The following is a 62,947-nucleotide window of genomic DNA, read 5'->3' as shown; positions in this document are numbered from 1 at the left end:
TTACTTATATAAATGATCGATGATTAGATAGAACAGTTGTATAAACAGAGATTTAGTCGTGAATGTATAGTGGAAAGATGGATATTAAGGTGGAGTGTGAAATCAAGTCCAGAAAATTCAATTTTATTATTGTAAAATTAAAAGTGAATATGGAGGTACGATTTTTTCTCCTTAATCTAGCGTGTTCGAGAGTAATGCTGGGGGTGAATGCAGTGAGTGACTGCAGTGAATTGATTGGGAGTGAGAATTCTAGGTAGGTAGGAAAAATAAAAGTCTATAAAAGCACGAAAATGAACAGAAAAAGGAAATGATAGAAGAACCAGATATTTCAAGCAAAGAAATGCCGACTGTTTTTATCCACTTTATTTTTTATTCACATTTGTTCATTCTTTTACTCATTAAAAATCCCATCCCTACTACACAGCTTTCCCTATCGAACCGATGCAAGCAGTAGTTCCACCAGTTATTCACCTAAAAAATTATAATTAGAATTCTTCTAATTTACCCCAAATTTGAAAACGCCCTCATTAGTTGAAAAAAATAATTAGACAGCAGAAAAAAAACCGCAAAATGCTGACCTGTCGGAGCAGTTGAATAATTATTTCAACAAACTGTTGGGCATGGGTGAAGGGTGAAAACGAAAGTACGTATGTTACGTGTGAGTAATGTCTGAAAAAATGCAAAGAAAAAGGCAGAGAACAATGAGATATATTTTTAAAAGTGACCTTCGGCATTTAAAGACTTATAACAAGCGAAAAAAAAACGTGCAACGAGTTAAGTAAAAAGTAAATTTAGAGAAAAGACGTGGACGCTTCATATGTGTCCATCACTCCGTAACTCACAGAATGACGAAAAATAAACAGCAGAAAATGGAGGATTTAAATGCTAGGTAAAGTGGGTTTCGGCGTTTATTGGTGTTTTTTTTTACAGCCTCGAAATTGGTAAAAATACCCTGGGCAAATTAGTCGGTAAATCACCGCGTCGCTGGTATCGGAATTTTTATGTAAAGGGAGTGTACATTGAGCTTATGTACCGATGAGTATACAATGCAAACGTTCGAACGATAACAAAAAGAGTAAATAAAAAAACAAATACGGGGAAAAGAAAAATCGAAACGAGTACAGGGAACGTGCGCGTTTTAATCTTAGCACTGTGCGAGTGAGAACAATAGTTGAAAGAAATGCATTGGACTAGGGGGTGGGGGTGGGGGGGAAAATGAGGATAGAAATTGCGAAATGCATTCCATTGACTGTGTGAGGTGCACGAAATACGTTACAATGGACACATGTATTAATCCAGGCCTAATCGATATTCGTGCTCAAATCCCAAAAAACTAAATACCGATGACTCAAATGAAACTCGCACTGATGAAACGTCTCCATTAGTCACTAAAGAAACAGTGAAAAAATAAAATCATTCGATAATACAATACATGTTAGGCTAGTATTTCTAGGGATTTTATACGAGCTACGTGCTAATTAACAAAATAATGAAGCATGTGAAGAAAAAAAAACTAAAACAACGCTCCAGGCTTTGCCACGAATTTTTATCATTAAATTATCCCTCGTTTTGAAGTCTCCTTCTTCCTCATCGTCACGCGTACGGGAGTATTTAAAAATCGTGTATAAGTGTAATGGGAATGTATAGGCAATTTTTGAGAAAGTGATGTGAGATAGTTAATCGTTCGAAAAAAAAAAAATATTCACCAGGAAAATTGAGTTTCATGAAATGTTCATTAAACATGAGCTTGCCGTAGCATGCATCCTGTTTATTAATTTGTCATTCCAGTCCAAGTGCATTGAATGCTTATCTACCACCCCTTAAATGTCGAACGCTGACGATTGGCCATGAGGGAGCATCGGGGAATTGTCTGAAAAATCGATATCGCTTGTTTTCTCAAGTGTCCTTTGTCCAGGCACGAGGGAGCTCGTTCTCTCCGGGTATCCTCGGTTCATCGGTCACTGGGCTCTGAAGACGGTGAAAAACTACCAAGGATGTCTATGAAGGAGGGGGGAGGGGTCGAAAAAAAAGTCTAAAACGTGTACTATCAATCACGGGACGTAGGTATTTTAGTCTCAGCCACTGGTGACCAAAAGTCGATACAGTGTATCAACTCTTCCTCCTGTTCCTTCGTTTAATGATCTTTTTTTTTCTCTCACTTCTTCATAAACCGTTGACTGCTTCAAACAGTAAATCATTTTCCTTCAGTCGTTTAACAAAAAACAAACGAGTACAAGTAAAAAAGTGAAAATTAAATGATTAAACTGACGAGTGAAGAATATTCAAGTTATTTGTAAGAGTGCTTGATGTTGAGTATGAATGATATATGTATACAAAAATACTGATGAAAAAAAGCAATGTGATGAACAGGTGAAAATCAAATTTATGTCTATAAATAAATTAATGAGATGATTATTGTAATCTCTTTCCATATTAAAGTCAGTTATTTAGTAGAGAATATTTTTCATGTACATTATTGAAATCGTTTTAATTATGTATTATTTAAACGATAAATAAATTGATGTATATATATACGCTTAATCCAATGCTACGGCGAGCCAAATTTTCATCGTGTGAGTGTGTTGATTACTATATAGATACAAGTGAAGAGAGTAACGAGAAATGAAAATCAAAGATAAAATTCCCTCAACGCTGAGAGGATGAAAAAAAAAATTGCTCCCACCCTTTCGATCCAGTGTTTTCCCTTCTCCCTAATTTCGCTTTTCACTCTCATTGACAAATGCGATGCGGAAATGACTCTTCGCACATGAGCATTGGCCGGAAAAAGAAAACGAGAAAAAAAAAATATACTGAAAAGTAGATAAAAAAGAAAAACATCTCCACTCACTCTAATTTCCTTTAAAATTCTACTCATTCATCGCTCGTTGGCCTTTTTATTTCAGAATTAAGTACACAAACACTTGGTAAACAAAAGAATGAAATAAAGACAGTCGAGACACATTAGTGTATATTCTAAAATATCATTATTTTTTAAGAACAAAAAAAAATAACGACAAAAGTACGAGAATTGAATTGTAACGAGAGAATTGGAGTATAATTATACAAATGAAAAACCAATTCAACATATATATATTTATTTTCTAAGATGTAATGTATGTGTATATCCTCTAAATGTATATTATTAAATTACTAATAATGCACAAAAAAGGAGAGATGTAATTATATGTAAATGTATTATTATGAATTTATCTTTGATCTTAAATTCGAACGAAAGGGGCTGGCGAGTTGAAAGGGTGCACTACTGAATTGCAATAATTGACTAGCGGTGCAAAAAAAAACTCGAACGAAAACAACAACACGTTTGAACGTTTCACAAACGAGTATGCTGTATGTGTGTGAGTATGAATGCAGAAGAACAGGAGCAGAGAGGCTTGTGCGGCTGTTGGTAACCTCATCTTCTCATGAATAGCTTGTATTTCTGCTCAGTGCGAAATAAAACAAGAAAAAAGTGGAAAAAAAAATAAACGTACGTTCCTGTTGAAAAAAAATGCTATGCAAAGAAAATTATATTTTTTTAAATAACTCACAACCATAACTCCTTCAATACCTCCAAAAAAAGCGTAAAAATCCCTTGAGGAACAAAATTTGTTCCAGGTTGGAGTGATAAAATAATAATTCACGGGGGCAAAGTATTCCACAGACGCGTCGGTGAAGCATCAAGAGATATCGTTTAGAGGGATTGGCCAGATTTATTTTATGCCCTCAAACCAAAGGGGGTTTGGAATATCGCTTCTTCTCGCTATTTCAAGATCGATTCTCAAGCTCCTGCTGTACGTCTACAAACGTATGATAAAAATAGGGTAGAATTGCAGGCAAAGCTATTCGTGAAAATCCGAGAGAGCACCAGCGAGGATCTGCACACACTCGGCAATTGATTCAGTATCCTGCAAATAGAAAAATAAGGCCATGAAAAAAACTTGTCAATAGATGTTTTTTGTCAGTGCCAAAGCAGCCGATATACCGAGTTTGTTCCTATAAAGCGGTACTCCTTCTGTGCATTATTCCCCTACCAACGTTTGTATCCCCTGAATGAGAAGCCCCAGAGAGGCTGCACACCCGCCGGCGTTTTATCATCGTGAACCGTTTAATAGTAAATTACAACGTGCACAGTGTATGCTCCCAACTGATTCGAGGGATTGTGCTTCATCTCCCGCGAATAATCTCGGTGTAATCTCATATTGAAGAAAATTTCTACTCATAAAAGATTAATGAAGATATTTTAGTATTTCCCTGGGTCTCTGCGGAGAGAATTTTTCAAGAAATATCCAGCCATGAGTGATCAAATTTGGACCGTATAGGATTGGCAAATCATTCCTTAATGGTTTATTTATTGATATGCTTATCCTATATGGAAGGGAGTTTAACACTTCTTCAGTTTGCACAGAGTAAACCATCGGCGGGTAGCAAACACTGGCTATCTCGGTCACTTGGGTGTGTACTAGGCTTATAACTCAACGTAAACATAAAGTGTCCACCCTCGGACGGCCTCAATTTCTATCTCTGGGTGGTGAAACTGTCCGTGCAAGGAGATAGACAAAGTGGGTGGAATATAGAGGTAAGAGTTGGTTTGAGTTTGAGAGTGAGAGTGTCGTCTTGCGTCTGGGCAGTAATCCGGCTTTTGCAAGTCAAATCGGTAAAATGGATTTGAGCAGTGTGCAGCAGAGGATGAGGATGGGCTGGGAAATGAGGGGATGAGGGAGTTTGGGGCTGTGCAGATCGTTCCGATTTAACAGACTGCTTGCAATTCAAAGAAAACCACTGAGCAAGAACAGGAGCCAAGGTGCTGAGGGATCCTGGTCTTTGTCATTTCAAATTCGTTTCGTTGAATTTTTTTTTCTCACCCCCTCATACTCCCTACCTCTCTCGACCCAGGGGACAGTGTCGTAACTCGGCAATTTATGCCAATGACACTAGTAAATTGATTCCAATTGGCAATGGTGGCTATTTTTATCTTTCATGTTTCCCGGCAAATGTACACGGAGAGAAATATTCAATGAAGAGTACCAGAAAAACGACAGAAAAGTTACGTGATTTTTACTGATCATTTCTCTTCGTGGGCCTTCACCCCCTTTGAGATAGTTTCTGGAATCACAGGGAGATAGAAAACTTGGGGAGTTCCCCTTGTAAAGCAAAGCACAACTAATTCTCTAACAGTGTAATATTATCCAACATTGGAAGCCAAAAGTTCGATAGTTGGTCGGAGAGCTTCTTCGGTGAAAGATTTACCATCTCCAACATCTTTTCCATCTTCAACAGTTTGGAGCTTAGGTTGTCGCTCAATTAAGAGACTACCTCATTATTATTGCGGCTGCACACTGTATAACCTAAATCGAGGGATATAGGGCAGCTCTATGAGGGAGATCGAATAATATGGAGGGAGAGGTTGGGGGAACGAGGAAATTATGGAAAAGGAAATTATTTTCATACGACAGACGGTGACGGTAAGTGCTTGAACACGTTGAACTATCGTTCTATCGAATTGACGATATTACCGAGCTGATGATCAAGTTTATTTAAGGAAATTTAGGGCTTGTATGAGCTATATTAATTTTAGGGAATCGTCTCGGAATTTTTCTTCAACGTTTGGCGTAATTGATTCAATATTTTGAACGACGATGAAGCAGCCACTGGGGTTATTTGTTTCAGAGGGTGATTTTTAAATTAAATGAAGCAATTAATGACCGAGAAGGTGACAGAATGAAGTAATTATTTTCATATATTCCACTGGAATTTTCTCAATTTCCGTAACATGCTTGCGGTGGTGGTGTGTCGTTAGCAGTTCGCCAGGGGTGTTCTCTCTTTTCATCATATGCAGCACGAGTATTTTCAGGGCGGTATGCCAGGAGTTCAGTCGGCATCTCCCTACGTGGTCTTTGCGGTGGTGCACCGGCCTTTTTCCGGAAACGAGACGTGCCTGGAAAATTGGTAATTTCGTTGCAATAAAAATGATGAGTGTGACGTGTGCACTTGTACTTTGTGCTTGCTGGGCGCATGAGCTTTTTCGGGAGACACACCGGACTTGATTTTAACTCAAAAGGCTCAAGGGGAGGCAGTCGTCTGATGCGGTTAGTTGTGCTTGGATATCCCGGATACTCCTTAAAAAGTCACTATCCCCCCTGGCGAGCAAATGTAGTGTGCACGTGGAGTAACCTCACTCCTGAGTCTGGAGGTAATTGAAAGTGTACCGGAGGAATTTCGAAGAGAGGGCCAGAGGCGCACACCAGCAATTTCACGGATACCTATATCAGGCGCTTGAAAACGGTAGAGAGGATGGTCACGAGAGGCTTTTCGAGTGGCTGGATAAAATTCAAGAAATTTGCTCCCGGAATTTTCGACTCGGCGGTTTTACTTTAATCACTTTCAAGAATTCAACACTGATTAACTGGACGTTTTTATTAGATTTTCTGAATTTCGGTCACAATGGTGAACTTTAATTACTGAAATTGACAGAATGGACTAACGCTACTCCTTTGAATGTACTCACGATTGTTAATGAATTTTCTAGAGACTGAAGAATTCACGATTTATTAAAAAATACGAATTCGGAGGAATATAAATCCTGGCAAAGTCGTTGGAGAATCGAAACTAGTTGTTAATTCTTGAACTGCTCTGAAATTTCAGGAGAGTTCTTCCCTAAATCGGGTGCAGTATGATTTTTCAGAGGAAAATGATTTTTCTCTCTGGCATCTTGATCGAGGCTCGCTTGTTTCCGGAAATATTATACATCTTGGATCGAATGGCAAATAAGTAACTGGAAAACATTGTGTGTATACCAAGAACGATTATGTACACTCGTCGACTAGCTCAGAGCCAAAATCATGATCGATCCACAACGGATGCTCATCCCACCAGCCGTAGTTTCCTCTACGAGCCCTCAAGGTCTTCCAGACGTTCCTCCAATGTTCCCAGTCTCATCTGTCATTTTGACATTCCTCAGACACAACTTCCTCCTTGTACCAGTCATCCCAACGTGTCTCTTAAGTTCCAGAATTTTATCTCCAGGAGAGAAAAATTAATTGCAAAATATCAGAACAGAAATTACGTTTGGAAACGTAATTTCCAGGCGGAGTGTAATCAACAAAGAAAATATCGGTTTCTTCTCTTAAATTCCTACAGAAATTCCCGAAAAATGATTTCCTGTTACGGATTACGCAAATAGTTCCTCAATTTTTCTAGCTGAAAGTTTTACCTACCGTCAGAGAGACAAAATTACTTGCCAAAAATTCGTGGTAGCGATAATACCCGATGAATTCCTCAAGCTGCCAACTCAAAAGCCCCGGAGTAACCCAACCATTTCCGTTGTGCATAGTTTTCAGATTGCAGTTGTACAGCCATTGGAGTTCCGTTTCACGAACCAAAACCCTGGCGTGACATCCCTTCCCAGTTGAAATTCGTCCGCGACACCAGTCAACCATTATAGCCGGAACAGACTCCCTTGTTCTCCCCCATCCATTCCACCTCGGCCTCTCATACCCATTTTGATACACACACATACACACACAACTCCATGCGTACTCACAGTGAAATTTCATTCTCTGGAAAATACCAGCACAGGGGCAAAAGGGAAGAGAGCTCGTCTGTAACTTTTATCTAAAATGAGTAATGACGTAAAATACAAAATATGAGAGACAATATACGATTTTGTACGATGAAAACTTTTTAATGGGGGATATATAGCGGTTCTATCCTCGTAGTTGTAATAAAAAATGTGGTGAATAAAAAAAAGTTGAAGGAAAACGAAGAGAGGAGGTGAAACAGAATAAAAATCATCCGGAACACTTCCGTGAAATTGAAATGAATTATATCGATAGGCATCAACACATGGAGAGACTCCACACTTCTTTTCATTCTGAAATTATAATTAATTGACGCCAATTAACGTACGTTCATGGAGACTAGTAACATTCATGTGGAAGGTGCGGAGAGAGAGAGAACAGAGAGGAGTAAAAAAATGTACAGAGTGGAAGAGAAAAAGGGGCATAGGATACCTTGCGCCAGTGGAATTAAGCTAATTGCGTAATTGGCAGAGGTACGTAATTCGAATGTGTAAATAATTGTCTCCAATCCTGGGGTCATACTCTCGTTAAATTTGATAACGAGGATGTTAAAGCGAGACAATGTTGTGATTAACGACTGAAAACAATTTTTTTTCTACACGTGAATAGTATTTTCATAGGATTGTTCTTAATAAACTAATGTTTATCATCAAATTAATGAAAAACAAAATTCATTGCAGAGAACAATTCTCTCGACAATGCGTCTCATTTCAGTTTCCACTCAGATTTTTTATGAATTTTTTTTTTCGTCTGGGGATTACGTTTCGAAACTTCTTTTTGCATTTTTTCTGGTAATTTTTATAGCATTTTTCTCGTCCTATACATCATGAGAATTGGATTGGCTTCTGCATAGTTTCTTGCGTCGCAGAGCCGAGTTACAATTACCTCAGCGCCCGGTGGGCCATGTCAGTGATAATAAATTGATGGTGCACGTATCTACCCTTGACGGTAATACCAGCCTAACGATCTTACTTGCTAGTACCGCAGATATACCATTTACGCATTGAATGAACGATGATTGTTGTAGATCGAACGTCACATTCCATTCACCATTTAATTACCTCCCCTCTGTAGGAATAACGCAATATAAAGTTGAGAATTGAAATGGAACTTTATGTACTTGGAGAATTCTCCTTCGGCTCTCACCCCTTTTTCTCCACCAGATAAATGTAGTGGTAGCATTGATAAACGATAACGATGCTGTAAGAGAAAGGGAAAAAATAGTAGCGAGGTGGGGAGAGGGAAAAAAACTAAGAAAAAGTATGAGGAAAATGGCAAGTTCGTTTGTCCGATACTTCCGATACATTAAACCGAGAATTTGTGACTGCGACACACTCGGTGGGATACGGATTCTAGATTAGCAAAATTGCATTTTACAGTTCCACGGGCATTCTTGGGGTACATAAATTTGCAAGCGTTTCGCACCCAACCGAGCAAACATTTTTGCCCATTTTATATCCATTCTTTTTCATTCTCCTTCATACTTCCGATGTATTTCTCGATTTCCATTCATTGGCTGATATTCCGGATGATGATCGTTGAAGACAACAGGAACAAGCGACAAATGACTTTTAGATTCACGGGGTGTAGCTTTAAAGAATAAATTATCACAAAAAATACGACAGTAAAAATTGAACGATCACATCGCATTTATTCAGAGCCCTAAGAACCCGAACCAAGTTCATCTTCTCCACATTAAATTCCATTTTTCCCCCCCTTCTTCAGTCGGATGTTTAGAATGTGCGAATGTGCTTCAAGGGTGTAATGAAGGCTTTTCACGGGCTCGTACGTCGCTTTAATAACGCAGTTGGTGGCCGAGTTCTACTCGGGGTATTCATTTCGTTCGTGCCAGCCTGTGGGACTACTGAGGGGCAGCGGGGTGGGACCGAGAGGGGTAGCGATGAGTCTTGGTCCGAGTGCGCAACGTTTCACGTACCTCGGGTACCATAAGCTGGATTTTTTATGCGGTCCAACCACCATCCCTGCATTATGGAGAACCCTTGGTACTCTCAACCCCACCCTCTCCAGCTCTCGACGTTACTCGAGCAAAACCACCCCAATATACGACTAGGGAATTATGTTATGGGGGATAGACGAGAGATGCCATGCCGCGGCATACCAGCTAGGGCCTTAGATTTGGAGCCCCTTTTGCACTCTCCCCGGGAGAAAAAAACACCCGGTGGAATATTGAAACTTCTTTTATGCAAATTGACCAATAAATTTCTCCTTTCTACCCATGTTAAACGTCGTGATTCGTCACTTTGAATATTTTAATAACTAGGAAAGGGCGTCCATTTTGCCCGTATTGTTTTCCATGCAAGGCACAGTAGTACAACCTTGCCACCATCAACCGTATACCAAATATTATATTTTCCATTCTAACCAATAATTACACTGCATAAAAAATATATATAGAACTGGCCAAATCCTCACTTTATATTTGTTTAACTGGATTTTTCTCCCTATTTTACTTTTCCATTTTCACGGTGGATTTTTCACGGCTGTTTCCGCCATTTTGCAGGAGGATCTATCACGTATTCCGCTGGTGGTAGAGGTTTGCCGGGGCGGAGGGGGAGGAGGGAAACTTGATATCAAAGTTACGTCTTGTATCCATCGAACTTGCTTCTCCCGTTCCTCTAAAACTCGTGATAGTGGGGAGTGAAGGGGGTAGGGAGAAATTCACCTCGATATCTCAACTTTCATCCCTGTCAGTGGAAAGAGCCAGCAACTGATCAGTCCCTATTGTGGTTGACTGCGGTGACGCGAACACGACATAGTTGGGTCATTTTGTGACGAATTGAATGTCCTCAACTTACTAACAAGTTTTGGGATTGGGGGCTCATGAGGGCCCATACTTTTTTTGGAGGTGTTCGAAGAATATTATTGTGAATTACGGAACTCTTACGTAATTTTTATTGACCCTTTTTGCCGTGTGGAAGGCGCCGGAAATTCTGAGATCGATATCGGATATATATCGCTGGAGACAGGATTTAGACTGGCTCAAGTGTATTTACTCCAGGGGATAGCCTCATGATGTATCGAATGGCCCACCACCATCGCCACCGCTGGCTTCATCAGCGAAATACGCGGAAGACGCGGAATGGGGAGAACAAACCGGGTTCACGGAAAACTGTGTGGAAGTGTACAGTAAAGTCCTGTGTGAGGGTATTTCTAACCCAAGAGAGATGGAGTGAAGTGGTGAATGTGTATGTGGACTAGAGCCGGGGGTATTAGATTACGGCTGGTCGAACAACAAGATTTCGGAGGCCCGGGGGAGGGCAACGGAGACCTCTATTAGTTATGCACGAGAAAGAACGAAAATTGTTTGAGAAAGATAGTGAGTGCAGTGTTTTCACTCCCTATGTAGACGTGGAAAAGTATATATGACTGGTGAAGTAAAGTGGGTTAGCTCTTGGTGTCCTGTGAAATCTTCTTTTCCGTTAGTAGACGCGCCGCAAAATCCCGTCCCTCCATTTCCCTATTCTATACAAATACTATCTGCTACACAACTTCGCACTTTTGCCAAATTGTCGGCGCTTGCGGATTTGCGATAAATCTCCGATATATGGTTTCAAGTATTTCCATGACAACAGTAAAAGAAAAAAATTAAATAAAATTCACTGGTACTTTTTAGCACTGAGGACCGAAAGAAATATTCAGTGAAAATTAGGAACGTGATACTCTGCTTATCGACTTGAAAAAAATTAGCGATTGTATCGGATTTTGACATAGGCGAGACAAGGAAAAAAATTTACTTCTGTAAAATTTTCTACACTCACTCGCTGAAGAATTCCTCATACACAGAAACGATAATTTGACCGAAAAATACGAGTGCCAATCTCCTTCGTCTGTCAGGAATGTCGAATGGAGGGTGGCCCGACTCACCGTGAAAAAGGATGTTGGAAAATAGGATAGAGGGCTAGGAAATCGAGAATGAAAAGAAAATATCGAGTAACGCGTTATCCGCATACCTGCTAGGTGAGTCCGGGCAGAATTAAATTCCTCGGAGACACTTGAGTGTGGTGGCTTTCGGTTCTCAGAGATCCTTCTCCGCTCTTCGAAGCCAATGTATATATGGGGCTTCGGTTCGTACATATAAAACGTTGAAAACGCAGGGGGAGGGGCGAGGAGACGAGGGGAGCCAAAAGGAGAAACGACAGTTCAGCGGTGACGACAGAATCGTGGAATATTTTCAACGCGACGGGAAATTCCGCAACGGAGTAAACTTTTTGGTAAAAATTACCCTTCCACTTGGTAAACGCGTATTTTCACAAATCGTTAATGTATAAATATGAATGTTCAAACGTCACCATATAAATAAAAACAATTAGATACCAAAATAATCGACTTACCGAAAATTTCTCCGGCGCCGACGGATACGGAAGAGAATTTCAAAAAATTCAGTGAATCAACATCAGTGTGCAGCTATCCGAAGGATGCGTTATCCATTTCGCACATCGGGCCCATTGTCTGTGCTCTCAGCGTGTAACCACGAACGGGTAGAACGACCCACGAGGTCCGGTCGGAGTAAGGAAGGAAGCCGTTTAAGAGTTTCACTCCTTTCACGAATCTTGGACAGTATTTTTCTTACGCCTCGGTGCCTTCCGTGAGAGATCGCCATTCCTCTTTTCTCGATGCATCCAGTCCTAGAAATTCTTCCCAAAACTCGAATCCCCCCCCTCTCCTCACCTTCCGCTACTTCAGGAGAAAGTGAAATGAGTGAACAAGGCAACGCACGAAACGAACAAGTCCATGAAATTTTTCCCCAAGTTTCTCGAGATTTATTTTCACCAGGAGAGAAATATTCAGTAAAGGATACCGAAGGGTTCACGTACATTTTTAAAAGTGAATTTTTGGTGCCCGACGAATTAGAAAACCCTAAACAATTTTCCTCCTGAACGACTCCGATGGTTTAAGGTTTTAAATAAATTTCAGGTCGATAGTGATCGATATCCCCACAAATCAAGCCACAATAATATCTAGCAGTTAAAAAAAATGTTAACGTTAAAATAACGTAGATAGTCTCGCATCCCTCCAATCCCTGCACTCCTGTTATGCACTTCCCCACAAGTGCAGTTCACTGTTTCGTTAAAGCTCTTTTCCCTCTCCCTCACCACCATTTCCAACGGAGGCTCCCATCCTCAGGTGAAGTATTCATCCCTTACAAACTGTGGTGGGATATATACGCTGGTTTGCGAAGGGCACCATTCCATTCACCCTAGTCTTTTCCTCTCAGACTTCATTCCCTCTTGGCGTTTTCCTTTTCTTGCCAACTGAGGATGGCAGACGAGCGGAGTATGTAAGAGGGAAACCAGGCGGCGAGGAGGAATGGTTGAGTTACGTGAAGGGCGCAGGGAGGGAGTGAAGGGGATAAGGGCCAACTGATGTGGAGAAGACGACAGGGAAGATCCTTTCAGCGAAATCTCCACGGTGGAGAGAATTCGAATGCATCAATTCTTCATACTCTGGTACTATTCCGAAACTGCATCGTAACCCCCGGCTCTCAGTACAAGTAAAAGCATCTCATTAATTTCAATTTATTCGAAATGATACCCCTTATCCATCGAGTGCAAAGAACAAGTGATTTCGCTGTCAAAAGGTCTGAAATCACCGGAGGTTAATCCCCACTGAATGCACAGTAATTACAAAACGTTTATTAACCTCGTTTATTGTTCTATCACGCACCAGTTCTCGAACGACACAAACTCAGCCGATAGTTACCAACATCAACGATATAATTACACCACTAATTATAATTGTTATTATTAGTCGGATATTATTTCAGATTATTGAGATCTTAACATCGCGTGTAATGCGGAGTGCGTTCAGGAATCAATTGAATGTTCCTGCCATTCGTCTCTCGACTCAAATAACATTCCCAAGAATTAACCCAAAATTTAAATGAGCCCCTCCCCTCCACCATTTATTACCTTTCAATTGAGTACAGATTTTTTGTTGTTGCTCCGCTCACAAAGGACCGACCCAGTCTGAAAAAAATAAATTGATTCCGAAACAAAAAAGAAGAATAAATACACGTGAACCACGAGCAAAGTGTTTTTCACCTGAAACAATTCGCAGGGGAATTTTTTTTCTTGGGTAAATATTTGCCCTCTTCTCTGTGATGCTCAACAATTTTCTCACACCCCTCTCCGCTTATAGTTTTGGCCTTTTGACGAGAGCGAGTGGAATGGTGAAATCACCGAAAGCTTTTCAACACTTTATGTTTCCTTGCCAGCTGCATTTACCCGCGGCTGATCGTACATTTTAGGCGTAAAATCATGTATATACAAGCCCCGACACTTTTGGTACACAGAGAGGTGTGAAGCCAGTGCCAGTATTGGCTGACAGTTGTTTTCCTCGAGCGTTGACATCCGTTTGGCACAGACAGGAAATTGAATTTCTGCAAGCACCACGTCGCGCCACCCTTTCAAATACACATGCCATATACCCCCTCTCCTTTACTCCACCACCACCACCCCCCTGCCCCCCTCGCCCCTTTCAGTACCCACATCTCACGTATGTATTTATTTTTTCTTCACCCTTGTCGTTCACACTGGAAGCACTGAAAGCTGTGACTTTCTTAATTGCCCTGGTGACTAATTATCACATTACAATTGAGTCATTGATTGGAATGAACTTCGAGGCAATTGTAAATCACGAGAAATTAACACTTGAGTGGTGTAACAGGACTAATCATTATTTGTTTACATTCCACCTCGTTCACCAGCAGCCAATGCAGCAGTATTTGCTGCTTTGTAGAATCGCTGAAGATGGGGTGAAGTGAGGGGTGGGTCTGTGAGGATAGGGGGTAGCAACTGGAAGGTATACCCTCTCGATATTAACGCCCCGGAACTGGAACGCGATAGCTTTCTCCCGGTGAACTTGAAGCGTTTGAATCTCGAGTTTCATAGCAACTAACAGACTGTAATCTCTCCTGTATGTTATGTACATCAATAGATTGCGTACATAGGATGGGTACCTGTTGACTTATACACTGAAATGAACATTTTCGGCAACATTGACGTGGGCGTGGGGGACAGCCCTCCAAGTGGTCATTCCATGAAGTGGAAGTAGTTCGGAAAGTTTAAAAATTTAATTGGATGATAATAAAATTGAGGGACTGAAGGGGTGGAATCTAGTGAAATTCTAATATATTGGTGACTTATATTCCGCGAAATACACATAACATTTTCTGAAACATCGGCCAATGTCCCAGGATGAATTGCCGCTCATTCTGCAGGTTCACGAGGATGTAAATTAATTTACGAATGTGATGGATTTGAAGTTGTACTATTGTACATCTATAAAGTTTTCTTCGGTGGTCCAACAAACAGACCATCGAGGTGGAACTGCCGAGAGCAGGAGTTACCCGGGGGCTAACCCGAGACATCGGACGTCACTCCGAGCGGGCCTTTTCATCCTCGTCTGTATCCACTCCACCCTTCAGACTGGCTATGCGGGGATCCTTACGAGTTCGGATTTCAAACCGCAACAGCCTCCAATTCGGTGTCTACCCATTCTCATCCAATTCTCGTGGAACATTCCAGACTCATTCCACTTACCTCGAAGATAACCCAGGAGCTCATGCGTCCTGATGCGTTGAATAAAGCGTTGGAAAGTGAAAAGGTAGGGGGAGGGGCGCTGTTGAGGTAGACCTTCGCCGAGAAGACTAATCGAGTCCAACGGATCCTTGTTCGACCACTCGAGACGGCATGGGAAAATAATTTACGCGGAGAGAACTAGTAATAATTACGCGAAAGTTCCGCAATTGCCGAGTGAAAATAAAGGTCCGATAAAAGTTACGAGGGGTCCAACGAAAAGTACGGAACACTCCGTAAATATGGCATTATATTTCGCATTGTGTTTAAATTTTCGAGACTTTCTGCTATCGATTTAGCCGCCGACATTTGTTGCTAGAATTTCTCGGGCGCTAATGAATGTCTGCCTTAAGAAAGCGAGTTGCTGAAACAAATGTAGGACATTTTATTATTCAATATGATTACAGCATACTCCGCTGTGTCATCCAATTGGGTGAAATGTCGAGCAGACTCCAAGACACGACGCGATTTGTCATCGTCAGACGTCAAGAGGCTGACACGCCCAGTACTCGCTCTACTGAACCAATTAAAACTGTTTCCTAAATCGAGTGTCGGAGTAAAGTTCTACTCGCCAGGTGTTCTGCATAAATAATAACTGTGAAGAAGCAATTACATTGAGAAATTTCGTTTGGTGTTAAATAGGTATTCGTTTTTTATTCTAAAAGTAGCGATGCTGGGAGCAACGATACGGATGAAGTAGAGGAGAGGAATTATTAGACAAAAGGAGAGAGTCGAGGAGAGACGTAACGAAGAAGTCTGGCGAAATCAAGAGACAAAAGAGACAAGAAACGATGTCCTAATATTTTTCGAAATTTATTCTTGTGGATATCAGGAGAAATTATTGATAAAAGTTAGTTATGAGTCATCGTTTTTATCTCAAAAACGAATCTAATATAATATCATATCACCATTGTGTGAATTGTTTTATATTTTTTGCTGAATATTTCTCGTCATGTGGTTTCAGGTTATTTTGAAAACAACACAATCCCATTTCAGCACAATGGAGTTCCAATATTTTTTTTTTCAATCACATTTTTCTCCAGGGGTGGGTCAATTATTTGTCGTAGACTGAACTGGAAAAATTAAATAACAGTTGAAATATACTGATAATAAATAATGTTGCTCTTTGAATGCAATCGAGTGTGGGGTATTGCGGTGTGCCTCCATTATTCACAAAGTTGATTGAATTGTTATCTCTGTTCAACCGGTGCCGGATAAGTTGATGATGCATTCATGAAAACCCAAATGTCAATTATCTCCATTCCAGCTTTGTATTTTCCATGCAGACATGTTTCACCGACGTCACATTATTCTCCTGCATAAGTACTTCCAATAAAAGATGTTTTTTTTATTAACAAACGGTCTGGTGATTCCCCTAGTGACACTCCAGGGTATCAAACTTCAAAATTAATTCTTCAAATTTGGGGAATTGAACAAAATCGTTCTAATTTCTCTTCTGCACATGTAAGGTAATTATTTTTGAAAAAAAAAAATTGTAAAAAATTCCTATACCAAATTTGGGTGCGATATTTGGTGCAATACCCCACGTACGTCATCTCAGAATTTCAGCCGCTGGTAAATCGCAAGGTTACTCGGATATTAGAGATTAAATGATTAATAAATGTCAGGAGGCGAAATTGAATATCACTCGACCTTCGATGTAATCATCAGGAGCAAAAATAATCCATCGGTCGAGGTTCAATTAATTCAACTAATTATAAATCAGACACCCGTGATCGATGTGTCCCAGACGTTATCTGACCAGATAATTTTCAAACTTCAGCATTCGTATGTCATCGATGACGAAATATTTTTAACTAATCAAAACATCGGTATTTGTGAAAATGGTACTACGGTATAATTGAAGATTAAATCTGCTGGAGTGTGAGGACAACGAAATAGAGTAAAAGACGCAAGAAAGGATGAGCAAAGACGAGATAAACTTACGAGTGGTTGAGCTAAGTGTTGAAGAGAGTCCATTGAAGAACCCAGTAAAGACCGGGCGCATAGACAAGGAAAGTGATGCAAGAACCTCAAGAGCAGACGACTCTTCATGAAGGGAGACAAGGGCGGGGAGAAAGACGAAGAAGAACGGGGAAGGCAAACGATGGAAACTGGGTATCTCATGAAAAGCGGGAATGTTTTTCCAGCTCATCTTATTACGAGTTCTGCCTTTCATTATAAGCAACTTTCCAGGGCGAGTCGATGCAGAAAAGATAAAAAAAAATATCATATTGATTACAAATTAAAAAATACAATTTTTCCAATCCCACCTCCAAGGGATATTATTCCCCCGATGGGGTAAAATTCACCGCACCCTCACGAATTGTCTCTGTTATCTGTATTAAAATTATTTAACCGATTGAAATGAGGAAACGAGCACTCGTGATACACATTTATAGAACCGTAAGATTATTTTTATCTAAAATGTCTCTTCGTGTACTCGAAATATAATGGAACCTGTCTCATCAAAGAATGGATACAGAATTATTATCGATGACAATGCGACAATAGTATAAATGTACACCACTCGACGAAACCCTGAGTGAGAGACATATCTCTATAATCCAAGCTCACCATCAAATTGTCTGTGGATGACGCGCCCCTTTAGGAAAGCCCGCGGTGAGCAACGACCGTAACTACTGTTTGACCGTATCGGATATTATTGTCCCCAGTCCCTGTGGTTCATGACTAGTAGGTGGAACGCATCGATGCGTCGATCTATCCTGTCCACTGGTAGCTGTCGGTATCTATTTCCAACATTGAATTACATTGACGTTATGAGGAGTCGCGGAGGATGAGAGAGTGAGAGAGTTGTGTGGCTGGTATGTCATGTGGCTCGTTGCCTTGCGGCGTCATATCATCGCATCATGAATGGTTTGATTTCTGATGGACAATCGTATTCGCTCTCGTCATTGCACGTCCATTTATTCAATGTAAGTTATTAATATTCCACTGCGATACGAATTCACTGGAAATAGTGAAGCCCCAAATGGATAAAAAAATTTGTTTCCTCGGAATAATTTTTTAGGAGATTTTTTTCATTCTTCTGCTTAATGCTCCTCTATTTACGGGTCCCAGGTAAAATTGGATTATCAACATTCCACTCCAGAGATTTCTGTGGTTCTTCTTCTCAAGCCCCTGACAAATTTCCCGAGACACATGGCACATTCAACGTCCAACCTAATTCATCCCCTCAGTGCATCTACAACAGGTTTAGTCTCACTCAAGTAACGTATATAATACACCCCTGCAGTAGACTAGTTCGGAAAGGTAAAATAAAGGTTTGGAGAGAACATAAGACGATGGCAAACTCCAAACTATCAGCTCTGCTTACGTACCAACATCGAATATCCGAACTCTCCGATAGTACTGAGTCACTCGTTCTTTTCTTTTCGCCAAGGTACACCAGGCTGCACCTCTCTTTCAGATCGAATGAAAAGTTTGCCGCTGTCAGCTCACGCGAACGAACCAGGGTGAGGAAAAAAAAATTCAGGGGAAAAAAGAGCGGAGGAGTCAAAAAAATTTCCCAGACTTTCTTCGTTCTCCGTGGGACCAGTGAAAGAGAAAGGGAGAGAAAAGTCGAACCTTGATCATACGAGGAATTTCTAACTTGATTCTTTGCATCCTAATTGGATATTTTCACTTTGAAACTTTCAGCAATGCTTATCTTCAAAACCCCACCCCGAGGATGGAAAGAATCTCTCGTTATTCGAAAAAAATGTTCAGTAAACAAGACGTCGATGAGGATAAAGGCAGTGGGGGAGGCAATAAAAATATAGTACGTGTTGGCGAAGAAGGGCCGCAATTAACAGTAAAAAGTCTCAAATACAGCAGTCACCCCCATCGGAAAACCACCGAGAGATGCATCAAAATAAGATGCCCTATGCTAGTGAGAATATCGAAATTGTCGAGTCTCGATTTATTGAAGCATGGTATCCGCATGCGTACAGCAAATGTCTGCCTTCTCGTGTCACCTGTTATTTGCATTACGTGCCTCATCCTCAACTTGCCAGACTGTACGTCTATATAATACGTTTCACCCATCACCGACTACGTATAACGTACGTAAACATGTACACAGGATAAATGTGTGTTCATGTATCATGCGTATCCTCGGCTATAGGAATTCTCTCTCACAAATGTATGTATGTTATGTATGTAATATTCCAAATCCCATCGTACGCTGAATGTGGTCTGGACTCTGAGAGGGATATACACTGGAATTTGCATAACACGTCGAAATGCAGGATGTATCTATATTAGTTGGTAGTTAACATATGTATACGTGGGGGTGTCCACGTGTCGTGTTCAGATACATGCTTCAATGCATTTGGGTACCTCAAGAATCATCTGAGATTGGAAATACGGAAAAATATTCAATAAAAATTACATATCTTCTACGTAATCGATGAGCGAACTGGGAAGATCCCATTGATTGTCAAAGTTAGACAAATTTTTACTTAACAATCCAATCCAATTGGGACCTCCATAATTTTCCCCGAATATGTCCGGAACAAATTGGAATTGTGATAAAATCAAGGAATTGATAATGTTTTTACTGTGGTAATAATCCTCTCAGAGAAAGTAAATCTCATCTTCTCTACCTCACTCTGTATTCGATACAATTTTCGAAAGGTCAACTCCACAGCATGAATAACAGGATCTGATCCTTCTATGATACAACATCCAATCGCTTCTCTCAAATTAAAAATCATACTACGCATGTTTATATAGTTGTCACATTATTCAGGTTTACTCACAGAAAACGAAATCGGTATGCATTGCGTTGTGCTGGCTTTTCTTGGCAAAGGCAGCCTCAAGGAGCGTGTTTATGCAATCCAAGGATACACTCCTGGGGGCGGTTCACTGAAAAATAATGAAACAAAAGTTGAAATGCTCCGTGCTCAACATCTAACCATCAGGGAATCATAAATTCACGCCACCATCCCTCTATAATAGAATAAATAAGAGCCTGATTGTATCTTCCTCCCGGATTACGCTGAAATCCTGAAAAAATATGATTCGATTGGAATTGAAAAAATTTAATCAAATTTGTTGCTGCTGTGTAATTATTCGGAAATTCGTGGAGAGTACAAGTTATATCGAAGATGTCAAACAGCTTCAATCAAACTGATTATTTTCGAAGTGAATACTGCGCTTTTGTATCAGTAAAGATAAAAATAGAGGAAGTGAATTGAATGAAAAACAATTTTCTCCCAGAATTGTATAAAAGAGAAAATTAATCTAATAAAGTTTTGTCAAGCACGAAATAATATAATTCCGTCTACAGCAGGTTAATACCACGAAGTGAGGTGGTTTTGCTATGGTGAAGCACAAGGGGGAACAAGTGGTGCCCGGAAGGGGTGAAAGACCAGAAGGGTGGTTTCAGCTAATCAGCTTAGTTCCGTAGCTCACACCTTTTGTGCGACACTGTATATATAAGTTATATACATAGACCAACATGGACATGGATTAAACTCCATTGTACTCAGTTATTATATCAACAGACATATGAGAATGATACTACGGTGAGAATGTGGATCAATTATTTAATTTTTCTTCCACTGATTCAATTTTCCATCTGTCGATGCTATCAGATGTCATTGTAGCAGTGGCAATGTAATTTTTATTGTCCATATTATAATGAGACGTGATCAATTATTTAATTGGACGAAGCAATTTATCAATATGAGTTATAATTATACCTTCAGATGAACTACTTTCGAGCAAACTTTCTAAAATATTTTACAATGAAATTTCGGGCGGACATCCAATTATTTTGCAGAATTTCTCTCGACTTTTCCTGTAGTACATACACCAAATGTCCATTTCAAAGTTTAATGTCATGCACGCCGGAAGCTCGACTCGTTTGCTATCCGGGAAATTGGTGGGGTGGACACCAGGGCGTATCGAGACGAAATGTGATTTTCGACGCGGCCGCCGGAGGGAATCCTGCACGAAGGCTCACCCCGACTATTTCGAGGCCTCGAGGACCACCCAGTCTTCCTCCACCTCTCGCTCACCCCCATCGCTCGGCTTTCTACCTTTCTACTCTCATATAAGACGAGTCAAGTTGAGAAGCCTTTGAGAAGTTTCTAAAATAACGTCCTCACTGAAAGGGATCTTTTTGCAATCTGAGAAAAGGACGGAGTTCGAGAAGGTCTTGCGTATGGTCTAGGATTGATGAGAAGGGCGTTGTTGCTTCACTGGCGTTAATTAATGTAACACGAGAAATACAGTACTTAATTACTTGGGAGGTGTGGCTGGGAGGCGAAAGTTTGCTCGTTATCAACGAACTAATGCAGCACGAATGAGCGCTGCGATATGTGCAGATCCAGCGTGATGATCTAACTATTCAGCATCAAGTTCACGTATTATGGCACAATTACTCCTGCTTTACACGCAAAGTACTGGGTGGCATTTTCACGATCACTGTGGATTTTACACGTGAAAAAATCGTGTACAGAGAGATATTTTCCAGGATAACTGAGAGAAAGGACCCATACGAGATCGGGTAGCTGCAAGATTTCGGGGTAGAGAGGGTGGTTAGGACGAAGTAGAGAAGGGCAATTAGACTGATCCCTGGAGAAGATGTTGAGACAGAATACGTAATGACTGTCTTTTTCTATTCTCCAGAGGGCAGCCCACGACGCTGTCCCCTGTAACTGCGTAAACAGACAGGGGCTGGGGACAAAACTGAGGGAAAAGAGACCGGATTGCGGGGGTGTATGGTAAAAGGACGGATGTGCAAGGGAATGTGTGACCACATCACTCGTCAACCGGATGGCCTGACGTTGAAATATAAGCACTGAATGTTACCATTTCACAGCATCTAGTACAGCACTAGCAAGCCGAGTCACTCTCGTGGGCATGCTTCGTGGTCCTCGCAATTTTCACGGTACAGACTAATCTTTGTCTGCGTAGTTTCACATACCAGTGGCACTGGAGAGACCGTTAATATGAATATATGAGTATAAAAATGTTCCCGGATTTCCGAGAGAGACTGTGAATTTTTTATCTCAATCGTAGGGAAACTATTTAAAAGTGATTCTACTCTTTAATTTCAAAATGACAAAACTAACGAAAAAGCTGACACTATTATTGTTCAATGAGTAAATATTATGGAAGTGATTTCGATGTGGAATATACTAATAAAAAAATTTTTGCCCGGGATATTGTGTCTACGCTTTTGTCGGGCGGCACAAACGAAATTGCGACTCAATTAATTACTCTGTCCATTCCTTTGTCTAATGGCCGAAACGAAATTACGATTCAATGAATTATTAGTACGTTATTTACCAATTACGCGATTCTGGGAAATGTACAACGATTGTTTATAATTTAACAGAAATAGTTTATGCCTGTACTTCGGTGGAATGACTCAGTTGAAGACTTAGACACGAAGAATAAGATTTTTTTATATCAATGACATATCTCATTTTCTCCTACGTAATAACACGTTTTAGGATTGTGTCAGGTTGAAATTGGCGACAGTGAAAGAAGATAGAAGCAAAATCCAATCGCAATAGAGTTGAGTGTTCAGCAGTAAAACCCAGTAGCGACGTGGCCCCTGTTACGAGCCAGTGTTTTCCTCTTTTTGCCAGCCTCTCAACTCACTCCCATTGCTTTTTGCTCCCAAAATAGAATGATTCCGGTACTAAAGAAGTACAAGCGATTTATTCTGTGATTGCGATCATCCAGAATGAGATAACAAATTCTGGGGATAAGTCATAATTAAAACCTCAATTCCAGAACTTTCGTGTCTATCTGGTACATGTCATGAGTGATTATCCGATAATGAAATTGGTATCAGCAGGCATTTGTAAAAGATTGATTAAGACTGCATTTCACTGCTTCGAACTTTGCACATATTTCAAGAGGGATAAAATCCAATTAATGCAATGTAGATGGATAACAACAACAATTGAGAAATTCATTTATATTTTCTATCGTTATTGTTGCTAATAAATCCTACGTGGGATCCTGAAAAATTTCGAAACGTCAATGTCAATGATTTCAAAGCTTTCCTTGAGAATCAATGGCATGTTGTACGTGAGATAATTGATTGTTTCAATAATCTAAATGACTCTTGTTGAAAGTCACTTTATTCCTTCATTTCTTTCTTGCTTGGAAACGTGAGAGGATACCACGGAGGAAGAGTATTACCGGTAATGATGCGAGCAACACTGTGGCAGCCGTTATTACCACGTGCTGCTATAATATTGCCAATACTAAAAGTCTGGGGAGGGAGAGAATGGGGGCAAAACGGGTAGAGGAATGAGAGAGTCAAGGGGGAGAATCCGAAAAAGTTTGTTCGACTGTTGGAGAAAATAATCTTATGTTTACAAAGGGTGGAGCGAGAGAAAACAATAACATTATTATGACTGCAGTGAGGGAATCTTTCGAAATATTGTAGTGAAGTTTATAAATGGCTGCTCTAGAATTCTCAAATCTTTGATAACCGCTTTACGTATTTTCTTTACGTCTAGGCTGAATACAGAGGCTGGTAAGATTGCGCTAAAACGTAAAGGAGATGGGAGGTGGGAGCATAAAGATCAGAGCTGACAAAGTGAGACGATAGTGCATTGAACGGAAATGTTAAAATTACCCCATCTCACTTCTCTATTAGATTATGAGAAATGGAGTTGAATTGCTGGGCTTATTAAATTTCCACAATTTCAATTAGTATCGTCTAGCTTTGGTTACTTTCAGTCACTCGTCCATTCCGTTTCCCCCTTTTCCCATTTTTTTTTCTTTCACTTCTATTTCTATGGGGAAGCAGAAAGCAGAGAGAAATTACGAAAATACAGAGGGACATATAGGGCTCCTTACTTTCTTTACTTTGGTTTTAAAAGTTAGCACCACCTGCTGAAACATCGGAGCCTCTTCTTATTTATCGAGCGGCTACGCGGGCACAGGCTATTCGCAGCACACGGTGCTCTTTGCTTTCTCGTTCGATCCCTAAACCATCTTCCTCCAATGGAAACTTTCCAACCCGACTCGCCCTTTTCACATCTCTGTGTTCTGTAACGAAGTTGCTGGACGCGCTTTTCTTTGAGTTTTCCAAAAAATAAAGATACGAAGTAATTCAGAGAGATAAAATTAAAAAACATTAGATATTAAATTAGGTATTACGGAGGGATGACCGATAATAGACAACTGGTGTTGGGAATAGATCGATATTCAGTAACAAAAAACAAGAGACTTGAAAAGTTTCCTAAAAAATTACGATAAACCATTGTTTGCGATTTGTTTTTTTTTCTTCATATCAAGGGGCACTTGAATTTTGTATCTCTGTAACTTCAGAAAAGATTTTGCGATAAATGATGAGATAAAGTTCGGGAGTATTCACATAGAGATTTCGTGAAGATGCACTATCAGTGATTAAGGCTCGTTATTTTGCGAGTAAAAAATAATATTTCGGGATGATTTTCCCGGTATTCTATTCATTGATTACATCTATCGTTGACCATGCATGATAATTATAGAATGAAATTAGGAAAACAAATTGGTCGTTGAATCACATTACTTACGTCAACTAATCTTATCGAATCGGAGATAGAGGTCAGATCCACTGAATTTATTGATATGAAAACAGTATAAAAGAACGTGGCATAGAAATGAAAATTATCAGCATCAGCTCAACCACTTCACAGTAAGTATCAGTGATTGTTCATTAAGTATTACATTGTACGGTATATCTCACCGTGTTCATTAATCCACCCAGATGAAGTTCTCGCTGGCCTTCCTGCTGGTGATCAGCTTGACAAGCACAATAAACAGCATCCCTCTGTACGAGAGTAGATCACTTACCGATGACGTAGATGATTTTCTATCGCTTCTGCCCCTCGAGAAGATTATACCTGTCATTCAAGAGTACCTGCAGAATGACAAAGAGGTGCAAAAAGTATTAGAGTACATTAAAACCGAAGACTTCAAGAATTTGGTACTGCAAGTTGAGAGCATCCCAGATGTTGTTGCATTCATCAAATACCTGAAAGGATTCGGGCTCGATGTAACTGATTTGATCAACAAAGTGAATGAGGTGATTGGACTACCAGCCATGATACCCACAAGACGCATTGCCATCTCGGGGGGTATGGCTGGCTTAGTTAAAGACATCAAGAACCTCCTGCCACTTCAGGAAATCAAAGCCATGTACTACAATAAATTGAAGAACTCAGAGGCGTTCAGAAATGTCATTGAGACTCTTAAATCTCCACGATTCCAAAAGTTCGTAGATACACTGGCTGTCAACAAAGAAGTGCAGCACATCGTCAAAACTCTGAAAGAGCACAACGTCGATGTTCACGTGATTTTGGATCTCGTCACCAAAATCCTGGGAATCAAGTTTCCAGTGCATGAAGTGGCCAGAAGTGCACGATCCCTCCATGATGACTTCGAAGACTTTGCAGCCCTCGTACCACTTGATAAAGTCATTCCAATTGTTACTGAGTACGTGCAAAACGACAAGGAAGTTCAGCATGTGATTAAATACGTGCAATCTCAGGATTTCAAGACCCTGGTGACTGAAGTCGAAAGCATTGAAGACGTTCTCGCCTTCTACAATTACCTTCAACAGTCTGGTTTGGATGTTTATAAAGTAGTCAACAAGCTTCACGAATTCATGGGTCTTCCCCCATTAGTTCCTCGCATGGCTCTAGGAAGAATCACCGGGGGTGTTGCTGGTCTTATAGCAGATGTCAAAGCCGTACTTCCTGTTGAGAAATTCAAGGCTCTGTACAAAGAAAAAATGACATCATCACCGGATTTCAAGAGCATGGTCGAACGTCTGAGGTCTCCAAAATTCCAAGTAATCATTAACAGGCTTTTCACAAACGAAACATTCCTTCGCATACTCAAACAAGCCAAAGAACACGGAATTCACGTGGATATCATCGCGGATGTACTTGTCAAGTTGCTTGGAATTAAATTCCCTGGACATGAACTGCGTCGTGAGGTTCTTGGTCTTGAGGAAGACCTTGCAGACTTTCTGGCCCTCATCCCCCAAAATGAAGTTATGCATATTGTGATGGAATACCTGGAGCATGATAAGGACGTCCAGAAAGCTGTCGAATACATGCAGAGTGCCGAGTTCAGACAACTGGTCAAGGTTGTTGAAGAGATGGATGACGTTAAAAATTTCTACAAGTACATCCAGGAGTCGGGTTTAGACATCTACGGAGCTGTCAACAAACTGCATGATTTCATTGGTCTACCTCCTCTAGTCCACCCCAGAGTTGCACGGACAATCACTGGTGGACTCAACGGTCTGATTCATGATATCAAAGCTGTTCTTCCCATTGAAGAAATCAAGGCTTTGTACTACGAGAAAATGGGAACATCACCAGCATTCAAGCAACTCGTCCAACGTCTGAACTCTCCCAAATTCCAAGCTGTTGTTGACAAGCTTTTCGCCAATACAGAGTTTCAGGAGATCTTAAAAGCCGCTAAAGAAGCTGGAATCGATCTGGAGAAGATCGCCGATCTTTTAACCACCATATTCGGACTAAAATTCCCCCCACCAAATAGCAGAAGCATCGCCCGCAGTCTTTACGTTGACATCCATGACTTCCTGAACCTTCTGCCTAAAGAAAAAATCGCTGAAATTTTCTACGAATATTTGGGGAAAGATAAAGAGGTGCAAGCTGCTGTGGAATATCTTCACACCCAAGAATTCAGGAAACTAGTCAGTGATGTTGAGGAAATGGATGATGTATTGGCTTTCCTTCACTATTTAGATGAATCTGGCTTGGAAATCTACGACTTGATCAACGAATTACATAAAATTATAGGCCTCCCAAACATCAAACCAGATCTCAGATCTGCAAGAATCTCCGGCGGAGTCTCCGGTCTCCTTAAGGACATCATAGCTGTCCTACCAGTCGATCAAATCAAAGCCCTTTACAAGGAAAAAATGGCCAAGTCTCCGTTGTTCAAGAATCTTGTTGAACGTCTTCGCTCACCAAAGTTCCAAGCTGTGGTAGATACCCTCATGGCTAACCAGGAGTTCCAGAACATTATCAAGAAGGCCAAAGCCGCTGGAATCGATGTCAAGGCTATCGCAGATTTGCTCTCCAGAGTCCTGGGTCTTCATTTTCCAGAATCTCGTCACCGCCGTAACGTCCAATCAGACCTAGAAGACTTTCTCATGCTCCTACCCATCGAAGAAATCTCCAAGATTGGTGTCAAGTATTTGATGTACGACGCTGAAGTCCAGGAAGCTGCTCAATACATTAGAACCGATGAATTCAAGCTACTGCTGATGGAGCTCCAGAAGGAACAGGAAGTCAGTGATTTCCTGAAGTATCTGAATATGTCGGGCTTGAACGTCTACAATATCATCGATTTCCTCAATGACTTCCTCGGGGTCCCCCACTACCCAAGACCGGTCCTCAATTCCAAAGTTATCAAGACCTCAGGTGTCCAGGGGATGCTCAACGAAATCCGGGCCATTCTCCCATATGACAAGATCCACTCGCTTTACGTCGAGAAGCTGAAGACATCAGAGGAATTCCGGACCTTCATTCAACATTTTAAAGCTCCTGAAATGCAGGCAATCGTTGACAGACTCGTTGCCAACAAGAAATTCATTGAATTAGGGTTCCAAGCCCACGCCCATGGTATCAACATAGAGCATATTGTCGTCTTCCTGCAAGAGTTGTTGGGCCTCAAATTCCCGGAAGTCCCATTCCCCCCAAAACCCGCCAGCCTTTCACGTGCTGCCAGTGAACTTCGCGATGACTTGGCCGAATTCGTTGATCTCCTCCCCGTTGACGAGCTCGTCAAGGTTGTGCTCGAATACATGGTACATGACCAAGAGACACAGGAGACACTTCAGTACATCCGATCGGAGGAGTTCAAAAATATTGTCAGGGCACTTGACAGAATCCCTGAATACAACGCAATTCTAAAATCCCTGGATGCCGCAGGTCTGGATATTTACGAACTCATTGAAATCATTCATAAGTTCATTGGCTTGGATGACAAACATCCCTCGCTGTGGAGTGGTGTGTCTGGGAAGCCTGGTATCTCTGGGCTCATCGGAAAACTCAAGGAGCTCCTTCCTTACCCCCAAATCAAGCAGCTCTACTACTTCAAAATCGAGAACTCCAAGGCTTTTGCTGATTTCGTTCAGCTCATAAAATCTGATAACTTCCAGACTGTGACAAATACTCTTTTTGCCAATGAGAACTTCCAGAAACTTCTGCGTGAGGCAAAAGCTCATGGAGTAGATCTCCAGGTGATCTCTGACTTCTTCGCTCGAGTTTTTGGAATTAAAACTCCACCGGGAGTCATTGGTCTGTGAATTTGAGACTAAATTTCTCTTCGTTGGAAACTTAATGTTGTGAAGGTTTTTTATTTTGTACTGTTAATGTGTTAACTAGAAAAAATAAATCAATGCATAGCTCAGTACATTACAATGTTTATTCACTTCATTCCATTAGCCCTTCACTTCATGCCATTAGGAAAATCGAGTTTGTTTTCAGTCCCAGGAGGTTAGGCTCAATATGGCAAAATTTTCAAGTATGAAAAACCTTTCAAAATACGGGGAATGAATTCTTTCATTGCATTTGCAATAATCACATCAATGTTTCTCGTATCGGTCTTCATAAATAAGCGTAATGAATCCCAAAATTCTGAGACAACCCTGAGCCTCGAAGATGATAGTTCCCTTGAGGAGGATTTCAACGACATATTGGCCTTCATCCCCCAGGAGGAGATCCGTCACATCCTTTTTAATTATTTCAAGTATGACAAGCAACTGGATAACACACGAAGTTTCGTGAACGATCAGAAGAGATTTATTTTGAAAGAATTGGAAAATATCCCTGAAGCGTGGATGTTCCTGAAGATCCTTCAGGAGCTGGGATTACAAATTGATGCCTGGGAGGCAAAAATCGATGAGTTATGGCAATCTCTCCCTCGATTCCAAGAGGAGCAACCCAGCACTGCGGCAGGAGGTCTCATAGTCATGATAAATAAAATTCTGAGAAGGATTCCTTCCGAAGAACTTCATTCTCTTCTTCGGGACAAAGTGAGGTACTCTCTGAGCTTCAAAATGTTTATCCAAGCTTTAAAGTCCTGCGTATTCCTCGATCTTTGTGAAAAAATCGAGGAGAATGCTGTTTTAGCACGCCACTACTACTGGGCGAAACAGGACGAAATTGAAGTAATATTAGCCGTTGAATTACTGAAGAAACTTTATCTCTATCTCACTCAGGAACTCCACTGACAAATATCTCGGGCAATAAATAACAAATTCGGAAATTGATTCTAAAGTTGTTACAATTCACAGTGGCATCACTGGATACAACATTCTACAGTTATCCCTGATTCACTGCGGCAACTGAGTCATTCTCCTTCACTGTCCGTTGAATTTACGAGTCGTGTTGTCGTACAACCTGGGGAAGAAAAGCCACCAATCCACATGTATACGTGTATGCATGTTGGGTGGGTGTTGAGAGAATAAGTGGAACGAACAAACCAACGTCGTGGCGATAAAAGTTTACCACCAGGTTTGGGCATGGGTTTTGAAGAAGAAGAAGTGGCCCGGTGAGGAATCTCAATGGGATTACCTGCCACCAAAGATATTTTCGGATTATCGTATATTACGTGGTGAGAAAACAAATATTTTTTTCAGGACGTCTCACACTGACAATGCGAAAAGAAGAAATGGGGGAATTGAGGTACACAAGTTAAATAAAAGTACGTGGGACTCGAGGATTCGAAAGATTCATTCAATGAAATGATAAAAATCAATTTATTCGAATGTGAACTCGAACGTACCTTTTCTACTCAGCTGTACCTATATTGACAAAGCCAATTATCCTGATGTTTATGGAGCATATTTTATGCTTGAAAACGATGAGATAGAAAGGGGGAAATTAATTCCCATCCAGCTATGATAACCGAGGGTATATGGCATAGATGTTGGACGAAGTACACAACCGGCAACCAGGCGCGGTGTCTGCGGCAAACAATTCCAATTAACTGGGTGAAATTGAAATAGAACTCGTCCGTCCACCCGACGCCCGATGTCTTGCATCCTGAATACTCCGGACACGCGGCAAAACGCTTCCCTTTTTTAACCCACCATCCCCTTACTTGATATGAACGTCCACTTAACTATCCCCCTTCCCTCCCCTTTGAGATTTTCCGCGAAAAATGCGAGAAACACTCTCCATGTAATTAATTTGTAATGAACAGAGAATATTTGATCATTAAATTATTAATTAATAATTGAAATTTTCCATTGTCCCATAAATCAATAATCATGTTTGAAAATTCACGATTACTCAATCAACGAATAATTATAATTGAAAATTTTGGAATACCCAGTGAGTTGTAAATGAAAGCGTAGATTTCTCAAATTAATGAACGAATGACTGATAACATTGGAACAGCTTTCATCCATCAATTAATAATTGGGTAATGATTGTCGGCAATTCTTCCATTACTTTATTAGAGAAGAATTAGTGGAAAATTACGTGAATATTGCAATCGCCCTTACTTAAAAAAACAATATTTGTGATTGTTCAGTGAATGGATCTGCACTCAGGGTCGCATTTTGTAGAATTCAATTTCCATCGGCATTCATGTTATTGAGGTCAGGGTGAGAGGCTCCAGGAACGTCCGAAATATCTCATAGTTGTTCACAGGAGTGATTGTCGGGTCAAAAGATAAAAAAAAAAGAAACCCTCAAAGGCTGGTACAGGCATCTCTGCTGTCGGGCTCAGACAATGCGAGACTGCGAGATCTCCTTGGATATTGAAGCCGCCCAAAAGTCCATGTGTACCCATCGTCTAGCCCCGACTGAACTCACCATTATTAAATCCAACCCTCCTCCTGAGCCCCTCTGTGACCGAGTACCTCTGGAATTCGCCATGACTCATTAAAAATCCCTGCGACTCCCTCTAATCCTGATCCACTTTCAATATTCCACTAATTAAAATCTAAAATCCTCCAAAAAATGGAAGTGGCGGAGAATAAAAATCATCTTACGCTAGGATTCGAACCCGGATCCTGGAATAAACTATAAACTATCGGTCACTACAAAACCACTCTCTTCAAATCTCCTGTCACCGAAATTCTCCCAAACTCATTAAAAATCCCTCGAGTTCTCTCCAACTCTGATCCACCTACACCCCTTCCACATCCCACTAATTAAAATCAACTTCACCTCAGCCAAAATTGCAGGGAAAAAAGAAATCTCGTGAAATCAGTGGTTATTGTGGCACATAATTCAATTCTCATAATAGTTAGCAGGAGAAGTTTCGGTTGGTGGGGCTTGAAGTTGGGCTCCAGCACTTTGGGTGGTACGTGCGTGCCCGGACAACGTCACTGGTGCACAATTGAACGGAGGAAACGGAAGTGCAAGCCCGACGAAAGGCCAGGGGTAGGAAAGGGGGTGGGTATACATCGGAGAAGGGGGAGGGGAATGAAGGAAAGAGGGCGGGGGATGGACTGTTCGGTTGGTTGCTTCGTAATCAGTGCCACCGTGTACAGGGTAACGCGCACCGTGCAACAGGATTTGCACTCGGATCACGTCGTTATTTAACGAGATTACCTCGTTAACCGAGGGCAAGGGTGGATAGAAGGGAAAAGGGAGAGTGGGTGGATGAGGCGGTGTGGTACGAATTGCAGAGAGTGAAGCCCAGATATGTGCTTTCCACCAGTATGACACTCCAATTTTTCTCTCTGATTAACGTCACATGTTGTTATAATTACGATTATTTCCATTGGATAACGATCAACTGGTCTGCGATAATTGAATTGTGTTTATAAAAAAAATTAAAACAGAGTTGGGCATTTGTACATTCGTTGGAAATATCAATTGCTGACATCGGTCAGAGTGAATTAATATTGCTTTGATTTTTTTTATGACTCACTAATTTGTATCTCTAATTGAAATTCGCACGTAGAACAAAAATACCGGAGCAATAATTGCACCGCAGCAGAATTAAATAGATGTTAATAATTTCTACAATTGATTGCGTGGGGGAGTTCATTTTTTTCTTCATTTCATGAAGATTATCTAGTCCACAAATAATTACCGGCTTGGCCAAGCCCTTGGGGGCACGAACTCAGCCTTTGATTAATCAAAGTAAGTTGATATTACCCGAATACTTGAGTATCTAGCTCATCATCGACAGTGGGCATGTCTCGTTGCTCTGTATCATTCATACTCTGACACAGATTCACTCCGACGATTAATAAATCCCTTTAAAGTGTTGGAAATATAAGTAGTCCCTTCCACAGACGGAAAAAGCTAAATGAATTCATCAGTAAATAGTAGCGAATATCTAATTAATGTTAAATATGGAGCGTCACCGTTTTATTCAAAAATTGGCGACGAATGAATGAAGATTGATGACATCGAGATAATTATAATATGAAAACCATCGTTTGTAATTTAACCGTACGATATTCCGGTCAGATACAATTCCATTGTCAAAAAATCGCGTCAAAATTAATGGAATAACTGGTAAAATGGAGGGAAAAAACGACAAGAAAATGAGAAACTCGTGTGTAAGGGAGAAAGGCACCTTCTGAATTGTCAAAGTGAGGGGTGACGCCTGAAAGCGACGCTCCGGATATTTCACAGACAGCTTCCATTACGAAATTCCAATACTTATTGTAGGAAGCACGCGCGAAATTCATTCATTCATTCGCAATGGGACTGACGGAGAGAGAGAGAGGGACTGGGCTTTCTCCTGCTTGTGAATCCGTCGATGGATTCATTAGAGAACCCCATTGGCTCGATCTCGCCACCCTTCATACCGTCTTCACTTCACCCCATCGAGGGAAAGGAATAAGGAAAAGAACGTCTCTTCACGTTTCTGGAAAGGAGGTGGGGTATTTGAAAAGTGACTACCAATCAGTGGAGCATTTAAATTATTGTCTCCACCTGGCAAGTGAGATGTTTTCCTGCTGTGGGAGGGAGGGAGGGTGCGCAGGGGTGGAAATGAGAGTGCACACGAGTTATAGGAACAATGTGAGATAAGAAAGTATGGAGCCTCCAGGGAGTAATTACATGAGACAGATAGGTAAGGAAGCAATTTTTCCAACGATTATTCACCCTTAATCTCCGTGGGTGGAAGAGTTGAAAAGCCCTGGAGTGTCTTCATTTCGGCTCGGGAAAAATGTAGACGAATAGGGGTGTCTTGAAGGAGCCGTAGAGGACACTTACAACATATGTAAAGAATGAGAAATGGAGGAAAAGTTGTGGAGGAAATGAGTGATCGATGAACACCCGAGGGAATGAAAGAAGGGCTCGATGCAATAGAATCTCTACTGAGGGTGCCGTGTTTTTCCGTCGTTGATGTTGCTGATCCAACCAGGGAGACACAACTGGAAAATTTAGAAGCAACCCTGGCTGCCAGTATCGGAAGAATCACTACTCTCTGAGATTGGCACTCTAACAACCCTAACCTCCCCCCTCAAAGGGATTATCGGGGGTAAATGTTTGAAATATATGTTCTAAATTCGGAGTAGTCTCGCATGCAATTTTTTTTCTGCGTACAATTCTGTTTAATTGATCGTCATCCCTGTGCTTCAATATTTTTTCATCCTCGTTTAACACTCTCCTCCATCCTGAGTATCATCTTCATCCATCTTTTGTGTGATTCATTGAATTTTCCACCCTCCTGCCCCCCTCCGGCATCTCACAATAATGTAATGAAGGGCGGAAAAATAGCGAGGATCAACGCCATTTTTCTGATTAATTAATGCACCGGGGAGGCTCCCATCAATTCTTCTCCTCATCCTTAATACTCTCCTGCGCAGATATATACAGGACGGGCATTAAATTCACCCCCTCCCACCCCTGGTGAGGCTTTACTCCCTCGTGAAATGCAATACTCTTCACTGAATGTATTTCTTCTTCATTATTCTTTCAACATCAAAAAGTACTTTTCAAACTCTCATAATACTTTGATTTACAGTTGGAGTATCTTGTTCATTACTCAATTTACTCGACACACCCCACTAGGGATGTGAAGAATGTCACGTGGATGACGTTTACCAGTGTGTGGTGTTTTTGCGCTTGAATGGAGAAGTCCGATTATTGCATTAAAATTTAAATCCACACGTTTGACTATGTCCAATGTATAACCCACACTTGTGCTTGAGCCCTCATCAACATTCTTCGCGGGCAGTTAACTCGTGCCTGAATCCCTTACGAGCCATCTACCATGGGTGGAAAAAGAGAGGTGGAATGGAGGAATGGGCTTTTATACGATCACACAAAATTCCCGGAAAATCGAGGTGCACCAATCTCAACGGAACACTGGAATTTTCCAACGTAATACACTCGGTGACTCGTCACATAATAGAGTTCTTATTTTTTACCTTAAAAAAGTGCGATGATTTTTTATTCCGCTCTTCGCGGCAAAGTTTGACTGTTATTAATGCACTGAGAGTGAAAAGTTCAATAAAAATTACCCGTAAAGTTTGATTATTCCGGAGGGAAGGGCCGTTCAGAAAAAAATAACCGAATGAAGTTGAATTTTATATGATATTAGGAAAAATTATGGTTCGCTTCATAAAAATTCAGTGATTGCATGTAGGGTAAACCATAGGAACGCCTCAATCAAATTGGCAATTTGAACACCCCTATGTATTGCGTGGATACATTTCATGTTTGATGGACAATGTTGGCATCACTGGATTCAATGAGCCAACGTGTAAATTGATGGTGAACAGTGTAAAGTTAAATTCAACTGTTATTTGTCAGTTATTCTATCCATAAATCATCAAGTGATTCCCTCGTAAATAAATCAACGTCTGAAAACCAACAAATTTGCGAGCCCGAACAAAGCCCTTCAAACGTCCAAAAATTCCATAACTATAAAGCAAATAAATCATTCGAAAGACTCACATCAAGCTCCGGAGCAAATATTTCTTTATGTCGTGACTGGTGGATTCACTCGAGTCACCGGAGTTTATCGTATTTTGCTTCAGGTCAAAAGGATACCTCAGAAGCCAGTGGAAAGGGAGAGAGTATGCCAAGAGGGACGAGATGTTGGAGCAAAAGGTGGCGAGGCCTTTCATCTCTGAATATTCTTGAAATTTCCTTCTTTAGCCGAAATTATAGCGAGGTAAAAGTCGAGTAAATGCTCCACATTCCCTTACCCTCTTCCACCCCTTTAGTAAATACTGACGCTAATATTTCAAGCAAATCCTCATATTTTTATGTCTGGCAATCAACCCACCTTGACGCTGTTTGCCTCTGACGAGGAAAAATGTAAATAAAAAATGTTGTTTTCAATCAAGTGATTAAAGTGAAAGACTCAGTTTATTTCTCGCAAGAAGGTAAAAGGTAGAAATTGGATTTTTAATCTTCTGGACGAACATGAGAGTTATTAAATTCATTTTGAAGAAAATGAATTAATTAATGTTGGATTCCTTATTGAAATAATAGGAGGTAAACATTTATCTTATATTAAAATCCGTAAAAACTTCACGTTTTTTTATTCGAACTTCAGGGGTAGATATGGAAGCGGCTGAAAGGGCGTCACAACCCTGATATAAAATTCCGCGTTACTGTTCCAATTGTACCCATACTCATTATCTGTTCACTGTCAATTTCACCCCCCTATCCTATTTCACTCGGTGCTCTGGTATCGTAAGTGCAGCCGGTTGCATTACGACGCCATGCGAAATTTACGCTGTGCATAAGGGGAAGGTAAGGGTCGCATCTCGTGAGGACGCCCGTCAGTAATTACGTAGCTGAAGGGCTGAAGGTGCAGCATCAGGGTTACATTTCTACTTGTGTAAATGTGCGACTAGAGTGGAGCGTATACACTGCATTTGTGTTAACATAATGCAATGGGGTAGTTTGCGGAAGTTGCTTTGATGTCGGTAGGAAAGTAGGGTTGAGTCAGTGTGGCTCAATGTATTTCTAAATTACCCGAGCTGTGACGAAAGACGAGTAAACATCACTCTATGACGTGAATATAGTACTAGGGAAAGTCCGAAAAGACCTTTTGGTACAGTTCTAATGCACACAAGGACCGTCACTTCCACTCATTTTGCTCGGCTACCTTCAGTTATGCTTCAAAATTACTTTCTCAGTGGCCACTAACCCTGTGTGCACTGGTGAAAATTTTCGTCTGAACTTTCCGGGTCCAATCTCAGAAGTTTTTATTGCATTCTATTTCCGGTGCAATTTCTGAGAATCCTCCCATTGAAAGCCCCGAATATTTCATTGATTTTCCACGTCAACGATTGAAAAATCACTGAAAAATCATTTTTGCCTACAATTTAAAAAGATTTTCACGAGACAATAAAACCTAAATTCATGATAACATTTACGTCCATACCTCGAATGCTCATGAATATTCGATAGATATACGGAAATAAATTCGCATAAACTGAAGACAGGAAATGTGAGAAGGAAATAAGATTTTTTGGTATTTGTTGCGTTACTTGTTTTTCTCTCCGTCGCTCACAGCAACTCCTAAGGTATTTTTTCTCTCCAGCTGTGATGTCTGTGTCACCGTCCCCCTATCAGACTCCTCCGGGTCCCTTCGATATCGATCAACCATAGTGAGATGGCTGGATATATTTCACTATGCAAATTCGCTCAAGTCTAGCCTTTGCCACTCACTCCTTATCGTTTCCCTGGTGCACAAGAGTCCACCGTAGTTTTCTCAATTCTCAGTATTCTTTTTTTCCCCCTCCCCCCTGAACAAAATGCACTCTCGGGATATTTTATTTGAACATGCGTTGGCAGAAGGCACTAACTAAAAGTTTGGTGGTAACAAGCTGAACTGATGGATTCTCCATTTCTTCGTTCTCATTCTCTTTGATACAGCACTCTCTAGGCAAACTCAATGGCCGATGATTCTGAAGAGACTTTCACTGATGAAATTACATTTTCCATTGGATAATACAATCAAAGAAGCAACGATTTCTTTCCTGAAACACTTCCAGTAACAATTTCATACATTGTTCTCTGATACTTCAATGAAGAAAAGGGATAATAATCTGAAATATCTACAAACTGTACATTTGGCGTGTGCCACTTCCGCTGGTAATTGCCCCCTAAGAATGGAAACCCAGACCCATTAGATTGTAGTTATCCTGTACGGAACCCCCTCGGAGTCGGAGAAAGGGGGATAAAGATAACCCAATCGTTGTCATTGCGATTTCTCTCTGCCACTCCCTATGCCCCCCCCCCCTCCTTTACTCCACAAGCTTCTGTATTATCCCAACGTCTTTAACCGCCAACTTTACCCAAGAAGTCTCGAGGATGTGTACAACCGATGGGAATCTTCCTTGATCGACTTAAGCTTATCCGAGTTATCATCTTTGTACCCCTTTTATCTCATTCCCTTTGACTCGGTGAAATTGAATTCCTTTTTTTCCTTATCAAAATTGTTTTGTTGCTTTCCCTCGTGCCCTCTTCCCCCGCCTGTTTTTTTTTCTAAGCAATAAATGTTTGAAAGAAGCAACAGAGGAAAGGAAAACGGTAATGGAACACAACCACTCGAAGCACAAAGCAGACGTTTCTATTTCAGGGCGAAAATGTCGGCTCAAAGTAGGTTCACCAAGTGTGTTGGCTGGTTTGTCTATGTGTGCCGAGTTTTGGGGGTGTGTAAGGACCAGGAGAGAGAAGGGCAGAGGGTAAGCACCGGTAATCGTGAGGGAAACCATTAAGGGCTGTTTCTGAAGCTTATCGAGGTCGACCAGCGGGCGGCAGAGCGCGCGAGTCCCATCCAATTGTCGCGATAACGTCGGGGTGTGCTCTATACCCCGCTTCTCAGCCCCCTTGTCCTCACAACCCTCCAGTCGACCACGACTTGCCAAGACGCATCGAGTCTGGCCGGAAATGACCCCGTCGAAGAGCTTCCTGCTCGTTTAGCCTCCTCAACTCTTGGGCATTTCCTCGTCTTCAAATGTGGAGGGTTTTACGGGACTTTGAATCATTTCACCCGTTGAATTACAGCTCTCATTTCACTTGTGTTGGGGTTTATTAAAGCTATTTGGGTTGATTCGGAGAACAAATGGCATGGATAATTCTTCAAACCCCAGTGACCTAGTGACAGACTCCCTCTCTCGTTCTCTGTCTCTAACTCCCCATTTGGCCTTTGTTATTTGAACTGAGAGGCTGAAGAAAAAAAGATATGGGATCGCGAGTCTTATTGTTCGACGCTGAAGTCGGCTGACAATGAATGAAAAGCTCATGCTTAAATACAAGGATAACAATGAATCAAGGGAATGAAGAAGTAGGTGCATGGGGAAAAAAAACATTAAGGGATGGGGAGATGCTGAAATTTAACGGAACGCTTGGGGGCGGGAGGGAGGGAGTGTTTTGTGCTGGGATGAAGAAGGATGAAAGGTGAAAGAGGGCGGTGGCACACATAGCACGAAAAGCCGTCGAATATAGCCCCGAGGATCAGAAAGCGATATGAGATTTCAAGTGTGTGGCCGAATGATGTATCGGGCGAGAGAGGCAGCCATTGGCATCGTCGACGGTTTGAGAGGAGCTTTTCGTCCCATTCCCATGCACGATGCACACATACACATACGTACATTTGTATATGACTTGATATATAGCTGGAGCGTCCCTTTGAATAAGCATTCGCGTGAAAATATTGCTCCCTCCGGCCTTCCGGTCTTTCATCCATTTTCTTCTGCGCTTCCTTTAAAAAAAATAAAAAATTGAAGAAAAATCGGATGGAACGGTGGGGAGGGGGAGCGATACATTTTTTTATTGGTTGACATTTTTTCTCGGGAACAGAACGCAATTCCTACTCTTTTGATGGAGAAGCAGGAATCATTTATCGTGCATGTAAGTTTGAGGTACTATAGGTGAACCTCGGTTTACATAGGAAGTCTCAGTGGGGGGTGGAAAAGTGAGGGGAGTGAACCCGTTGAGTTTCGCCATTCATGGAATACGACAATCGAACGATTGTTTCAGGAGGACAATCGACTCGGGAGGACAGCCATTGCCGCACGGTGTTTAAAGTACCTTCGGGATATGACCAGACGCGATCCACTCGGGGAATGGGGTGGCAGAAGGGGGTGGGGAAATACTACCATTCAATGTGTTCTCCACAATGAATACTGAGAGAGGAGTATCCATCTTTGCACAGTAGCTTCGGGTAATTGATATTCAAATGTAAATTTGGGGGTGTAAACATTTGGTTATATGTGGAGCTGCGTTAAAAGGCAATTAATAAATGGAAAATGTGTTTCTGTGGAAATTGATATAAATTATGTTATTAGGGAACCAATTACCTTAATGTCGGGTCATTTGAATAAATCGCGATCCTCTCGGGTTTATCTCCTTATTTTTGCAGTAATTTCTGTAGATAAATGCTTCATATTTATATTTAAGATTTTTATTTTCTATATTTTTTTTTGATACAAATGACATCTATAGGTTGAATCATTTGCAACGCTCAAATTTCTCAATTCAATTCCGTAACAAAATTCAAACAGAGATCATAAATATTCCACATCATGAAAATTAATGTAAATACATTTATAATTACAGCTTTGGCAAGGCAACGCTGTATAGTTGAGACCAGAAATCGGAAAAGTTTCAGTTGGCTTGATCATTATTTTTAATCACCCTCGTCAGGGTTTCAATCATAGTCTTTACCCCTACGCCAAACTTTCTACTGTTAAGGTAATAAAACGATTAACAAATAATTAAGAAGTTGAAACAAGTAGAGCAGCCCACTTGATTCTATCTTTTATTAGCTTCCGTCTTTCGTATCCTTTCACATCTGTCCCATTCTTTATGCCGAGAGTAGTCGAGTAATGAAGAAAAATTATGAATTATTCAGCTGATGCCGTCGATGTCGGGCTCATTTCCGGTTGTCTCATCCTACCAGGTTGGATTGCTTCCGAGATCTTTTTCACCTCATCATCGGAATTCAAGTCCTCTCGTACCTCTCGTGTAAAGTAAATCTCATGCCAATCAATGAACAAGCGTAACAAACATGATTTTTTTCTGCTTCTTTTTGTGGAAAAAATATAAAGTAGTATTTTCGTGATAAATTTGTACCACTTGCTGCATTTCACAAGAACGATTCAAAGTCCAATTGTACTGGTGATGAATAATTTTGCAAATAACGATAGAACCATTAGGAAGCCGATGAAGACGGTGACTATGCAGATGGTTCCAAATTCTAAAAAAAAATTAAACAATATTCTGCTTGATCGAATTGAAACCGCAAATTTTTTGCTAAAATCGTGACTCACTTGGAGCAAAGGGTTCCTCTTCCCTCACATTTCCAGGACCTTCGGTGCGATACGTTCTGGATACGGTTGTACTTGGGGTACTGGCAACACGACTGGAATCCTCCAGCAAATCTAGGAAAAGTCGGGCAGCAAAATGTATTTTTTTATTTAGAAATCGATTGAATCTACATTTGGAAATTAGGACAGCAAAAATTCTCATTACAGCTATTGCTCAATTCTTGGAAAACTAAAATTTACGCGCATGATTGAAACGATTGCCAATGATTATATTCATTTCGGATGATTAGACTCTGATTCTACGAGTTAACTACCAGAAATGTAATCATTTTAATTCCAGTGATTTTAATGATTGCCCAATGACAATTGATTTCCTCCTGAATACCATTCACTTACACCAGTGACTGACACTGTCATTACAAATGCGGATGGCTCCCCATTGACTCCAATAGAAAAATTATTTCCATTTTAACAAAATATTCTCGATCATCAGCAACTTGTTCCTAATGATCTTTCCAAAATCCTCCATAAAATTAAAAAATATTATTCTCCACGACAGTTCACTGTAATGACCCTTACTTGCCAATTCTGGGCTCCTATCGTGCGATAAATGTGGATCATCACAAAAGAGCTCCCGAATATGTGACAAGGGTGACCACAAGCTCTGTCGGTCCACCGAGGAATACGGCGGAGGATCATCATCAAGACTTATGGCAGTATTCCCCCCAGGTGATTCTACAAGTGTAGTTTCGTCAGCACAAGATTTCGGTGTATTCCATGTCCCCGATGATGGACTACTCTCTGACTTTGTTGTTGACAGGGGCGTAGTCCATGAAACAGCGCTGCTCCTCTCCGACGCAGCTGTCGGTGAATCCTCGTCCTCTTGACGAGTCGTCTCATTTATCACGGCATTCTCCACTTCATTCACTTCTATAAATTTATATTTAACACGAAAATTAACGTATACTGTATACTCATTCGTTCGCTCAATCCACTTGGACAATTGTTGAATAAATATTTATCTACCCGCTTTATCCTCAGTTGACATATCAGTTTCAAGACACTGCTATTCAAACAGAAATCACAGGACAAATAGTGGCTCTCGGTTGAATCGAGATCGACGGTTTTCCACCGACTGACAACGACCACTCAATCCATGATATCCGTATAAAAATAAACACAATACAACTTAGTGTATATTTGGGTGAGGTACGTCCGTTCCACAGGTTTTCAACGAGGCAAAACGTTTGTATTACGCGTCATTGATTTCATGGGTTCGTGAGGAGATTTCAAATAATTGTGCCTAGTGCAACAATAATGTAACGGAACAGTTTCTATTGACATGATGAGGATTTAAATGGCCTGGAGGTAATATAAATGGTATTTATCTCTTCGTCATGAGAGCCCTGACATCATCAAAATTTTCGTCAAGATTTTTCGTATTATATCTACTCTCTATGACCCCGAAATCCCAAAAATTTAATTTCTGCTTATTTTCTCACGCTGAAAACCCGCGGAAAAATCGCCAAACATTTCATTTCCCCCAGATGGAAATGAATATTACAGTATTTACTATTTATGGTGAGTACTACTGTTCACGATGTGAAATCTCCCCTCAGAACTTCCACAGATTATTTACAATTGTTCCCCGAGTTACTCCAGACATTCACCGAGAAGTCGCAACAGTATTCATTCAAATTACAATTTTCATGAAAAGGGGAAGAGGAGAAAAATCACTGAAAGACGGAAGTTGAAATTTCCCCGTTAAATCCCACGAATCTTAATCCAACAATTTCACACCAAGTTGACCCTTTATTTTGGGACAAAATTAATGGCGACCACCAGGAGCAATTATCAGGCATTAAACTCGGCGTATGTAATTACGCGCGACGGTAGGGTATGCACTCCCCCCGCCCCCCTTGCCCCTCCTCTCCCTTCCCCCCACATTTCATTGCTCTCCTCGGATCCTTTCATTTCATTTTCTCCGCTACAGTGATTCACGAAAGGATGAAAATATAATGGAAGCGAGTACTCAGCCCGTGCTAGGAAGTTTTGTTATTCAATTCATAAAGTTTGATGATTTACTACCTTATCGACCGAGTTGAAAGAGCAATTTCAGAGTCACCGCGGTACACAGGAGACTACTGTATCGATGAGGGCATGCGCAGTGCCCTCTAACCTTGAAACGTGTTCATAATTCTCATTACTAGTGCTCCGACCATTTTTCTGTTTTGATATTTGTCGTTGGACATTCAAGTGTATTGCAGTGATTTCTTGGGGACTCAGAACGAGGAAAACAAAGCTAGTGTGCATTTCAGTGAGGAAATCTTGTCAGCTCGCGGATGACATTGAGTTGGCGACAGTGATATTACCACTGTACATTCAGTCGGAGTAAGTGTGTGACATTGGTGCCATCGATTAACGGAATCATCCAACGATTAGTTCGGTTGCTACCAAAGTTACAAAATTTCGGTGGGAGACAAACTTGTATTTTCAAATATGAAGGGGGCCGAAGGTAATTTGACAATTTTAATGAGATTCTATAAATTATTGGCATGTAACTGTAGTCTATGAAAATTATCGGGTTTTCCCGGAATTGCAATCTTATCTGCATTCTCCTCGCCTACGTCATGAATATTTTTATTTTACCGAGAGTCCACGAGAGCACCTGTTTCCTCCCGAACATTGGTGATAAGACTCCTCGGCTGGGCTATGATTTCAACGTCTTCCAGTGATAATTGAGTTCATGGCCTTCGTCAACGAATATTCATTAGCACGAACAAATAAATTCGTTTGTAACTTTCCAGGCACCATTAAATGTTCAATGGATTCCGATTCATCATTAAGCTTTAATTATTCTCCATTTACTCGACCTGGAAAAACTCATTGATCAAATAAATTAATGAATTCACGATTATTCCGGATAATAAATAAATGAGCAAGGGGAGAATTCGGTAATAACGTTGAATCTAGTTTACTTTCGTCGATGATAATAATGAATTGCAAAATTACCAAAAACTCAGGCTTACACATCATTGACTTGCACCGGGTATAGTCTGGCACCTGTGCACCTGTTGCACATCTAGACTAGTTACGTTCAGCACGCGCTACAGTCTCTCTATCTCTCTCTCTTTTCATCCCCTTTCAACCATCCCCAGAATATAGTAATCCGGTGACACATGGGAAATCCCCGCAAACATTAATGCTCGTTATCGCCAGGGTAAATAAAATTTTGCTGTTCTTTCGAAGTCTTCAGTTGAACTTACTGAAGAAAAAGTTCAGTAGCAATTATCCAACTGTTTGGTAATTGTCGTGAGTTTCGCCCGTTACCGGAAAATTATCGTACCATTGAGCCAAATTTGTCGACTGTTTTGTAAAAGTTATGTAGTCGTTGGAAAAAAATTACCTGGTTGATAAAGAACTTCTCACAAACGGGTGAATAATTTTTCTCCCCCTGTAGAGACTCCGGAATGTCCCCGGGAGCAAAATATCCTCAACCAAAATAGTTCTTGTTTACTTGGATTTATATTTAATTTTAATCGTACCCGTCGTGATAAAAGATTGTTTTAATTGTTTACATGAAGAGCCAATGACTCTTCACGACTGCATTGATAGAACAGTACCGAAGGACAATTTATGTTCGACTGATTACAGAGAGTGATGACTGATAACTTTATGAGAGTATTTTTTAAAGAAATTGAGAATTATTTGTGCAGAATGTTCTTGATACATAACATCATCTGACGTCCTGTATCACGATTTCGCGATGAAAAAATTATTATTTCCATATAATGCCCGTTATCGTGTCGTAATTGTCTCGACATAATTCATTTGATATTTTCGGGAATTACTGAAATCAACCCTGAATTCACGTGAAGTCACCTTTATTGTGAAGTTATGATGTCATTCAATCAGGAGTGTTTATTCTCGAGCTAGTGTGATGATATTTTTCGTATGCGAGGTTTCACATATCGCATTCATATCGAGTCGGGGTTTCACGTCGGATGTGCGAACGTCAGTTTCTGCATCAGACTTTAGTTACAGACGTTAATATTTTGTGTCGACGAAGTTTTCTCTTCGTGACATGCGAACATGTGAAGTTTTGATCTTGAACAGTAGATGATACAGCTGATGTTGGTCTTGAATCGCATAACAGAGCCAAACCCCTTCCAACTAGTCTCTTCAGGATATTTCAAATATTAAATGAACCTCTGTATCTTATGAAGAATAGTCTTTTAATTAAATGCAATTATTCAGGTAATTCTGATCCTTGGAATCCAAGTGTGCAAACAGCGCATCTTCCAACTTATGCAGAAGCAATGCGCACTGGTCCGCCATATCCTACGCCAGGGCCCAATCATTCAGCCCCTTATCCAACACAGCAGGTCCCGTATCTAACCGAGGGGCCCAGTTTTACAACTCCCTATCAACCACAGCAGACACCATATCCAACCCAAATGCCTTATCCAACGCCACCGATCTACGGGACTGTTCAAGATTACAACGATTTTTCACATCCAATGCCTGGAAACCAAACCCATCAGCAATATGAGACTGGTGCAATGCCAGTTATTCATCATCCAACGACACACATACAACACATCGTAACGTCTGCTCCACGCAGTAATACTTGTTGCAGTATAGTATCTGTTTACATTTATTGATTAATTGGTGATTATTTACTTCAGCCACCCTAGTTTTTACTAGCTTGCATGACCCGTAAGATTTGAATGTGTTATATTTTTTTGAGGCCGTCCTACTTTCACGATTTAGGGGCTATTATCCTTTCAATCTGACCGTTTTATTTAGAAAGTGGATCGTAGAAAAAATCGGGGCGTTATCCCTCTTAATCAGGATTTATCCCTTGTCAGAGGGGGTCGATTGTGGAGGTTATAAGATTAAAAAGTCACTATTCTAGCTGTCACTCATTGGTGACTATTTTTTCTGCATCAAGTCTTGGGTATGATTGAGTAAAGCTGAGTGCAGATGAAATTGGAAAAACTTTAGCTACATGCGAAGAGAATCGAAAGCCTCGATGTCTTGAAACTTGGAGAGAAGATCTTTGTAAAAAATTAATTTGATATCACTTTCGTGGAATCCTCTGGAACTTTTTGATACTCAAATTGAAAAGTTTCATATTGAACTTCAATCGTATGATTTCTAGAATTCACCGGATCATGATGATTAAGGGACTAGGGTCGGAAAAAATTCACAACCATTCTAAGGGCTTAAAGCTTGCGACTGTGGAGTAATGATTGGTAATTTAAACGCCTGAGTTTGTAGGCAGCTTTCAAGGCACAGGGAAATAATCTGATCTAGAAGTCTGGCTCAGTTAAAAGTTCTCAGAGGAGGCTGGTGAGACATCAGCCTTCTACTCCTCTTGATATTATGAGTTCTTCCAACTCTTGTAGATTTTTTCAAATCGTCAGATCATCGGTGATTACAAATGGTGATGTAGTATATATACGAAGAGGAAAAATTCCTGTGATATCGCAACTGCTAGAAACGCAAACATGACGCAATCGCCGGCTGGGAAAATAATTGTACTGTAGAGGAAAAAACGCTACCATAATTTATTTTCCTTGTTTAGAATAAAAGACGGCTGTAGAGTAAAAGGTTACCAATTAATCGAATAATTTTCATAGAATAATAATCAATATTTTTTCAGGAAATAGATCGACAGGTATACTGTTTGCGGTAGTACTTGCTTTAATCATCATAGCAACAATCATAAGATTGAATGCGACCCGGTGAACCCCCACCGGCGACGATGAGCTTTGATAAATAAACGGGATCAATGCATGTGATGTTTTGCTTGACCATTCAGGGCACTATCGATAGATGTATAATCAACCAGAGAAGCAGATACTCTCCAAATTTTCAGATACTATTTTTGCTATAATGAACGACGTACTAGTTTGCCTAATGGATATGAAATGTATATGTATATACTGAACGCGTCTTTACTCTAAGTGGAACTATCATAAGTATTATAATTCATGAGAAGGAATTCCGGAGGAGACGAAGTAAAAAATACATTAAAAGAAGCCTTTTCCATCAGCCTCTCATTTACTTTTTCATCTCCTACTATTCTTCAACGTAGATCGTAATACTTGAATCTTCAACTCCTCTCCTCTGGGCTCAGTCCAAAGACGGAGAAGCTCTGGATAACTTGAGACTTTTTTAGCCAAGGGAATTGTACCTGGCGAAGGGGGAGGAAGGGCGGGGAGAAGGAGTGCATTACTGGCATTAAAGATGCTCCTAGTGTCATCGTTATACACTGGCCGACTGACGATGAGTAAAGGTACTATATTTTTTTTTCTCGCACTGCTCCTTGCCCCGCTTGCACTTCCTTCTGTGGGTAACATAACGAAAATATCCGCGAATGGGGGACATTGTAGATAAAAAGTAATGATAGGAGCCACTAAGTGCTAATGTTACGTTCGAGATAACATTGCTTGACAATCTCTTTTGCGTTTGATTATTGCCACAATAAAAACTAATGAGATTTAGTCCTTTCCTTTATCATATTTCTATTCATTATTTTTGTTATTACATTCGCAGTTTGTAATTGTTAGTGATGTTGAAGGGATCCTGATTTTCTTAGGATGGTTGGATGGAACGGTCAAGGCATTTGCCATTGTTTGAATAATTCACAATCTTAGATTCACAAAATAACTTTAGACACGAGATTTTCAATGAGCTAAAAAAATCACTTCTGGATGTTGCAAAGTTGAGGGTCTTTTGTATATTCATTCAATCGATTTTATTATAATTACATGGGATGACGGTAGAGTGAAGAAGGGATAAAATTCAAATTTGTTTCAATGCACTGAATCCATCAGAGGTCTTGATACGATTGAAAGCTTTTTTTTACGAGCCCCCGTAGGGACGATCGTGAAAGAGAAAAAACGAGGAAAGAGGAGTGAAAGGGAGGTGGAGGGAATCGGAGAGGAAGAGGTGAAGGGTCGTGGATTCTATAGTAAGCTCACTTGGAACGAGATAAGGCCAGTGGTATTCTAGCTAATCCCCTGTGATGTGACCCCCTTCGAGATTTTTTTTTCTTCTCTTTTCACTTCTGCATCGTTTAACCCTTTGGTGATAAATTTTAGAGACAACAACGAGGGCAATGAAGAATAATTTACATTTGTAAAGGGGATTTAATAACTGTAATCGTCTGTATGATGTACAGTGATTCCCCCTTAATCCCTGTGAAATTTGATTTTTAACACCCTTGGCTCGGTTTATTTGATGGATAATTCCCTTTTGATTTAACCGCAAGGTGGAATACCCAAGGTACTACGGGACTCTGATGAAATGGGGATATACCGATAGATACAGTGGAAGCTTTGTCGTCGTAACGAGCTCGTATCCGATAGTTCGACGAATGCCAGTACAGTGTTAGACGCCGAGTCTACCACAGAAGCACCCTAGGGACTGGCAGATAATTAAGACAAGATACTGGATCACGGGGATGTAACTCGTCGTACCCTGATAATGCTTTAGAATTGACAATATATCCTAGATGAAGCCAATTGTTAGCGACACGTGAAACAAGTTAGGTGAAACTTTCGGTGGAAATTATTATCGAACACGATGTAAATATTACAAATACAGAGATTTAAAAAATACCCAGCTGCACTGAGAAAAATATAATTTGTATTCTGACGAATATGTTCCTGATCACCAGGGATATACCATCACTTATAATTTTTTCTTTTGTCAAATTGAATAATTATTTATTTTCATTCATATAAGAGTGTTATTTTTCTGAACATAAAGACAAAAATGACGTACAAAGTGCAACAAAAAATTTCTACTTAATTATTCATTGGCAATACTCAATTGCCAGTAATGAAACCGACAATGGCTCGAGGGAAAGAAACTCCGTAGTGACTCACCCCCAATGAGCTCATTATGAGTGGCTAACCAGGTCAGGGAACTACCATTTCCACTCCCCTCTAATAATTCTCCTTTTTCATTCTCACTCCAACTTTCTCGAAAACTCATCGAAGTCAGTCCAATTACCCGTGTAGAAGTTGAACTAAAGACTCCCTCGTCTAATTACCTGCGAAAAAAAAAACTTGGTTTTATATTTTTTTCCAAGGATCAATATTGTGAAAATATTCCCTCGTTCGTGTCCCCTCAGGAGAGGGTTTATTTTTACAGGTACGTTGCTTCCCAGAGACAAATAAAATGTATAGCAGTCGGAAGTAAGTTTCTCTGGATGGGCGTGTATGGCAATGGTAGTAGGAGAAGTTGAAGTATCTTTCTAGGAAGTAGTAACAAGCAGTGTACAGTATTTTAAAGCCTAGATACACTTTAGTGTGGGCCCACATGAGGTTTGTGAAACGATAGTATCTGCATGAGGGGCTAAGCCGGTAGTTTCAAACCATTGCAACCCCTCTTTCCTCATCTCTTGCCACCCCTTTTCCCCAAGCCCATAACTCTACGCGATCTAGCTGCCGTCTCTTGGCATACGCTTGTGTATGTTCGTTCGCATTTTACCGCAGTGAAAAGTCGTACGACACGACGCGATCGAGTCATAAACTACGAATCGTTGGCAGTGCTGTATACAATGTGGAAACAAAACGCAAATGCAGGGAGAACACAGCAAATTGAACCCTCTTTGAGTTTAATCTTTCCTGTTATTCCAAACGGCTATCAAACAATTTTTAATTATTTAATTGACAAGAAATCTTTTATGAATTTCATTTTATTTAATTTCTAATGCGAAAAGAGACATTGGAAAATTCAATCGTCATCTGATTTTGCAATTATAACGAAAATAAATTGTTTTACATTCAGTGCGAAACAGCCTGAGACGTGTGGTACCGAGGGAGGAAGAGCTATTGTTGTAATTATTGTTACCGAACGAAGTTATTGAAAATGAGTTATGCCTCCCCAATTGCTATTATCGTAATCTCCTGTATGTTTGGTCGTTAGGTTTTCTAGAAGGGTTGGTTGTGGGTATTTGTAGCGGGTTATGAACCAGTTTATCAAGAGCGAAAGTTGTCGTTAATTTCTCGAATCTGTCTGTGATGGGTTCCACTTGAGTACGTTCGTATAGCCGGGTCTTTGAGGAGTGATGAAGGGAGGGTCTCAGTATCGACAGTTCCTGGTGGTAGAAGACAGAGAATACCATAAGGTCGAGGTACCTGGGCTGCGATCCAGGGAAGGCATTCAGCCACTTTATTATCCATACGTTGATTAAAAGCACAGCATTGTCCTGTGGGATACGCTCGTAAAATATGATGCATTTTCTACTCGGATATCTCGGAATTAAATAAGGGTAGGATTACAGGAGTAAAAAACGGATTTATCAGGTGTGTCCAGATTGTCAGTGACCCCTGAGTGGTGCCAAGGGTCGTGTAAAAAGAGAAGGGAAAAAGTAATACGTACAAAATTACAAGCTGGCTTTAATTAACCAGTCACACTAGCGATTCGCATTCACCACGGGGGGTCGAAGGGGAGAAATGCGATTGGCCAATGCCACTGATCCTCGCCAAATACTGTCCAAACGACTCAATTATTCAATCGTCGCATTGCGGTAAAAGTCGACATGCCAACGGAGTTTATTATTTTATAATTATTGCTCTCCCCCCTCCCTTATGATACCACTAAACTACATTCAAAAGTCGAAACAATAAAATAACGTATGACGTTGAATTACCAGCAATTGGGCGATTTTCGCAATGAAAATCATTAACCGGAAAGTATTATAATTTGAGGGTAAATTTTTCGAGGTTCCGACATCAAACAAATATAATTGACAATTTTTTTTCCCTTTTTCAAAGGGCAAAAAATAGCCAGCGTTATATTGACGTAAATTGGATTTATCCAGCGGTAATTTACATTCAGTTTTTTCGGGGATAATTTCAATGCTGAATGGCTAGTTATGCTACCACCTGTTTCCAACAGGGGATATAGTTGCCACCAACGGCATTTAACTGTCAGTAGGATTTCAAATGCAACCGAGAGAGACTACGCTCATATATACAGAGGTGGAAATGGTAGTAACGGGGTTGAGGGTGGGGTGGGACGAGGGGAGAAATGAGCGTAAAAAACTCCCTCCCATGGCGTTCGTGGTAAGCGTATTATCGTAAGGAGCTTATCCAATCGCTGACCAGTGCAATTACATATATTATGATTAAGCTCCATAAATGCGATGTAGACAGTCAGAGGTTGATTCACCACGTGGTGATTGATCAGATAGAAAATTTTGTAAAAAATCGCCCGATTAATCGTTGCGATATTTCCCTTCATTGGAGCAGGTGAATCTTTATTTGAATTTGAATAATAATTTCTCCCTTACGGGCTTTAATTAATTTCATTTTGAAAGCTCGGCGAGTGTAAATATCATTGAGTTATTCACTTATGCATGTTTACTCTGTAAATTCGTTGAAAATCGAAAATCGTTTTCCTTAACTACTCTCCATGCACTCAAAGCTTCGCTGTCCTGCTTCACTGCAGTGCATACGTCTGCCAGTATCCATCTTTTACTACTGGCCAATATTTCCACTCGTTCACTTCACCTCTACACACAGGGATTTTGAGTTTCTGTATCACCAAACTCGTATTGCACTTCAAAGTTCGCCTAACGCGACGTTCACTGGCGGGTGAACGGGCGGATAAGGGTAAAAAGGTGGGGTTAGGCGGAGAGGGTTGAAAGCGACTCAAGAAGATATAGGTGCCTCGATATATCTTATCTGAAGCTCTCGGGAAAAGACTTTCTTCATTCGTTTTGCTCTCAGTGAATATTTTTTTTCTCTTCTATTTCATTTTTCCCCTTCAAATATTTTCAATCAAATATTTCATTTTATTTATATTCTGTTTTTCTTATTCAACTCACCGTTAACCCCCTGGCAAGCTTCTTAACGTAAAAATTACAATGTATTGTTGGAGTGGAGTTATTGGATTTGAGAGGAGTGAATGAAGGGAGGAAGAGAGTTCATCCTTCTCCGTAAAGGGTGGATCTTATTCGCACCCCTTTATTCTCCGGCGATATTAAATCTATGTAAAGCGCAAAACTCAGGAGGATATATGCCCCCAGGAGGATCCAGCCGATTCACGAGAATTTTCGTAATATTCTTGTTAAAAGACGAGCCATCAGAATGAAGTGAAATTCAGAAAGTAATGCTTCAATCTTTTTGCAGCTACCGAAGACAATAAAATTGGTAGAAAAGAGGAAAAAAAGAAAAAGCCGAGGACAATGTCGTCGATGGAGTCCACACAGTGGCCATAAAAATAACAGAAAAAGGGTTCTAAGGGGATTGGAGGCCCGAGATTTCGTCCTGGAGGATTTTACGAGGTTCTGTAAGAGTCGAAAGTATATATCGAGCGCTAAGAGAGATGAAGGCGGGAAAAAAAAAAAGACGTGGAGGAGCTGAGAAACGCCAGTAGTATATCCAAGGATGCTTCGTTCGAGTGAGTTCAATCAAGCGATGTGGGCAACAAACCACTGTGAGATCGAGTACAGCTCCTGCAAACCGTTAATTGGACGCTGGATTCGAGTCCTGCTTTACGACGCAATCGACTCGAATTATCCGTCCTGCATTTCCGGTGCTTTGGCCAGAGGCAATATCACTGTATACATTCATTCCAAGGGTTTCTCTTGCCAGTGTACTTCACGAGTTAGGGTAGCATCTTGCTGAAGTACCGAGGGCTATGTCCAATGTTACTTCTCGCACGTATTACACCAATCGAAAATACAAGAATGAACTACCAATTTACGGTTTTTGATTCCAAGCGAAAGCTTCGTAACCGTTCGAGTTTAATTTTATAACTCTTTGTGTGCATGTGAGTGTGTATATTTTTTTTCGAAATTTTCTGAGAAGGAATCAGTGGAATTTCTTCATTTTCTTCATAAGTAGTGGACTTTGAAGTATCCAAGTACGTCAACTATTCTCTCTACCAGAAATTTTGCCGGTAAAAGTAAGGAAAAATTGGAAAACTAAGTAATCCGAATTTTACAACCTGCTGTATACGTGTATATACTCTCAAGGTACCTATAATGTGCAGTATTTTCTTTTTGTTTCATCTCCTCTCCCTCGCGTGTATAGCCAATAGTGGGGATAAAGACGCAAAGCGTAAGATGAGGCTTGATGGAGGCGTAAAACGTGCACAAGACGCGAGTGTAAACCCTCGAGCCGTTGGTAGCGTTAACTGACCTTTTTTTTTACGATTCCCCCAAGGCCACCAAGTTGTATTGTAACGTCCCACGCCATCGCTTGCGACCGTAAAAAGCGACTGTAACCACTAAGAGAGGAGATGAGAGGAAGAGAGAAGTGATGAAAGATCAACAAAAGGTGAGAGGACAAGAGGAAGTTGCAGGAATAGAAAGAGAAATAGGTAGGAGGAAGGGGTCAAATCCTCGCGGGATTGTAGCGCTGTAAAAGTCGAAGCGTCCGTTTCCTCCGAATAGGAATCGATGCTGAAGAGGCAAGTGTCAACCATTTGAGAATCAAAATGAAACATTTTCATGTTTATAAACCTCCGAAAAAAAAAAAGCCAAATCACCTTTTCATTGGAAATCATAATCGTCCCCAGTGCCATGTACCGATCACCCTCACAACACGCCCTCTCCACTTCAATTCCCATCCTGTCATTGGCCGTGAGTGTTTTCACCTATTGTTTCTCCTGTTTTTTTTTATCGCTCCTGTTTTCGACATTTTGGATAGAGAATCCTCGACTCTCTGTCAACCCTGTAAAAACCCTGTAATTGAAAAGCACTGTCGATGTCAAAAAAGGGATAAATAAAATGAATAAAACAATGAAAAAAAAGATGGAAAAAAATTGCAGAAAGCCGGAGGGGAAAGGAAAATCCCGGTGCAGTTACGGGTAATAGAGTTTCGATTGGGTAGCTATATGCTCCGGCGAAATCCATGAAATAACTGCGGAGTATTGAACGCTGAGGTATATAAAATAAGACTAAATATACCTGCAGTAGTATATTTCAGGGTTCATAGGTAAAAAATTGTAATATACACTATATTTCCCATGGCCAAAGTTAACGGTTCGTAGTATTTTACCAGAAAAATTTCCATTCCTTTGGAGCTAGGAAATTCTTCTACCTGATCAATCCCTTATCTCGACTAGAATTTGTAAGTCTGTGCAATTGTAAATATTATTGGTACAATAAATGTATTTTTCCCACTGCATCTCCCACCCTTAAGGACAAATATAAAACGTTAAAAAATTTTTTTACGCCTCAACCGGCTGAGGTAGTTAGCGGGGGAAGATCGAGCAGTGACAAATTGAGGGTGAATGTTAGGCACCGCATTAGGAAGAGTGAAGGGAAAGGAAGGGTGGAGTAGGAGAGGCAGGGGGCATATAGTATCCCGGCATATGAGCACCGGATCCCATCTTATCAACGCATTATTCAACGACGGCGGCTGTTCAGGACTCTAACTGCCTGAATTTGCATAAATCCATAGATCTTCACACACTCTGGAGTCTCACTTGGCCCTGTACCATAGGCGCGTATGGATCACTGTATTGAGCCCCTGGACGCGATTCCCACAGTCGCTCCTCTCTATACATCTCAACCCTACCACCGATGTATGCATACAGCAAATTACAGTGCCCGCAAACGGAATAGTGGGCGGGTACGCAGATGAACCAGTCATCCCTTTCAACTATCTTCTCTACCACGTCCCCCTGTACCTGTGTCAAGGGGCCAATTGTTCAGGGTGAGGTCACTAATTTGCATCCCACCTTCATTTAGTGTATAACCGAGGGGGTACGGGCGTTCAAAGTGAGAAATAATTTTTTTTTTCCCTCGTAACAGTTTATTTTTACAGTTGGTTTATATATGCAATGCAAGACTGTGGTTAATTGGGAAGAAAAACAGTCGGGAAAATGGGTTAATATTTTCAGGTGAAACTGCGGGAAGACGGTACGTGCTTGGTTAACGATCAGGAATGACAATAAGATGTTCCCCCAGTCTGTTTGAAGATATTGCAGAGGTTCGTTATCCCGAGGTACGACAAATCGTGGTGTAAATACCGGCTGGAACGTGTTTCGAGGGATACCATGCTCCAGAAGTGTAAATCTGTGTAAAGAAACTTTCCAAAATGATTATATTTATAATTCTGCATTTGTGAAGGGAGGAATTGACGTGTGCAGGGGGAAATTTGTAGACCTGACTGATTTTCAGAAATTTTATGGTAGGAGAAATGAAGTGGAAGAATTTTTTGCGATGATTCAATATTTAAAACACATTAAAATATTCTCTAAATGCGAGAATGCAACTGCATAGAAAAACATATTCATCATGATAATTTTTATATTTAAATGAAGCCATTTATTGCAGTATTCCTGGTTATTGTTTTTTGAAATGCATTCATATGAATCTCACAATCTAATTTACGTTCGAGATTAATAAATATTTTGGTACGAAATTTATGTTTTTGCCGGAATTAAATCGGTGCGAGTGTAAAGAGGTATTTTCATTCGGCCTATATATGCCAGCCATCCTCTCTTTTGTAATTTTGGGGGATGTTCAGTAGCCATAATTCGTGGCCCGTAATAAATTCCACGTTTACCAATTCTGCCAGAGACAGAAATTATTCACCGTTGGGTGAGTGAGCGTCAGGCTCGCTCTCGATTCGGTTCAATTGTACGACTCGAGTAAGGATGAAATATGGGAAATAGGCGCGATTTCCACGTGTCCATGTCGCTCATCCACATCACTCCACCCCCCTCTCCCTGTCTATAATATTTTTTTTTTTCATTCATCTGATAATTTTTTATTTTTCCTTTCGCTCACGATCAATTTCCCAATTTCGCTGCGCCTGGACTATCACTGTAGTGCAGCACAAAGTGGCCTCTTTCGAGTGCGGTTAGATGAATCATTCACCATTGATTACCAGAAAGAAACTACAAGGCACTCAGCGATGTGCCTTCAAATGTCTTTGATGATGTACACATTCAGGGCGAAGTGGAGTTAATTAACGCCATCCAGAAGATCTCTAGCACCACCTCAACTCATCTCTTCACCACTCCCTCACTTTCAGTATCCATTCGCCCCCGCTTTTTCGTCAAAAACTCGTTCGTAATTAAAGCGCACGGGTAAGGAAGAAAGGGAGACAAGAAAAGGCAAAGAGAGTCGACCTTAAGACGAGCCAGAATAGATGAAGTCAAAAAACAAAGTATATACATGCCGAGAAAAGTCCAAGACCCCCATTCATTTTTGCTTCTGAATAGAAGCTTTATAATTCTTTAAACTAATTTTCCCATTTTTCTATCAGAACAACTTTTATATTCTGCCTGCGCCTATTATATTCGATAATTTATTATATGGAAAAATATCGCACCTCCAATTGTTCATTCAGCTGTGAGAAAATATTTCGACGCAAAAACCTCGAAAAAAAAAAACCTTTCGCCTGCTCATTGTACAGCACTCCATAGACGCGATTATCAATAGTCGATGCGATTTCATCACTAAATACATCGATGAAGACAGAGCTTCATCATCCCCGATGGAAGTGTATGCACCCGCACCTTCCATCCCCCTTTCTCGTTTTTCATGCCCCCAGGTCTCACACACAAACACAAAATTTACTCCCAGAACCGACACAGATAAACCCGAGTGCACCACGAAGATGCGCTTCGTCACTTATCGATTTTCGATCTGAGCGTCGAAGCGCGAGAAACGCCTCGCGATAATGCTACTACGGCTAATAACGTGAACGATAACTTAACCGCGCTCCATTCACCCTCAGCTCTGGTTCTCCTACCCTGTTCGCCGAGCGCCATTCCGCCTGTTTTTTTTTTCTCCAGCCCCACACCCAACCCATGCCCGGGCTATCCACCGGGACACAACCCTTTGTTCCGCCCTATTAAAACAATTCCATCATCTCATCCATCAATTCATCATAAACTTTTGAATTTACACCATTATCGGGTGCTTGGAGTGTTGTCTGATCCTTCAAATTACGCGCGCTTGCATTTTTTATCGTTCCACAATTTTAATTTAATTGGAATTGCCAGAGCAAACTGGGGATTTAACGGCGAATTATGTCCGTAAATTTATGCACAAAGTAAGCAACACCATTGGGATCATACGGCTCCCATGACATGCTTACGTAATATGCTGTAATCGAAAACCAATCGCTACACGAAGAGATATATTCAATGATAATTACGTTTTGTTTCCGTTATTCCAGAGGGAAATGTGGGTAAGGAAATTTTGCAGTATTTTTACGCATAATTACAATACATAACACTCCAAGTATTATCTAAAACAATCCCCAATAATTAATCTCAATACTCTCAACGCAAAATGTCACTCATTCTGCTCGCTTTTTTTTCCACCCCCTCAAACTCAACCTCGAACGATTACAAATTGCACCCGCCAGGACGTGGACAAATTGTTGACGTTTGTTGAGGATTAATTGAGGTCGTTTGGGAGTTTTGATTTGAAAATTCCACTACAATTGTACTCCCATGGCTCATAGTAACCCTATGACACTGAACGTGTCATAGAGGCATGCAAATAGAGGTTGAAATTAGTCTGTGGTAAATTACAATGAAAAACAAAATGGCAATAGCAGCAACAGTCAGTGCGGCAAATCCGCTTTTCGGAGAGCCAGAGGGGTTTATGCTGGTTAATTGATCAAATCACAGAGCAGCGATCTAATGGATCGCGAAATTGTAGGGCTGAGGGATTGAATTTTGCGAGAGAGGGAATCGCCGAAGTGCCTTCAGCCCCCTCGACCTCGTCGAACAGGGCTTCGTCTACTTGAGCCAGCCTCCCTTTCTCATCCACCTCCCTCTCCTCACCCCTCTCCTTATACTCACCCTGATGCCCCATAATGCAACATCATGAGCCGCCTCGCGAGCGGTCAAGTGTTCATCTCCGCAGCTTCATTCTAGCGCAAATGCCGAGCTTTTAATTGATGACCTGCTCCTCCTCTTTCCCCACTCGATTCTGGCCTCATCCCATCACCCCCTCACCCATCGTCCCACTGCATTTCCATTTATCCACCTATGGGTACCGATGATTGATCGACGCTATCGCAGGTTTGCGGCTTCCGACGTCCACATCCGCGATTCGTACTCCTCTCTCAGTCTGCAAATTTATATCGATTCGCTGTGTCGATGGGTCACCGTCCAAAAAATTCACCCTCCATTTGGTTTTTTTTTTTACGGTGATAGACCATCTACTGACAGTGATTATTATCGATTCGAGATATCAAAATGTTAAATTGAAGTTCGTGTGTGGATTTTTAAAGGGGTGAAATCCAAAGATTGACAATGGAAATTCAACGTTGTCTTTTATTAATGGAAGGGGTGGAAGGGCTGTAGGGTAATTGCGGCGTTTGGTTGGGTTTGTTTTGAAATGGCGGACCGACTGAGCAGTTGCCAACGTTTTATTGTGAATGCCAAGGGCCACGGGCGCTAGTCACGATAATTCAGTGGGCAATTATGGAGATAGCTAATTATAGTAATCATTTCTATGTCACGGAGTGAGTTCTATGGATAGGTATGGTTACGGTGTATGGAGAGGAATGTTGAGTAAAAATTACGGTAGGCATTGTTCGCTTATTGATTAGTGAATGATATATCACTCGCTCTATTTAATACGAATTAATTTACCGCACATTTGATTTTTTTTTTTTGGTGATAACCCAACACTTGGCAGGGATTGCTCTCGGGTGAAAGCATGAAAATGTACAATTTAAATTCAGAGGGTGAATTTTTAAAGGGGAAAATTCTGAAATTGACAGTGGTAATTCAACATTATGGCTTTAATTTTGTTTTTTGTGAAAGGGGTGGAAAAACCGTGGGGTAATTGTGGTCAGTTTGGCTAGCTTTATTCGGAACTGGGGGGGCAGTCGCTAACGTTTTATTGTGAATGTCAAGGGCCTCGGGCAGTCACCAATCACAATAATTTACGGGGCAATTATAGAGATGCCGAACTGTCGGGTGAGTTTTAACAATATAAAATGAACCGAAATTGTGAAAGGAGGGAACAAAAGCAGTAGGGTTGCAACGAGCGTATGATATGATAGCGAGCATGTCACTGACTGATGTTTTCATGTCCTCTTTGTTATCAATAAATTGATGAAAGTGAATTCTCCTCCACATTTACTGAAGATTTAAATATTTAATCTCCGAGGAGAATTAGGAATCTAAAAATAAAGCGATTCAATGCCGTCATCCCCCAGCAGTAGACAAAAATCCAAAAAGATAAAATTGACTTGATCCTTGAGTGTCTTCCTCGAATCAAATGACAAGAATAAGAATGAGGATGTACGTCACAACGAGGAAAATATGGAGAATGTAGAGAGATAAAAAAAATAGAGCGAAGTACGGTGGTTACGTAAAAATCTTGAGAAATCGAAATTGCAGGTTTTCGAGGTGAAACGCTGGACGGTAGTGTACGTGACTGGATTGTTGGAGTGTATACGAAAACTGTAGACTCCGGGATACTCTTGGTCCTGGGCAAGATAAATAAGATATTCCAGGATAAACGCTTACCTACGTGCTTTTTCGTACGGACATATATCTAAAGTTCGTTTTTTTTTTGTGCTTAGTTTATACCGAAGGTTTCCCTCATCGCCCGGCCATTGTGAACACGATCGGAATTTACCTTGAAAATATCCAGCGAAGTTGAAGTCCCTCTGAATATTTTAGAATTTCATCCTCAACAATGGTAAATCAACATACGCCGACATTCTTCCTCAAGTTAGAGAAGAGGTGCTATTTTTTTTTGTCCTTCGTCTGTTCTTTGAAAATATTTTTTACTATTTTTTTCCAGTTCATGTGAGCTGTGATAAATTAAAGGGGACATACGAAGACAAAAAATTGCCGGGACGGTGTGGAAAGCTCCGGACGTTATAAGCTTCCAGGACACTGATGGATTAGTGGAGTCAGGTGTGCCTCCCTCTTTTCGTCGGGACCGGAAGCAGGAAGTAAAGTAAGTAAGATTGAGTCACGTCTCGTGTCTCATCCCTCTTGGAAGGTGGGCGAGGTAAAGGGTGGAAGTTCGGCGGCCGCTTGCAAACCCAAAAGCACCTACGATCAGGTGTGATGCTTTTTTTCTTTCTCATGCGGTGCCACGTTACCTCTCTTTCTCTCTCATTTAAACTACCTTTGCTGGTGTAAACAGGCAGGATAGGGTAGCATTGCTGAGACTCGTGAGACCATTCCTCCTGAGAGAACACGTCCGGTGCTCGGTAAGTTCCAGGAAAATCAGCGGTTGCGGACTGACGACTTGGACGTGACGTGTTCGCTTCAGGATTTTCAACGTATTTGTCATCGTTAATAATCAACCGCAAAATTTTCAAGGAGCTCACGTGAAAAAGGCGAGAGGTAGTTTAATCAGTGAAAAAAGTTCGTTAATATTAATCTGCTATGTAGCACCTGCTTGAAGATGATCTGCTGGAGATGATTGGAACTCATCACCTGCAACAAACCCAGTGTTCGTGAGTGCCCTTTTTCAAAATTTGAGACCTTAAATAACCTCTAGTGTTCTAGGTTTACAGGTCCAGTGAAGGAGACCCTAGAGAAAATACCCAATGCAAAAATATTCAATTTAAAACAGAACGAAAATAATTATAAGGGCCCCACACGTTGGGTACAACAGATGGCCCTTTGTTGGACTAACATTGACCACCATACGATTTACAATCACCCTCTGGTTCGGAATTGAATTATGTTAATATGTCACTGCTAGTTTCATATTCGCTGACGGTGAAGACCTCTAGAAGAGACAACGCAGTTTGGAAATTGAATATTTCGATGGGAGAAAAATTCGTAAGTTATGGTGCTATGGAGGGCACGTCGTTCATCCAAACGAGGGTAGGAGGGGTTACTTTCCAAGTGGACACCTGAAGTATGGTCATGGGGCTGGAAGATAGTGATGATAATGGTGTACCTGGTTGGGAGTGCAGCGTTACCCATGGGTGCATTAATCAAAGAAACCCCTCGAAATTTTCCACCCCCTTGTACATACATGGCGCGTCATTGTAGATATTCCTCAAGTGCGCCCTTTTTTGTATGGGGTCTTCCTCCTTCTTTTCCTCTTGACGAAGGTCAGGACGACATTAATCAAAGGTCCCCCAATGGGGCAACTTTTCAAGTGGAAGGGACACGAAGAAATTCAGTGACTGTCATCTATCATAATGACATCACTTTTACCATTAAGACGCACAAGAAAAAAAAATTGTTTAATAAGTTGTTCCCCATATTTCGAACGACTTTGAGACGATAAAATTTAATTGGCCAATAGGGGATGGACAAGTGTCGCTACAGATTACATTCACAGAAATGAAAAACAGCAAAACGTCTCGGCCGTCGATCCTTCAATGTCGTCGTCAAATTCCCGTCAACGACATTCCATTACCCGCCTCGACGACTGGCGAAGCTTCCTATAGATCGATCGCTGCATGAAAAGGGACGCGGGGCGAGAGGGGCGAGGAGGGGGAAAAAATGAGCATTGAATTGAACGAAATAAAAAAAATTGTCGCAAAAAAAAGCACATGAGAAAGCTGGTGCAGGCCTGGACTACCGATATACAAGATATAAAAATGAAAACGAAAAGAGTGGCGATTCGCTCGGTTTTTACGAGGGCTTTATGCCCCGGACGTAAAAAGTTTGCTTAACGATTTCCAGCAACTTAGTTCGTCGTTGGCGAGAGAACCCATCGTATCCTCCCCAACCATCCTATCTTCATCCTCAGAATCCTCTTCAGTTGGCCCTTTTTTTCACGTCTTCTTCGTCAGCCTGTATCTATTGGTGACGCGTGTGGCATACCCCAGGGTGAACAGGGGAAGAGCTTAATTGGCTAAATATGGTGCCCAGGAGATTGAAAAGACCACAATTTTTATTCCGTCAGATTGTCGTCTAATATCGAGTAATTAATCGTCAATTAATTTAGTGGAGTGGTTCATTATCATCTGTGGAATGCTACGATTTGTTCTCTCGAATCGCCACTGCTTTGTCAACAACATGGCAGACTAGTCGGCCATTTTGAATGAGCTTGGTAGAAAGTAACTTCAAGGCTGTTTACGCGCCACTTGACGTAACATTAGCGGCGTCAGACCGGTGTTCAAAGAGAGTTGACGTATTTGCTCGTACAAACATTCGGAAAGGAGAGGGGGGAGGGAGGGAGCGTTTGTGGGACAGAGCTTTTTGTTAAAACGAGGGAAAAGACTGTGACAACAGAGCTGGACGATTCTCGATGCCAAGCCGTTTCTCACCTTTGTGAGCTGAATTTCAAATCCCTCAGCGAAAAAGAAGAGTTTTTCGGTGATTTCTCTTTGGTGCGAATTCTATTGCAAATTTTTTGCGTTTCTCGATAGATTCAATCGTATAATGTCATTGGATTTTAGAAGTGTCAGTTCGAGCAAGGATTGTAAGGAGGAGGGAGAATTGGTCTTTGATTTCTTTAGGATGTTGGACACACTTTTATTGTTGTCCTATTCGTTGTTATTATTTAATAATTCTTATGGTTTGCACATCTTATTCTCGTAATTCTTCTGATAGTCCTTTCCGTCTCTATTATTTCTTCTTTATGACGGCCTCTAATTATTGCGAGAAGAATTTTACTCGGAGCAGATAATGACCGTAAACGTCGCTCCAGAATCCTATGCGTTTGATGAAATGCGTTTCCTTTCTTCCCAATTACAATGGCTACAGTTGGAGATATACATTTCCAGTTGTGACAATAGCAATATTGTATCATATCAATGTGATGAAGCAGGGGAAGTAAAATATTTTATGATTACCTTTAACGCTGAGTTTATGTAAATGTGACAACCGGTGAGTCTTAATTTTACTGATATTTTTGTCCCCCAGTGTTCATTGGCAGTTACCCTCCGCCGACTGTGTCCTTGCATCCCCTAAATTACAGAAGCGAATCTGTGTTCCAAAGTTATCAATAAATTTTCAAATTATGAGTAGATTTGAAAGCATTTTATTATCTGTCATTTCCAACCGAAATCGTAAAGTTATATAGTCCAAATAAAACAACTTTTTATTCATCCACTCGTGGAACTCTATAAAAATTACCCAAAACGATATGGATCAATGCTCACGTCACTTGTTCAGCCAAAGTGCAGCTTGTGGTTACCTGGTGAGCAGGAGGCCCGAGGGAGTATCTCAATTAATTACAGCATCAAGGAGACATCTACTCCCTCCTCCCCCTCCCCCTTTTCGCCCAATCCTTCTCTGGTAACTCAAGCGATCGATAATGATCTTCAATCTAAAGATCTACCAAAGTGTCTCCCCAGACTGACCCCGAAGTACCATATTCCTCGGAACCCTGCGGTCTCGTCCTTACCAATTTCTCTTTACCTTAAACCAGTACGCCTTTCAACCTACGACCAGTTAATGGCCCCCGAAATCAATACGAATACGGAATTACTTGGAAACCACAAGGAGAAGATCCGGTGGCTCTCTAAACTGCTACAATTCATCCGAATAACGCATTCATTACAGGACTAATTGGAATGAATTATCGCAGTGTATTCGATTGCAAAAGAAATTCAGGATCAGGCTGAAGAGCTTTTTTGGTGCTCGAAAAATTTTTATTAATCTAAT

The 62,947-nt window shown here is 40.8% G+C and overlaps 4 protein-coding genes across 9 annotated transcripts; 3 read left to right on the top strand and 1 right to left on the bottom strand.

Annotated features, from left to right (window-relative positions):
* Positions 1-24,799: 24,799 nt before the first annotated feature.
* Positions 24,800-28,594, top strand: LOC135167154 (uncharacterized). Its single transcript, XM_064130039.1, has 2 exons — positions 24,800-24,833; positions 24,906-28,594. The coding sequence occupies exon 2, from the start codon at positions 24,906-24,908 to the stop codon at positions 28,485-28,487; it is 3,582 nt and encodes a 1,193-aa protein (XP_063986109.1). The 5' UTR covers positions 24,800-24,833; the 3' UTR covers positions 28,488-28,594.
* A 133-nt stretch (positions 28,595-28,727) lies between these two features.
* Positions 28,728-30,492, top strand: LOC135167155 (uncharacterized). The gene has a single exon (XM_064130040.1). The coding sequence runs from the start codon at positions 28,734-28,736 to the stop codon at positions 29,412-29,414; it is 681 nt and encodes a 226-aa protein (XP_063986110.1). The 5' UTR covers positions 28,728-28,733; the 3' UTR covers positions 29,415-30,492.
* A 9,023-nt stretch (positions 30,493-39,515) lies between these two features.
* Positions 39,516-44,294, bottom strand: LOC135167437 (uncharacterized). Of its 4 annotated transcripts, none has more exons than XM_064130626.1 (5): positions 43,426-44,294; positions 43,046-43,269; positions 40,976-41,326; positions 40,400-40,510; positions 39,516-40,326 (listed from the first exon to the last, which is right to left on the bottom strand). In XM_064130626.1, exons 2-5 carry the CDS (start codon positions 43,080-43,082, stop codon positions 40,229-40,231), a joined length of 597 nt encoding a protein of 198 aa, XP_063986696.1. In that variant the 5' UTR covers positions 43,083-43,269; positions 43,426-44,294; the 3' UTR covers positions 39,516-40,228. The 4 variants fall into 4 exon arrangements, with proteins under 4 accessions (XP_063986696.1, XP_063986697.1, XP_063986698.1 ...); XM_064130627.1 differs by having other exon boundaries at positions 43,046-43,692; positions 43,803-44,294; XM_064130628.1 differs by having other exon boundaries at positions 43,803-44,294.
* On the top strand, positions 42,565-46,456 carry LOC135167438 (uncharacterized). 3 transcript variants are annotated; one of them, XM_064130633.1, is made up of 3 exons: positions 42,565-42,787; positions 44,654-45,034; positions 46,065-46,456. In XM_064130633.1, the coding sequence occupies exons 2-3, from the start codon at positions 44,716-44,718 to the stop codon at positions 46,148-46,150; spliced, it is 405 nt and encodes a 134-aa protein (XP_063986703.1). In that variant the 5' UTR covers positions 42,565-42,787; positions 44,654-44,715; the 3' UTR covers positions 46,151-46,456. The 3 variants fall into 3 exon arrangements, with proteins under 3 accessions (XP_063986703.1, XP_063986700.1, XP_063986702.1); XM_064130630.1 differs by having other exon boundaries at positions 42,569-42,911; XM_064130632.1 differs by having other exon boundaries at positions 42,573-42,911; positions 44,654-45,019.
* The last annotated feature ends 16,491 nt before the right edge of the window (positions 46,457-62,947 follow it).

This window comes from Diachasmimorpha longicaudata, chromosome 11 (genome assembly GCF_034640455.1).
Source record: "Diachasmimorpha longicaudata isolate KC_UGA_2023 chromosome 11, iyDiaLong2, whole genome shotgun sequence".
NCBI lineage: Eukaryota > Metazoa > Arthropoda > Insecta > Hymenoptera > Braconidae > Diachasmimorpha > Diachasmimorpha longicaudata.
The sequence above is the reverse complement of the archived record's forward strand: the minus strand, read 5'-3'. Positions and strand labels throughout refer to the sequence as shown.

Bases quoted from the DNA above. Each gene is read 5' to 3' on its own strand.
- LOC135167154 (XM_064130039.1), top strand. From the start codon at position 24,906: ATGAAGTTCTCGCTGGCCTTCCTGCTGGTGATCAGCTTGACAAGCACA.
- LOC135167155 (XM_064130040.1), top strand. From the start codon at position 28,734: ATGAATTCTTTCATTGCATTTGCAATAATCACATCAATGTTTCTCGTA.
- LOC135167438 (XM_064130630.1), top strand. The intron at 45,035-46,064 runs GTATAGTATCTG...ATATTTTTTCAG, and splicing joins ACGCAGTAATACTTGTTGCA to GAAATAGATCGACAGGTATA.
- LOC135167437 (XM_064130626.1), bottom strand. From the start codon at position 43,082: ATGTTCGGGAGGAAACAGGTGCTCTCGTGGACTCTCG. The intron at 41,327-43,045 runs GTAAAATAAAAA...ATAAATTTATAG, and splicing joins GGTGCTCTCGTGGACTCTCG to AAGTGAATGAAGTGGAGAAT. The intron at 40,327-40,399 runs GTGAGTCACGAT...ATTTTTTTTTAG, and splicing joins AGAGGAACCCTTTGCTCCAA to AATTTGGAACCATCTGCATA.